Genomic DNA, 72,089 nt, shown 5'->3' on the forward strand with positions numbered 1-72,089 from the left:
ATATTCCCTCACAAAAACATACACAAAGCCACTTGGATTTCGCCGGATCACATTACACAGAATCACATCGACCACATCTGCATTAACAAAATGTTCAGGAGGATGTTGGAGGATGTGAGAACCAGAAGACGAGCTGATATTGCATCCGTACATCATTTCTGGTTGCCAAGATGAAACTAAAACTCAAGAAGCACTGGACAATAGCACGGACAACATCACAAACGTTTAATACGGCCCTTCTTCGAGATGTTGACAAACTTAACAAATTCAACATTTCCTCAGCAACAGGTACGAGGACTTTCATGATCTACTCAATGGAGAGGGAACAACCATGGAGAGCAACTGGAAAGGTATCAAGGAGGCAATCGTTTCAACACGTTAAGAGATTCTATGCCAAAAGAGGCACCATCACAAGGAATGGATCACTGTTGGTACACTGGATAAAATTGAAGGAAGGAGGAACAAGAAATCAGCAATCAATATCAGGCGAACCAGAGTGGAAAAAGCCAAGGCACAAGCCGAATACACAGAGGCAAACAAGCAAATGAAGAGGAGCATCAGAAACGACAAACGTAAATATGCGGAAGATTTAGCGATGATAGCAGAAAAGGCTGCAAGAGTGGGAAACATGAGACAACTGTATGATACAACAATCAAACTTGCCGGAAATTACCGTAAGCCAGAAAGAGCAGTGAAAAGTAAGGAAGGCAAAGTAATCACCGACATTGAAGAACAACGAAACAGGTGAGCAGCATACTTCAAAGTACTCTTAAATCGACCAGCTCCACTGAAAGAACCCAACATCGAAGAAGCACCCACGGACCTCTCAATCGATGTTGGCCCACCAACAATTGAGAAGATCAGCATAGCCATTAGACAAATCAAGAATGGCAAAGCAATGAGACCAGAAAACATCCCAACAGAGGCATTGAAAGCAAATTTAGCAGCAACTGCAAAGATACTCCACATTCTCTACAGTAGATTTCGGGAAGAAGAACAAGTACCAAAAGTTCGGAAAGAGATCGTCTGATCAAAATACCAAAGTAAGGCGATATCAGCGAGTGTGATAACCACAGCTGCATCACACTTCACTCAATACCAGGAAAAGTCTTCAACAGAGTACTGTTAAACAGGATGAAGGATTCCGTGGACGCCCAACTTCGAGATCAGCAAGCTGGATTTCGTAAGGATAGATCGTGCACAGATCAAATCGCAACTCTACGTATAATTGTGGAACAATCAATCGAATGGAACTCATCACTCTACATCAACTTCATCGACTACGAGAAGGCATTTGATAGCGTGGACAGGACGACACTGTGGAGGCTTCTTCGACACTACGGCGTCCCTGAGAAGATAGTAAATATCATACGGAACTCCTATGATGGACTAAACTGCTAAATCGTTCACGGAGGACAACTCACCGACTCGTTTCAAGTAAAGATCGGTGTAAGGCAAGGCTGCTTACTCTCACCCTTTCTCTTTCTCCTGGTCATCGACTGGATCATGAAGACGTCAACGACTGTAGGAAATTATGGGATACAGTGGACAGGCAGGATGCAGCTTGACGATTTAGACTTCGCGGATGATATGGCTCTTCTATCACAAACGCAACAACAAATGCAAGAGAAAACGATCAGTGTGGCAGAAGCCTCAGCGGCAGTGGCTTCAATATAAACAAAGAGGAAAGCAAGACTCTCCGATACAATGCAATATGCACCAATCAAATTACACTTGACGGAGAAGCTTTGGAGGATGTGGAAACCTTTACATATCTGGGCAGCATCGTTGATGAAAACGGTGAATCAGATGCAGATGTGAGGTCGCGGATCGGCAAAGCAAGAGCAGCACACCTACAACTGAAAAACATCTGGAACTCAAAACAATTGTCAACCAACACTAAGGTTAGAATTTTCAATACAAATGTGAAGACAGTTCTACTGTATGGGGCGGAGACGTGGAGAACTACGAAAGCCATTACTCAGAAGATACAAGTGTTTATTAACAGCTGTCTACGCAAAATACTTCAGATCAGATGGTCAGACACTATCAGCAACAAGTCACTGTGGAAACAACAAACCAGATTCCAGCAGAGGAAGAAATCAGGAAGAAGCGCTGGAAGTGGATTGGGCACACCTTGAGGAAATCACCTGGTTGCGTCACAATACAAGCCCTCACATGGAATCCAGAAGGTCAAAGGAGAGTGGAAAGACCAAAGAACACATTACGCCGAGAAATAGACAGACATGTGAAGAATGAACAAGAACTTGATAGAATTAGAAAAAAAGGCTCAGGACAGAGTGGATTGGAGAAATCTTGTCAGCTGCCTGGGCTCCATTGGGAGTAACAGGCGTAAGTAATAATGCGATTTTGAATATTATTTAGTTCATGATCACAAAATGAATACACACAAAGACATTCGCCAATATCATTGATAAAATCTAAAAATAGCAAAAGAATTTAGACATTGCTTTATTTTGCGCCAATTCTAACAGGGACGGCACTCGCCAAAGAAGAATAATTGTTACCTATTTGATGCCAGTGGCTCAGAATGTAATAAATGCAATTAGGCAGAGTATTTTAGAACCCGTGATATGATAGTTTATCTATAACAAGTCGGTGGCTAATCATGTCGAAGGCTTTAGAAATATCATATATAACACTTAGACTGCACATCCTTGTTGACATTGAGGAAAGACTGATTCAAAGTAGTCAAAGTGGTATGTCATATATGATGGATTTTTAAAACAATTCATGTTGAGAAGCACTGATGAATTTTTCAGTTGATAAATAGTTGGAGAGTTCATCACTAACAATTTTTTACAGAATCCTGCAGATAACTGGAGTAGTATTTATGGGTCAGTCATTGACCATGTCAGCATATCTCTCAATTTGTCACGTGCTATGATATACGCTATATTTTCAGCAGTACTGTCAAGTACCCAAATCCGCCTATAACTTCTCGTGAGGTTGCTGACCGTTCGAAGGCCAGGTGAAGGTGGAGGGTCGGGTACGTGATTAGCCACCCCATCCCGTAGAAAACTAAATCGCTAAAAAACGCTAACCAGAAAAAATATTCAAAGCATTTCAACTATGCCCTGGGAGTTGAAGAAAAGATTATAAAGTCTCATGAAGAAATCCGAATTCCTTAGGATGTCATGAAGCCGATGAACCTTCTTATACCCAGAGCAACAGTTTTTACGGGTACATCGAACGTTTGGACAATGTGGGAGATCGGAATAATCTTTCAAATTGCTGCAGAAATGAGTAAGTACAGACTGAAGGTGCTTGAAATCACTGAAACACATTGAACGCAGGTTGGACTACACTGACTATCTTCAGGCGAGCTTCTGTTATACTCTAATCATACAGAAAATGCCCCACATACACAGAGAGTGGCATCGATGCTGTCCAAACAAGCACAAAATGCACTGATGGGATGGGAATCTCATGGACCAAGGATCATCTAAATCTCCTTCAAAACAAGGAGAGAGAGCATTAGAATAAACGTCATTCAATGCTATGAACCCATCAACGACTACGTTGAAGACGTTAAAGACCAATTCTACGATAGGCTGCAGTGAATCGTCGAGAAGTACCCAACAATGGACCTGATCATTCTGATGGGAGATTTAAAAGCCAAAGTTGGAATTGACAACACGGGATGCGCAGACATCATAAAATGACATGGGCTGAGGGAAAGGAACAAAAGTGGTGAGAGATTTGCAAACCTATGAGCCTTCAATAAACTGGTCATAGGCTGCACTATATTCCCACACAAACGCATCCACAAAACCACATTGACTTCACAGGACCATACTGCACAGAACCAAATCGACCATATCTTCGTGAACAAAACGTTCAGGAGGATGTTGGAGGATGTGAGAACGAGAAAGAGAAGCTGATAGAGCATCGGATCATCATTCCCTGGTCGCCAAGATGAAACTAAATTATAAGAAGCACTTAAAAACGGAGAGGACAACATCATTGAACATAATGGCGCCCTCAACAAATTCAAGATAGCACTCAGAAACAGGTTCCATGCCTTTCATGATCTACCCAATGGAGAAGGAACTACTATGATGAGCAAATGAAAAAGGACCAAAGAGGCAATTATTTTTCTAAGCCTCAAAAAACAACATTATAAGGAATGGATAACTATCGGTACTCCAAATAAGAAAGCCAGACGAAGAAGTGCAAAAACTGTCAAGGCACAAACCAAATACACAGTAGTAAACAAACAAGTGAAGAGGAGCATCAGAACTGACAAACTTAAATATGTGGAAGATTTAGCGATGACAGAGGAAAAGGCTGCAAGTGTGGGAAACATGAGACAATTGTATGATACAACAATGAAACTCTCTGGAAATTGCACTAAACCAGAACGATCGGCGAAAATCAAGAAAGGCAAGGTGTTCATCAACATTGGAGAACCACTCAACAGATGGGCAGAACACTTCGAAACACTCTTGAATCGACAATCTCCACTGGACCCACACAACACTGAAGCAGCACCCACGGACCTCTCAATCGATGTTGGCCCATCAACAATTGAAATGAATAGCATGACCATCAGACAAAGCAAGAGCCCCAATGCAGTAGAACCAGACAACATTATGGGAGAGGCACTGAAAGCAGATGTAGCAGCAACTGCAAAGATACTCCACATTCTCTTCAGTAAGATTTGTGATGATGAACAATTACCGATATACTGGAAAAAAAGACTTCTGATCAAGATGCCAAAGAAAAGCGATCGCAGCAAGTACGACAACTACAGCTGCATCACACTTCTCTCAATACCAGGACAAGTTCTCAACACGGTGTTGACAGAGAGAATGAGGGACTCCGTGGACGCCCAACGGGCTAGATTTCGAAGGGATCGATGGTGAATTTCAAATTGCAACTCTACAGATCGTTGCGTAACAATCAATTGAATGTAATTCATCACTCCACATCAACTTCATTGACAACGAGAATGCATTTGATAGCGTGAGCTGGACATCTCCGTAGAGGCTTCTTCGACACTATGATGGATAAAACTGTCAAATTGTTCAAGGAGGACAACTCACCGACTCATTTGAAGTAAAGACCGGTGTAGGGCAAGGCTCTGAAAGTGGTAAGGACACGCTTTGAGGAAATCACACAACTGCGTCACAAGTGGAGCTCTCACATGAAGTCCCGAAGGCCAAGAGAATAGAGGAAAACAAAACAACAAATAACGCCTAGAAACGCGGACACATACGAGAAGAATGAACAAAAGTTGGACAGAACTAGAAAGGTGGGCCCAGGACATGGTGGGTTGAAGAATGCTGTTCGGCGGTCTATGCTCTATTTGGAGGAACAGGCGTAAGTTAGTAAGTAAGTCGGTAAGTCAGTAAGTGTCATGAACCCGTTTACAAACAAAGAGCGGGCAGTTTCACAAGTGTAATATCTGGGCCTTCAAAAATATAGAGAAAAAGAATGAAATCCTATCAACTCTATAAACTCTCTGTACCCTGAGAGTATTTTTAGCCTTACTAATTTTTAATCATATGAAGTAGATAAATGTTAATGAGTAAATTGCCACACGTTTGGCTCTTAAAATAATTTCTATTAAGAATTCATTACAATTTTTAAAAATATCACCGAAAAGTTATGCTGAAGTTTTAGAGCAGTATATAAAAGTCATATTATGCAGGATCACATGTTTGTCAACATTTTCAGTTGGTTTAGCGCGTTCGTTGTTATCTGTGAAAATGCCGTGAAATAGTTTGACTTGAAATAACCTTTCTGTAATCGTCTTAGTTTATTACGATATTTCGCTGGTACATATAATTCGTAAGGTTCACTAAAGATGAACATTTTAAAGGTTCACTGAAATGTAGACATGAGTTAACAATCAAATGGAATTTGTCAATGACTCCCATGAGATCATTGAATGAGAAAAATTCATCACAGTCTGAGAGTTTGATCAGTGAGCACATAAAGTAGAATAATTGGCAGAAATTAATTTGCTGTACAGGCTTGTTGACGTTGGGTTTATGGTACTTGACCTAGTAGTTCATATTTTCTGTGGAGAAAGTGGTGTGAAAGAGTATATGTTGCAGGTTTTGACATTTAAAACTATAGAGGGTTACCGTGGGAATGGTGGAACTCTGTGGTCTGTCCAATATACTTTCTTATAATAAGGTAAAACATCGTAATCCTAATTATATTGTTAAGAGCCTTCACTCTGGAACTTGATAATTAGGTATGGGTTTCTAATGTTATACTGAAAGATATCGGATGAATATCTCAATTACATATACATTAGTTGACTGAGGTCACTCTGCAAGCATGAAGGGCAGGTTAACGTTATTCGTTAGTGAGACAAAGTGTTGGTTAACATGAGATAGTTGAGCCACACAGGTGAGTTCAGTTGCTGAGGTAATAGCATTTATTGTAATAACAACAATGTTATTTTCGATTAATGTGCGCTTTTGCGTAAGCCTTTGATTACTGGTTTTATTCGAGACTATACGAACAATGTTACACTTCGTATGCGCCAGATTAACCGTTCCGATTACTTCAGCTGCTCGGCTAATAAACGTCTGGCAAATCTGGATAACATAAGGTGTGGGTCTTTTGATGCGCTTCATTGAATAAAATACAATAAAATAGACCATCTTGAAAGTTGTCAATTTTGAATATGGAATTGATTACACACTTAAGAGAGGTTTGTCGGAAGAAAATACAAAGCATGGGGTATCAAAAATACAAAAATTGATATCAACTAGAAGATTGATGCATTTCTGGTATCAATTCTAAAAATGTTCTCTCATTTTGCAGTAGATGTTAATTTTTTTGCTATTTGTGAGTTATACACTAAGAAACAAAGATATCTAAATAGTATATGCGAAATACCGTTATAATGTAACGCAAGGTTTGCACCCTTCGTCAGTCTTTTTATTTCACAAAACTGTGTGTAAGAAAATTACTCAACTTCATGTCACACAACAAAGACGCGGATACGAAAACCAATAAATCAATCGGAAAAAATATTTGATTTTGAATGGAACATTCACGAACATACCTGGAATTGTAATACGAATACTGGTCGATAAATAAAATTGTTGGTTATAGTACCAATAATAAATCAAATGATTGTATGAATAATAGCAGAATTTTCAGGCATTATCTGTAGGATGAATATTCATATGCTGATTTGTAAGAAAGTTTCCATCACTGATAATTTACATAAACCAATTGCAATATCAATTGAGGGACACATCAAGAACATCTAGTTACTTGGAAAATTCGGTCCAATGCACCCAAATGTTCTTCTCAAACTTCATGAGTGAAAACATTCACTTGATCAACAGCGAAATGTATCGATTCAAAGTATCAGTTAACATAGAGTTGTATGAAGCATTTGAATATTGTCCAATGAACTTGTCTGCTTCAAAAATTCAAAACATGTGATTTTGATTGAGAAAGAAAAGAACTCGTGGAAACACATAGAGAATAAAAGTGAAAAACATGATTGAGAGTTTTCCACAAACTCAGTTACTGGACATATAGTTACATCCATAGCTTCGCTTTGAACAATAAATGTGCACATATCTGTCCTATAAAAGGTCAGATGCGGTTCGTTTAGCGAAGAAGATAAACCTCATATCGCAAAGATCAGTGATATGATTTCGAAACACACGAGGAGTATTGGTTACCTAAGAAGTGAGGCATCAGTTTCATAACTTGTACCAATCAACATGAATTCTAGCTTCAGTGATTTCTGTTGACAGACTACAGGCACTAAACATTCTCAAACCCAATAAAAATCTTTTCTCAATAATATCAAATTAATAAATATATTCTAAGTAGTTGTAGACAATCATAGCTGGCAGAATAAATGAATAATCATCTACGAATGCTTCGCGACGACCAAAATTCACTTCGAATCTGTTGCGAAAAGAAGACGAATTTGAAAACCAAATGAAGATTTATGATGTGTTTGATCCACCGTGAAATCTGATGAGGTTGCCTTAAACACGATATCCAACATCTGTCAAAATGCATCAATTCATATTCCTGATTTGACATCTTTAAAACTTGAAAAAATTATAATTCTATTCGACGAGTATCATTAAACTCATTTGAAATAAGATTAATATAGAACGTGACAGAGAATGGGATGTGGACATTGTCATCAAGATGAATGATCACAGTCTCATAGTCAATAATTATGGAACGTATTATTTAGTCGAGTCAGAAAGTATCGTGGTTGGTAATGATAGTTTCATAGATTGATAAACTGAAGACTTGAAATCAGGATAATTCTATTCGACCGGTAATATTGGACTCATTTGATACAAGACGGTAGATGATTTCAGTGATTATTCATAGGTGAATGAAGACCTTTCTATGAATTGATGAACAAAAATTTAGTTTTAACTTAATTTTGTATTGAGAAAAGTAGTCGACATATGTGAAATGAAAATTTCATTCATTTTTGTTTTGTATGTTTCAAAGATTATCAGTCATATGAATGTATTAGTGGAGAGCGGCATTCCTCATTATAATGACAGCTCATATCACGCTCGTTATACAAAAGAAAATATCATATAATTTGATTAATTAGTTAAAATCTGATGATAAACAACAATGATGTAAAATGATTGATGTAAGAACAACAAAAACAACGACCGAGGTCAACGGACAGATCACACTATCACATAATAGATAGTATTCTTATCATTATTGTTACTTTTTCTCAAATATTTCTTATGCGAATACGTATAATAGATTGAAAGAAGCCAAATAGTAGTTGTGATGATTATGCGTGATATTCAAATACATATTGGTGACCTAATCGTCAAGTAACTGTACTCAATGTGGGTAGTTTTGAAAGGACGAATGAACCAGACGTTCATTTTTGGTTCAACATATACTGTTCATCGTCAGTCTGTCAGTCAGCTTCAGCGTAGAATCAGGCACATTTATGCATCGGTCCAAGTTGCCACACCTCGTTAGAACAACAAGGTGAACAACGTATTCATAGAAATAGTTAATTTAGTGATGGTAGTATATAAAAGATAGATTGTATATAAGGATACAGTATAGGAAGGAAGAACGTTATGAAGCAATTTTATTTTTAAGGTTTAAGGGAAGTTAGAGAGTGTATACACTGCACCATTGTGATTGATTCTGAGCCATGTCACCTAGAGTCTTCAACCAACGCATTCCAAACATCTTGGCATTATTACTGAGTGTTAACAGAAGACTCTGCATTTTGTCAGCGTCTTTGCCAAACAGGACTATGTCATCTGCTCATTCTAAGTCGATAGGCGTACAATCTGATAAGAAAATAATGCTCGAATTGCCTTGAAGTCGGGCGTCTACTGCATCTTATTTCGTGTCCAGAAACACTATTGCAAACGTTTCCTGTTAGTGAAAACAGCGTCATGCCTCTGTTATTCTCACATTTACTCACACCTCGTTGAACATTATCTTGATGAGGTATATTTCTCTCCAGTCCATTGGCACTTGTTTGCCCCCTCCGAAATGTTTAATAGAAGGTGTAGCATGTGTGCAGTTGCTTCAATGTCTGACTTCAGTGTTTATTATTATTATTATTATTAATAATATTGGCTTTATTCAATATTATAATATGGTACAATATTGAATAAAGCCATTATTAACAATAATAAAAAAGAAAATGTCATATCATAGATAAAATCTGATGATAAACAACAAGGAATTAAAATGTATGATATTTGAACAACAACAAAAACAACGGTCAAGGTTAACAGACAGATCACACTGTCACATAATAGATAGTATTCTTATCACTATTGTTACTTTTTGTAAAATATTTCTTATGTGAATACGTATAATAGATTGAAAGAAACGAAATAGTAGTTGTGATGATTATGCGTGATATTCAATTACATATTGGTCATCTAATTGTCAATTAACTGTACTCAATGTGGATAGTTTTGAGAGGATGAATGAAGTAGGCGTTGTTTTCTTGTTAGACATATGCTGTTCATCGAAGACAGTGTGTTCCTTTACAACTGAGTTATCTTAATCACTTCAAATATACTTTCAATATACTGTCAATGTCTTTGTGTTGTCTAATGATTATAAGTTGTTAAAGATGATTGTCCATTTAATCGAAATAGAGAAGATAAAATAAAAACAAGCAACAGAACGAACAATCATGGATGACCATTATCGAACTGATATCACACATCGCTGTTTTCTGCAAGTCTTCATCACTTCATTCTGTGTGATTGTTTGTGCTGGTTTTTCAGTTAAATGTTGCATTTGTGATAAGGAAGAGTAGAGTGCGAATTGGAATGTGTATGTTTGCGTGTGTGTTATTTATATGGTGAATAAACAATTGACGTGTTATTGTCCAGAATTCTCAGCATTATTCCGATTAATTCATTCCAACAGTTGGAGCAATCTATAAAGCTGAATGATATCAGCTAATGAAGGAAGGTATAACGAACATCTTTGTATAAAATACAGTACTTCACATGCACTTGACACTGTATAAGTCCATTATCGTTGAGCTTTTCAATTAATTCACTATACAGAGAGTATCATTCCGTCAATGATAATTAATTATGGAAATAGTCATTGAGGTAATAGGTTTTTAACAATCTGATCATACATATAGTTGATAAGAACATTTTAAACTCGAAATATATAATCAACCAGTCCTGAAATGGTGGATAGCAGCGGACAAGTTTGACGAAGTTGATAATGCGAAAAGAATCCGACACCTCATCGCTGTAGATGGTAAGCTTATATTACCGTGGGGACATTAACACATTAACCGAGTAAAGATCAATCTCAATACCGGTTTCGATTTTGTGTTTCGCAACAGAGAATGATGGATGTCTATCCACTGCTGTTATTGTATGGTTTGATTTTATTTATTTTTGCAACACATTCATTAATTGACTTGTCGTCGCTATCATCATCATCATATTTGTCCTAATGAATATCCTAAATATTGTCATCATCAACAACACCATCCTCGAAATCATGACTACCATCTTCCAAATCATAACCGCCATCAGCTAACTCACATTCATTGTGAAGGTCATGTTCATATTTTCCACACTTATGTAACCACTTCCTATAGTGAATTGCTATACATTTATTCTCATTTATTCTATCGATCAATATCCCGTATGACGTAACCTACTTCGCTGTTTATTCTTCAACTCTACTTGACTGGGATGAATTCTTCTCATGTAATAGTCTGACAGATGCCATCAACATATTCAATTTGATTATTAACTGTAGTCTAGATTCGTGTGCACCAATTAAGACTTACAGGATTAGTAAAACTTACGAATTATATATACCAGCTAAATATCGTAATAAACTAAGACGCCTTAAGAAACGTTATTTTAAATCTAACGACTTCACGGCAGTCGCACACATAACGATAGTTTTCAACCAAATTAAAGAGAAACATAGGACAAAAGCCATCAATGAAGAGTACTAAGTACTAGCTCAAAAGTGCAAAACCTTATCCACCTTTACAATAAACGTGCTAAATCAACTCAAAAGGTTGATATACCATGCATCCTGCATAATAATAATTTAATATATGACCCTTAAACTTTAGCAGAACTTTCAGTGGTAATTTTGCAAATGGCAAAGAATACATAAATGGCTCCGCTTCTAGAGTTATATGCATGACTGATAACTCAAATAAATCTATCTCCTTCACATGTCTGAAAATTAGTAAGGTTATAAATGTTACCAAGGTTACGAAAGGTCACGGAGCAGATAAGATTTCATCGACTTTCTACAACTATGGTGGTCCAGATATTAGACTTCTTCTCCTTAAGGTGTTTACTCTCTCTATGGAATCAGGCTCTTATCCTGACCGTTTGAAAACCGCGTACATCGTACCACGTTACAAATGTGGTGATAAGACTGACATGAACAACTATCGGCCAATAAATATTACTCCAGTTATCTCTAGGATTATGGAAAGAATTATTAGTGACGAACTATTCAACTAGTTATTGAACAAACAATTTATTGATGATTCGCAACATGGATTTCTTAAAAACAGATACTGTATGACATATCATTTTGACTTCTCTAATTTAGTCTATTCTCTTCGTAGCCAAGGATATCTAGTATTAGTGCTATACCTGGACATTTTTAAAGCCTTTTAAATGGTCAACCACCAACTTCTCATAAGTAAATTCGCATCTTATGGGTCCGAAATCCGTTATCAGCCTGGCTTGATTCCTTCCTCAGCAATCGACATCAAGTAGTTAAAAACAACTCTTCATTGTCGAATGCAGTCATTGTTAGAAGTGGAGTAATTCAGGGTAGTGTCTTAGCTCCTTTGCTCTTTTGAGTTTTCATTAATGATATTTGTGAGTGTTTTAGTGTGGGTAAGTCCATTTTGTTTGCAGACGATCTTAAGGTGGTGTACGCATTTTCTCCACATGAGCTGAGCAATATTAAAATAGTAGCACGCGCATAAATGATAAATTAAGATTGGAATCAGTACACAGAAGATTTACACTTCGTACTCTTGAACCTGATAGTGTCTTGACATTTAATTTGAGGTGAAGTAAACTAGGGCTTGACAATTTATGGAAGAGGAGACTCAAACTTAACCTTATCTTGTTTTTCAAAATACATAACAAACTCTTAAGAAAAACACTTAAGAAAAAATGACAAGTTCCCTCGTGTTGCATTGGCCTGCCATATATAAATTATTTATCAATTACTAAGCCAGCAAACATAAAACTTTCTTATATTTCATGTTTGCTCTCTACATCAAATGTGGCATTTTATAACAATCTGATCATGCCTGTAAACTGGTGTGAATTCTGTAAATATTATTTTTAAAATATATATTATTATTTATATGTTTGACGTTAGTTTTTAGCATGTGAAATAATTTCTTCCTAATATTTATCAGTAATTATTGCGCAATTTGATGCCATTCTAATGCGAATTTATTTCAAAGATGGATTTTATTTAAATTTGTGGTTGCCATGTCTGTAGGATTCTTGAGCAATGGATTGATTATCTGAGTACACTACTAGATTATTAGGCATCAATCAACTCTATGTCGATCTAGACCTCAGTGTTGATTGGATTCTATCATTGTAGTCCGAAATTTCGAATTGAATAAGTTTTTGTGAGAAAAGTCGCGATTCGACCGAATCAGAATAACATAGAATGGATTTTTGTTTGAGGATCAGTAAGCAATTGATTGTTCGAATGTGTGAATGTTAACGTGTTTATCTGTGATAAAGATTGTAGTAGGTTCTGAACACTAATATCAGCATCAAATATGCAAACCATTCATTTCCAACTTATCTGATTTATATGCAAGACAAACACACCACGTCACAACATATAACAGCAAATGACATTTGTACACGATCTAGCTGTGAAGTGGTCATTATTGTAGTTGACTGCAATTAGGAAAGTGTGAATAACTTAGGAATCGTAAAACTTATGATAATTGTAAGTCAAAATCAAGCTTCCAACAAGAAGAATACGAACGTCGACAATGTAGTTGTTGAAACATTATGCAATAAGTTTATATGTTATATTCGCCCATCAATATTTCACAGAATTCGCCTATAATGTAATGCTCATTAGGATATCACGGTAAGGGACAATGATGAGTTTTGAAGGCTCCATCTAGTTTGGTTGAGTTATCTGTAGATGAATAAATGCAAAATATTGAGTAACGTTGAGTTCATATGTCACATTGATTGATTTAGAACGTGACACAGAATGGAATGTGGACATTGTTATCAAGATGATTGATCACGATCTCATCGTCAATAATTATGGGACGTATTAATTTGTCGAGTCTGAAAGTATCCTGATTGTTGATAATAGTTTCATAGATTGATAAACTGAAGAATTGAAATGGAGATAGGTCTATTCAACAAGTATTACTAGACTCCTTTGAAATAAAATCGTAAATGATTTCAGTGTTTATTCATAACTGAATGAAGACCTTCTATGGCTTGATGAACAAACTATCTGCTTTCATTATTACCTCTTATTATTATTAATGAGAAAAACTATCACAATAAAATCTCTCGTACGGTTTGTTTTCCTCATTGATGTATACTGCTTATCCGAAAATGCAATAAATGCTTCATCGCCTGTAAGTTTATCTTACTCCACAAATGAGATTGTAGAAACTTTAAATGTTTAAACACTTACATGCTGTCAATTTACACTAACAATGACCCTTGCAACCCTAACTTATTTGAAAAATATCTAACATGAACAATGGTAAATCTGACAGACATGTTTCGGCAATCATTGTTTTGTTGTTCCGTGCTCTCTGTTTTAATTTCACTTTCTCTAATTATAGATAGATATCAAGAACTCGTACTGGCAGTGGAAATAACTTTAGAGAACAACGTTCATAAATCAGCAGGCTATCCACTTAAGTAAAAAATAACAAGTTACTTCCTGATGTATTGGATTGCCGTGACACATGTCTTAAATAAACTACTCAACAGTTACCGTACTAGCAAACTGAAAACAGTAACCTGCGTCACATGTTTGTTCTCTACATCTAATGTTGCTCTTTATATGAAATTGATGATGCCTGGAAACTGGAACGAATTCTGTATATATTATTATTTTCATAAAATATTATTATGTATTTGATGAACAGCCAAATATTTCTATCTAGAATATTGGTTAACGTTGGGATAATCTATCTTATTGATTGATATAGAAGGTGACACAATATAAGTTATGGACATTGTGAACAAGATGAATGATCACGAACTCATAGTCAATAATTATGGGACGTATAATTTAAACGGATCTAAAAGCACCATGATTGTTATTCACAGTTCCGTAGATTGATAAACTGAAGACTTGAAATCGAGATAATTCTATTCTATCAGTATTACTAGACTCACGTGAAATGAGATGGTAGATGATTTCAATGTTTATTCGTAACTGAATCAAGAACTTCTACGAAATGATGAATAAACTATCTGTTTTAACATCATTTCGTTTTGACAAAAGTATTGGTCATATGCAAAATGATAATTTGATTCATTTTTTCGTTTCTATGTGTCAAAGATGATCAGTCATATGAATGTATTAGTAGATAGTGGCATTCCTCATTATAATGACAACTCATAACATGCTCATTATACAAAAAATCTGTCGTATCAGAGATCAAATCTGGTGATAAAGAACGCGGAAATGAAATGAATGATATTTGAACAACAAAATCAACGTTCATGATTAACAGACATATAATACTATTGGTATATAATTCCCATTTAAACATTAAAAATAAAACACAGATTTCAGCGAAGGGATGTCTGTTCAACGAATTTATTATCAAGCTGTACAATCATATATATATATATATATATATATATGAAAATGTTTTGTTAAAGTACTAATTCCGTGAGGAAATGTGAACACGAATAACCAAGATTATAATACTGGATTACGTAATATGAATAACAACAGTAGATTTAGTGAATATAGTAAGACGGATAAAACGTTTTGGTTACAATAATTAAAGGTCATTAAAGGTCATAGAGGTGTAAAATAAATAAATAAATAAATAAATAAATAAATAAGGTGATGAGTATTCATGAATAAAATAATGAGAATATAAAACATAAGTAAAGGGGGAATGGAGTAATAATAATAATAAAAGAATCATAATAATAATAATAATAATATTAAGGCCATGGTAACGATAATGTTAAAACGTACTTCTTTTGTACGCATAGTTCTGGTTTGAGCTCATGGATGGTAAGAGCTTCGGCTATTTTTTTAAAAGTTTGATCCGAAGAAATCTTGGTAAATTTGAACGAATCATATAAACAACCTTAAAATCAGACTGTGGATTAGTCGAATGATTACAGTCGATTAGGTGTTCGAGTATAGAACTTCGAACTGCTTTCTTTCCACCATTGTAGAACCAAGCTGGTATATGTTCTCGTATCCGGAATGAAAGCGAGCGCTGGCTACGGCCGATGTACCTTGCTCCACAAGAGCAGGTGAACTGGTAGATGCACATGGAGGCGACCAAACGCGGAAGCTCATCTTTTATGGATACAGAAATTAAGTTCTTACTGGTGAAGGTTATTCGTAGTTTTGCAGCGTTAAATGTCCTTTTAATCGTTGTTGTTAAACGATTTTTAATTATGTCTGATGTTCAATCACCTTTAAATTCCAGACTTATATGAAGGCTTTTCTTTGGCACTGCATAACTAGGATTCTTATCGACGCTACTTCTGTTCATATTCTTCTCTATGAACCGGTCTGGGTAGCCATTTTTCAACAAAGTTTTCTTGAGGAACGCTAGTTCTTCGTTGATGCATTCTGTACTACATATCCGATGTATACGATAGCATAAAAAATGAATCAAGTTTCTTTTTCTAATTAATGGAACCCAGCTGTAGAAGTTGGTTAGTTGACCATTCCATGTTTGCTTTCTAAAGATAGATCTTTTCAAAAAACCATTGCCTCTTCTCAATAGATGTACATCAAGAAAAGGGATTGATTGGTCTCTCTCTCTTTCTAATGTAAAGTCTATGGAAGGGTGGCATGAGTTGAAGAAGTGTAAGATATTGTCCAAATCAATAATATCGTCACAAACGACAAATGTGTCGTCCATGTATCTTACGTATAGTTGGAATCGACTTGTCATTGAACTGAGTTGATCGTTTTCTAGTTTTGCCATGAAGCAGTCTGCTAGAATTGCACCTAAAGGAGATCCCATTGCGATCCCATCTCTTTGTCTATATACTTCATTGTTGAAAGTGAACTGGACATTAAAGGTACAACGTAACAATAATTCTTTTAAATGTTCAGTTGGAATACCTAAAACTATGTTGTTGGAGTCTATATACTCACAAATGTAACATATAGTTTCCGTTAACGGTACACTAGTGAATAAAGAATTAACATCAAGTGAGAACATGTGTTTTCCGGAAGTATTAACATCCTTAATACGATCAATAAATTGAAAAGTATCATGAATAGAATATTTAGATACTTGCCTTCTAACTGGTTCCAATTTTTTAGCTAACCATTGGGCTATTCGGTGGTATGGTGAACTTGACATGTCTAAAATAGGTCGTAATGGTAAACCTGCTTTATGTACTTTCGGTAGTCCGTATAAGCGTGGGATGATTTAACCCATTGGGCGAATGTGATCATATAAATCCTGGGTAATTATCTCTTTATTTTTAAGGTTTTTAACAACATCCGTTAGCTGTTTTTCAATCTGCAGTGTTTTATCACCTTCTCCTTTAGGTTTAGAGAATTTAGTGACATCCTTCAAGATTAATCTCATTCTTTATCCAAATATTCTTGACGGTCAAGTAAGACTACACCAGCTCCTTTGTCAGGTTTACTTAGTAATAAATCCTTATTTCTTCTCAGGAGCATAAGTTGATCCAGATGGTTCTTAGTTAATAAGTTGTTCTTACCACATTGTATATTAACATATCCATGAGAAACAGTCACAAAAGGCTAAACGTAAACACTTAGAAACATTGGAACACGTAGACGTGATTAACAAGTTTCCAGAACATCCCGAAAATTATGTATTTAATCATTCGTCTATTAAACTTTCGGCTATTCAAATGCAGGCCTCATCATTGGGTCCTAAATTCTGTAATAGCACCTCCAAAACCAACAGACTTTATGCACAAATTCAATTCGAAAATCTATCAAACCAAACTCATGATCTTGTGCCGACATCCCCACAAAATCTTCAGCATTTCAAATCCACATTACTGGACTGTAGTCATGGATATGTTAATATACAATGTGGTAAGAACAACTTATTAACTAAGAACCATCTGGATCAACTTATGCTCCGGAGAAGAAATAAGGATTTATTACTAAGTAAACCTGACAAAGGAGCTGGTGTAGTCTTACTTGACCGTCAAGAATATTTGGATAAAGAATGAGATTAATCTTGAAGGATGTCACTAAATTCTCTAAACCTAAAGGAGAAGGTGATAAAACACTGCAGATTGAAAAACAGCTAACGGATGTTGTTAAAAACCTTAAAAATAAAGAGATAATTACCCAGGATTTATATGATCACATTCGCCCAATGGGTTAAATCATCCCACGCTTATACGGACTACCGAAAGTACATAAAGCAGGTTTACCATTACGACCTATTTTAGACATGTCAAGTTCACCATACCACCGAATAGCCCAATGGTTAGCTAAAAAATTGGAACCAGTTAGAAGGCAAGTATCTAAATATTCTATTCATGATACTTTTCAATTTATTGATCGTATTAAGGATGTTAATACTTCCGGAAAACACATGTTCTCACTTGATGTTAATTCTTTATTCACTAGTGTACCGTTAACGGAAACTATATGTTACATTTGTGAGTATATAGACTCCAACAACATAGTTTTAGGTATTCCAACTGAACATTTAAAAGAATTATTGTTACGTTGTACCTTTAATGTCCAGTTCACTTTCAACAATGAAGTATATAGACAAAGAGATGGGATCGCAATGGGATCTCCTTTAGGTGCAATTCTAGCAGACTGCTTCATGGCAAAACTAGAAAACGATCAACTCAGTTCAATGACAAGTCGATTCCAACTATACGTAAGATACATGGACGACACATTTGTCGTTTGTGACGATATTATTGATTTGGACAATATCTTACACTTCTTCAACTCATGCCACCCTTCCATAGACTTTACATTAGAAAGAGAGAGAGACCAATCAATCCCTTTTCTTGATGTACATCTATTGAGAAGAGGCAATGGTTTTTTGAAAAGATCTATCTTTAGAAAGCAAACATGGAATGGTCAACTAACCAACTTCTACAGCTGGGTTCCATTAATTAGAAAAAGAAACTTGATTCATTTTTTATGCTATCGTATACATCGGATATGTAGTACAGAATGCATCAACGAAGAACTAGCGTTCCTCAAGAAAACTTTGTTGAAAAATGGCTACCCAGACCGGTTCATAGAGAAGAATATGAACAGAAGTAGCGTCGATAAGAATCCTAGTTATGCAGTGCCAAAGAAAAGCCTTCATATAAGTCTGGAATTTAAAGGTGATTGAACATCAGACATAATTAAAAATCGTTTAACAACAACGATTAAAAGGACATTTAACGCTGCAAAACTACGAATAACCTTCACCAGTAAGAACTTAATTTCTGTATCCATAAAAGATGAGCTTCCGCGTTTGGTCGCCTCCATGTGCATCTACCAGTTCACCTGCTCTTGTGGAGCAAGGTACATCGGCCGTAGCCAGCGCTCGCTTTCATTCCGGATACGAGAACATATACCAGCTTGGTTCTACAATGGTGGAAAGAAAGCAGTTCGAAGTTCTATACTCGAACACCTAATCGACTGTAATCATTCGACTAATCCACAGTCTGATTTTAAGGTTGTTTATATGATTCGTTCAAATTTACCAAGATTTCTTCGGATCAAACTTTTAAAAAAATAGCCGAAGCTCTTACCATCCATGAGCTCAAACCAGAACTATGCGTACAAAAGAAGTACGTTTTAACATTATCGTTACCATGGCCTTAATATTATTATTATTATTATGATTCTTTTATTATTATTATTACTCCATTCCCCCTTTACTTATGTTTTATATTCTCATTATTTTATTCATGAATACTCATCACCTTATTTATTTATTTATTTATTTATTTATTTTACACCTCTATGACCTTTAATGACCTTTAATTATTGTAACCAAAACATTTTATCCGTCTTACTATATTCACTAAATCTACTGTTGTTATTCATATTACGTAATCCAGTATTATAATCTTGGTTATTCGTGTTCACATTTCCTCACGGAATTAGTACTTTAACAAAACATTTTCATATATATATATATATATATATTTGATTGTACAGCTTGATAATAAGTTCATTGAACAGAGATCCCTTCGCTGAAATCTGTGTTTTAATTTTAATGTTTAAATGGGAATTATATACCAATAGTGTTTTATATTCTCATTATTTTATTCATGAATACTCATCACCTTGTTTATTTAATTATTCATTTTACACCTCTCTGACCTTTATGGACCTTGTAGCTGTAAATAATTCCCCAAACTCAATAGTTCATTAAGTGTTCGACATTGGATGCTGACCACGTGTTTAAGTGGACTTGTTTAGCTGAAGGCTTTCGGTCATGCATCCGCACCATGTCACGTTTCAATACGGCGTCGGACACAGCTACTACGTTTCATTAGCCAGCTCATAGAAAAGGTCCTCGATATATTGATAACGGATCAAATATATCTTTCCTACCTCTTCTCGTCTGACTTCTGATTTCTATCTGATTGGGAACGATACAATTTAGAAGGTGCTACTGGTGGCTAGTTGTAAAATTAGAACATCCGTTGCATCATCATTGGTGATACCGACGTGATCTGGTACACCAAGTCAATATACTGTGAGTCTGATCCATTTTGGAATATTATTATTCATTGTTATTTTTTATTTGAATTTTATATATTGTGATATACTTTTTTTCGCGAATTTTTTTTCTCGGATATACTTTAGTTAGACATTTTTCGTTATCTATATTACTATGACGGAACACTCTCCTAAGGTTCTTAAGTTTAAGTCTATTCCCCCTATTTCGATTTAGTTAACGCCATTTTGGCCCGACAATATGGAGTTCTGGTTCTGCAACGCAGAAGCCGATTTTTGCATGCACGGAATCACGGAATCGCGCACATGTTTCCTCGCGGTAGTTAAGGCGTTACCGCGCGAGTTTAACAGGTACGTAACACCTAGTATGTTTACTAGTGATGTTCCCGAACCTTACGAAACGCTTAAACTGTCGATTTTAAAATGAGGAGATCTAACTGATCGACAACGGTTAGACCAACTCTTTAACAATATCGACTTGCAACATGGTTCTGCGACGGACATGTTGCTTAGAATGAGAAAAGTCATCGGCCAACGAACTTTCGATGATGGCCTATTCAGACAACTTTTCTTGTCTAAACTCCCTCAACAGGTGCAGGCAGTGCTTGTTTCATTTCAAAACAATGCCATAGATGAACTTGCTGTATCTGCCGATCGAATTTTGGAAATCACTAGATCTTCCAAGGCCGAGGTTTTTTCCGTCAAAGAAAAACCCCATTCGACCTCGACTGACATGGCCGAACTATGTCACACGCTTACACGATATCTTAGAGTTTGCAATAACCGTAGTCCGTCAAAAACCCCGCGTAGAAGCGCCTCACGTAAGCTGGTATCATAACCAGTACGGTAAGGTTTCCAAAAATTGCAGGAAACCTTCCAATTATCCGACTTCAAAATCGACTGACGAATAAGATTTCGGGAAACTTCCCAGCCGGCACGCGTTAACGGCAACCGTAGCCGGCGAACACAGCCGTCTGTTATACGTCACGGATGTGACTACGAAAGTTCGCTACCTCGTCGACACTGGCGCAGAAGTTAGCGTTCTTCCAGCAAATCCCGACGACAGATTTCGCGAGTCTGTTTTAAGTTTACAGGCGGCAAACGGAAAGTCGATCGCTACTTACGGTGAAAGGTACGTCTACCTTAACGTGGGTTTACGCAAACCCATACACTGGATTTTCGTGGTTGCAGATGTCTCTACGCCAATCATTGTTATAGACTTGTTACAACACCACAATCTACTCATCGACACACGCTCACGAAAGTTAATAGACGGAAGCACTAAGTTATCTGTTTGCATAACTCCTCGTTCTGGTTGCAGGTTATCCCCAGTCACGATTAAGCACACCATAGACCCCTTGTACCAATCAGTACTCGACAAATACCCCGGGATATACCAATCGCAATCGGAATTGCCTTGTGTAACGAGCAATGTTACACATCACATCTCGACTACAGGACCACCTGTATTTTCGAAAGCTCGAAGACTCTCTCCCGAGAAGCTTAGGTTAGCTAAAAACGAATTCGACCACATGATGGACCTAGGGATAATTCGACCATCGAATAGTCTATGGGCATCCCCATTGCACATGGTCCCTAAAAAGGACAGCGATGATTGGCGGCCAACTGATGATTATCGGCGTCCGAATGCTAAACCATTCTCGATCGTTACCCGCTGCCTCATATTCACGATTTGACAGTTACCTTGAAAGGTGCAACTGTCTTTTCGAAAATCGACTTGGTTAAAGCTTATAACAAATTACCGATGGCACCTGACGACATTCCTAAAACCGCCATCATCACTCCCTTCGGTCTCTACGAATTTCTTCGAATGCCTTTTGGTTTAAGAAACGCGGCTCAAACCTTCCAAAGGTTTATAGACGACGTCTTCCGAGGTCTCAACTTAGTACATGCGTATGTTGATGACTGTCTAATAGCAAGTCCGGGCAGAGAATCACATCTCAAACATCTGGACAATGTTTTCGATCGATTACACAGGCATAGCATTACTGTCAAAATACAAAAATGCCAAATCGGAACAAACTCCTTAGATTTCCTAGGACACACCATTGATGCCCAAGGCATCCGGCCAATTAAGAGCAAAGTGGCGGCCATTCTGGATTACCCAGAACCGACCACGATCAAACAGTTACGAACTTTCAACGGACTTGTAAGTTTCTACAGACGGTTCCTACCCAAATGCGCATCCCCTATGAAACCGTTAACCGATCAGGTTCGTGGAAATGCGAAATCAATTAGTTTAGACGACACAGCCTGTAAAGCATTCTCCGCAGTTATGGAACACATCGCTAAGACAACCCTGCTTGCTCATCAGGACACTCAAGCGCCCATTAGTATCGCCGTAGACGCATCCGACTCAGCAATCGGAGGAGTCTTACAACAATGGGTTAACAACTCGTGGCAACCTTTAGGATTTTTCTCCAGCCGGTTGTTAGACACGGAATCTAGGTACAGCAAGTTCGGTAGGGAACTCATAGCTATGTATTGTGCTGTACGGCATTTCGAACATTCCATCGAAGGAAGAGAATTCACGCTTTTTACCGATCACAAACCTCTTACCTTCTCTTTAAATTCATCTTCAGACAAGTACTCACCGCGAGAGTTTCGACAACTGGACTACATTTCGCAGTTTACTTCAGACATACAACATATTTCTGGAGCTAACAATGCAGTCGCAGACGCCTTGTCTCGAATAAATTCCTTGAACAGTTTCCAAGGAATCGACCTTCTTAAACTCGCTCAGCTTCAAAAAGAAGACATTGATCTTCAGCATGAGTTATCCTCGACAACTCTAAAACTAAGTATTAGGCAGATGGGAACAGGTAAGGAAACTTTACTCTCTGACACATCTACAGGTAAAGATCGTCCAATTGTACCAAAACATTATCGCCGCAACGTCTTCAATACGTTGCACAATCATTCTCATCCAGGTGCTCGTGCAACAGTCAAACTTATAGCCGAACGCTTTTGTTGGCCTGGCATGAATAAAGACGTGAGGGAGTGGGCATGCTCCTGTGTAAGTTATCAGAAATCTAAGGTAATCAGACACAACAAATGTCCCTTAGGCTCTTTCAAAACTCCTGACGCTCGTTTCGACCACGTCCACATAGATTTAGTAGGACCCTTACCCGACTCGAACGGATACTCATATCTCCTAACATGCGTAGACCGTTTCACTCGATGGCCAGAAGCAGTACCGATTACGGACATTAATGATGAAACAGTGGCCCGCGTTTTCGTCGAACGATGGGTAGCGAATTTTGGCTGCCCTTCAACCATCACTACAGACCGCGGACGCCAGTTCGAATCTGGACTTTTCCGTTGTCTGTCCACACTTTTATGAATCACGCGCTTTCGAACGACCGCCTACCACCCACAAGCAAACGGGTTAGTAGAACGTTTTCATCGACAATTAAAAGCTTCATTATCAGCTTCAAACGTTTCACAGTGGAAAGACGCTCTTCCACTCGTCTTGCTAGGTATCCGCAATGCAGTGAAAGCCGACATTGGATACACGGCATCTCAACTCTTTTACGGAACGACACTCCGACTCCCAGGAGAATTCGTGGATCCTTCATCTTCTTCATTGAACATGGATCTAAACTTTTACACGAGTAGGCTTACAAACGCTATGCGTTCAGTTAAACCTGCTCACACTCGACCTCAGTCAACTGATGTTTTCGTTCAACTCGAATTACGACATAGTACACACGTCTTCGTTCGTCGAGACTCACATCGACGACCCCTCGAATCAGCATACGAAGGACCCTTCAAAGTTCTTCAATGCGAACCTAAGTACTATGTAGTCGATAAGAACGGTACGAAAGATAGCATCAGTATCGATCGACTCAAAGCAGCGTACCTAGAAGTAAACCCTAGCTACGTCGATTTTCCTTCGGTACAAGCAAACGACACAGCTACTACACTCGTAGTACCCTACACGACAACCGACACACAACTTGATACCTCGCCAACGTCGATAGAAAAACCTAAAACAACGCGTTCTGGAAGAAGAGTCAGATTTCCAGAACATCTTAACGAATATTGCACGTAGGACATAAGCTTTATCTTGAATTACCCTTCCATAGTTCATTATAAAAAAATTTTTAATATGATAATTTTTTATTTATATAAAAAAAAAACAAAAAAACAACATTTTTATCTTTTTTTTGAGCGTATATATATATTTTTTTTATATATAAAAAACATAAAAAAACACTCTTTTCCGATCGCTTTTACGCTGTTTGTAAGTGTATCAGTTTATTTTTTCCGCTCATCTTGTGTCCTTACGCATGTACGAGTGTATTTCCGACATGCACTAACACGTTTTATTTTTCCTTTTTTCCAGGACGGCTGGAAAAGAACGACGAAGTTTCGCAAGAAACCGAATATTTCATTGTACCATATTTCTTTATTGCTATGTTGTACATTTTGGTCCCATAGTTTAAGGAAAGACGACCAGATGCTGCTAAACGAAGCAAGCTATCAGAAGAGTGTTTACCAGCGACAAACTCGTTGGGTTTAAACTTCTGGCTGGTCACGTCTTAGGGGCATCACTACCTCACTAGGGGGGGAGTGATCTGTAGCTGTAAATAGTTCCCCAAAATCAATAGTTCATTAAGTGTTCGACATTGGATGCTGACCACGTGTTTAAGTGGACTTGTTTAGCTGAAGGCTTTCGGTCATGCATCCGCACCATGTCACGTTTCAATACGGCGTCGGACACAGCTACTACGTTTCATTAGCCAGCTCATAGAAAAGGTCCTCGATATATTGATAACGGATCAAATATATCTTTCCTGCCTCTTCTCGTCTGACTTCTGATTTCTATCTGATTGGGAACGATACAATTTAGAAGGTGCTACTGGTGGCTAGTTGTAAAATTAGAACATCCGTTGCATCATCAACCTTTAATTATTGTAACCAAAACAATTTATCCGTCTTACTATATTCACTAAATCTATTGTTGTTATTCATATTACGTAATCCAGTATTATAATGTTGGTTATTATTGTTCACATTTCCTCACGGAATTAGTACTTTAACAAAACATTTTCATATATATATATACGATTGTACAGCTTAATAATAAATTCGTTGAAAAGAGATCCCTTCGCTGAAATCTGTGTTTTAAGATCATACTATAACATAATAGATACAATTCTTGTCATCATTGTTACGCTTAATAAAATATATCTTCTGTGAAGACGTATTATAGATTGAAAGAAGCCAAATAGTAGTTGTGGTGAATATATGAGTTATTGAAACACATATTGTTGACCTAATCGTCAAGTAGCTCTACTCAGAGTGGATAGTTTTGAGAAGATGAATGAGGCGAACGTTCTTTTTTTAAAATCATATATTGTTCAGCGAATATAATATGTTACTGTTGAAAAAAGATAGTTTATAAATCGATATACTGTTATTCCCTTTGCGTTGTCTAATGATTTTGAGATGTAAAAGGTGATTGTCCAGTTATTCAAAATAGAAAAGAGGAAAAATAAACAATCAACAGAACGAACAAACATTGAAAAGCAATATTGAACTTACAAGAAAACATCACTATTCTGTGCTAGTCTTCATCAATTCATTCTCTGTTATAATCTGTGCTAGTTTGTGAGTTAAATGTCGCATTTGTGATAAGAAGGGGCAGAGAGTTAAATTGTGTTAGTTGAATGATGAAACCAACCAGCTTCGAAGAGGTGAATAGGGGGTAAGAAGTTTGACGAAGATGATAATGAGAAAAGAATTTCAATACCTCATCGTTCTGGATGGCAAGCATATACTGCCAAGGTAGGTTTATTGTGAAAACAAACTGTTTTCGAATAGACAAAGTGGATTTCAAGTTTCGTAAGGCTATGCTTTTGATAAACATTGATATACGCTCTTAAACACATTCGGACAATAACACAATAACCGAGTCAGGATCAATCTTATGACCAGTTTTAATTTTGTGTTTGGCAATAGGGAATGATGGGTGTTTATCCTCTGCTGTTATTGGATGGTTTGATTTTATTTCTTTTCGCTACCATTTTGATATCAGTTCACATTCCAATTCAAGATAATAAACACGGTGAGATGTGACACAATCGTTCACAAGTCTTATTATTCAGAGTAATTTCAATACCTCGATGCATCAGTTTTAAAATGTTCTCTGAGACCGTACTTTCATGCAAAATGAACTGATCAAAATTTCCTGTTGATTACTAACTAGAAATAAATAGTATAGTAGTGGAAAATGTTTTCAATTTGTAAACTAAGAAGGATATTGATAACAGGTTGGAGTGTTTCGATGTTTGAAGTCGAAGGGAAATCAATATAATGGTCGATTGGAGGATACTAGTGTAATGCATACTAAAGCATTCAATTAAGTCTGAGGGATTTTAATTGAACACAAGAGAAACAGTTATAACAACAATAATTTGTATTGTTTTATTAATCTTATTCTAATGGTACTGATGTCAATAATAATGATTGTAATGTCAATAATATTGAAGTAACGGTCGTTTGGAATTCTTGTGAAATAAGAGAACTTCATCATTGTATCTGTGTTGACATTTGAATGTAAATTGACAGACTTGAATGTATAATTTTAACACGAAAACGATGGACATGAACATATAGAGAATTAAAAAATTAGACAGAAACGATATACAGTTATTTGTTAATCCTCAAAGTATCCCACAGAATGCGTTTTAGGAATATATATATTCGCTTGCTCCCGTAACCCGTTGTGGAGGAACATAGGCCGCACACTAGCATTCTCCATCCAACACTATTCTAGGCAATCCTTTCAGTTCTTTGAAGATGCACTTCATCTTTTTTATATCTGCTAACATTTCTCGATTTAATGTGTATTCCGTTGTATACATATTGCATAATGTTGACTATCTTCTCAGGAACTTCATGGCATTGAAGTATTTTGAATAATGTTCTTCTGTCCGAACTGTCATACGCTTTCTCACAGTCGATGAAGTTTTTGTATGGCGACGGGTTCCACTCAACAGATTGTTCCACGATGATCTGTAGTGGCGCAATTCGGTCTGTGCACGACCGATTCCTATGGAATCCGGCCAGTTGAGCTCGAAGTCGAGAGTCTATTGCATGTTTCATCCTGTACAGCAACATTCTAATGAAAACGTCTCCTCGAAATGAAAATGGTGTCAAGCCACTGTTATTGTCACATTTGCTCAGATCTCCATTTTAATGGTATCTTGATGAGGTATACTTCTTTCCATTCTGCTGACACTCTTTCTTTATCCCAAATCTTCTAGAATAGAAGGTGACGCATGTTTGCAGTTACTTCAATGTCCGGCCTCAATACTTCATCATCACCATCTTCAAAAACATTAACAGCATCAGCTTACTTACATTCATTGTGGAGATCATGTTTATATTTCTCAAACTTATGTAATCAATAATTAATTGCTTTACATTTACTCCTCGTTTATTCTACCGAACAAAATTCCGTATGACATACCTTACTTCGCAGTTTATTCTTCGGTTACACCTGATGTTTGACGTTAGTTTTCAGCATGTGAAATAATTTCTTCATAATATCCATCAGTATTTATTACGCAATTTGATGCCAGTCTGATAGAAGTTTATTAGAAAGATGGATTTCATTGAAACTTGGGATTACCGTGTTCAGTAGGATACTTTGATTGTTAATGTTGGCTATCTAATAGATTATCAGCCGAATCTTTGTTTATCTAGTACCCAGTTTTGAATGAATTTTATCATTGTAGTCAGAAAAATCGATGTGAATAATTTCGTCTGGGGAATATCGCGATTCCACCGAATCAGAGTAACATAGAATGGATTTCGGTCTGAGCATCAGTAAGCACTTCACTGTTTGAATATCCGAATTAAAATGTGTTCATTTGTGATAAAGATTGAAGTGGGTTGTAAACAACACAACCGTAAGGGACACCGACGAGTTTCAAAGGCTTCATTTAGTTTGGTTGAGTTTTCGGCAGGTGAATGAATGCATGGCGGTACTCGCCTATATTTGACGTTAATGAGGTTAACCAGAAAAAATTTTTCCAGTCCAATAAACCTATACTGCGGAATGATGACCATTAAACGAGTGAACAAGAAGAATAACAGCCTTCGCGGTCGAGGTTTGTTGTAAAATTGACACAATATTTTCGGTAAGCATGTATATAGCAGTATAAACAATACACACACATTGTGCAAATGTTAAAAAGAAAAGTGACAGATAAAAGCAATAAGAAGAACAAATTGTACAATTCATAATATAGAACGGACTTACTGAATTGCACCCTCTTCCAAAGTAAACCATAATCGAAATCGGTTGTATTTTGTTTTCTATACTTTCATAATTTATCTAGCTTGCACTATTTGATATTATCTCGAAAGCGCCATGTGCTGCTTATACGTATTATGTTGGAGGTAGAATGCAGCCTCAAGCAAGCCGTATGCTCAATTATCTTCACAGATAAATAAATTGAAGACCTGAAATCTAGATAATTATATTCGACATGTATTACTAGACTCATTTGAAATATAATGGTGGACGATTTCTGTTTTTATTCATAACCTAATCAAGACTGTCTGTAGATTGATGATTAATCTATCTGCTTTAAATTCATTTTGTCTTGACAAAAGTATTGGTGATATGTAAAATGATGGCTTCGTTCATTTTTGTTTTGTATTTTTCAAAGATGATCTGTCATATGAATGTATTAGTAGAGAGTGGCATTCCTCATTATAATGAAGGCTCATATCATGCTTATTATACAAAAAAATGTCATGTGGTCGATAAAATCTGGCGATAAACAACGCGATAAGAAAATGAATGATATTTGAACAACAACAAAAGCAACGGTCAAGGTTAACAGATCGATGACAACATCACATAATAGAAACTATTATTATCATTATTTTTACATTTAGAAAAATAGTTTTCTTACATGAAGACGCTTATTAGATTGAAAGAAGCCGAATAGTATTTGTTGATATTTATACGTGATATTGAAACACACTTTCGTGACTGAATCGTTAAGTAACTGTACTCAGTTTGAACAGTTTTGAGGGGATGAAAGAAGCACGCATTCCTTTCTGTTTTAACACATACTGTTTATCGAGGATAATATGTTCATTTTGATCAGAGTTATCTTCTCAATCACTTCAAATATGCTTATGATCCGTCCAAGTGTTTATTTTGTCCATTGATTTTTAGATGTTAAAGATGATTGCCTAGTTAATCGGAATAGAGAAGACCAGATACAAACTAGCAACAGAACGTACAATCGTTGGTAGGCATTACGAAACTGAAATCGCACTTCACTGTTTCTCTGTTTGGCACTGTCAATCAACATAGCTTCAGTGTCATTCTCGGAAAACGTTTTATGCGTTGTATATAGCTTATCATCTGTTTTTCATTCAGTGCATATTCTGGCGAATGATTTAATGCGTGTCATCAGGAGTCAGTTATCATTGAGACTGTAGTGATTTATTTCCTGCTATAGTAAACAGCTCGGAATACGGCATAAAAGAATGCTTTTTAAGGATATGAATATTTTGTTCTCTGAAATGTTCGATCCAGGTTTCCTTAGAACTCAATATTCTGTCGTCCAACATTCACCTTATGCATGAGATTTTATTCAACTTGATATCCTGATTTCAGAGTGCAGTCAATAATTGAGATGGTTTTGTAGCTTATTTCCGTACGGTTTGTTTAATTATATTAAGTTCATCATCACCAATTGTGTCATCACTGCATATTCGTCTGGCTCTTGGGGATGGGGAATAGATTGAATTACTTTCCCCACATGGAGCAACCGAATCCGCAAACTAAACATTAGTCCGTTTCTTACTTTTTCATTGAGACCCTCTTCGATGACTTTCATTATCTTCTGATAATTTTGTAAAACAACTCTGTTTCACCACAGACCACGATAGTATCATTTATAAATGCATTTCTTCAGCTTCTACCGGAAGCTATACGAGGAAAAATAGTGAACGGAATTGATGGTTATTATTAGGAAATAACCTTTCAGGTTTTGCCAAGACATTATAAGTCTGTTCATTGTCATTTTACTGATGACTTCAAAAGGTTCACCACACACCTTGTCATGTACCCTCTGTATTTCTCACAATACAGCAAACTCTTTCATTTCAAAGCTTGTCAAAGGATTATGAAGAAGATTGACGAATAAGAGGTTATATGAAAGACCTTGCAAAATGTAAGATCTGATGTCGCATAACGTTGAAAGCATGTAGCCTCTTTATGTTGTGAAACATACTTCATACTTACAGCACATTTACTAACAACAATATGCGAAATAGAGATGACAGTATAGGTAGACACTCCACTGAATACTTCATGATCTGAATCATACTCTTCTCAAACAGATTAACTGTTCTACACTATCACATTCACAGATAACTTTTCCTTTCGTAATCAGATATTGGTCAACGGCATTTAATTGACAATACACCACTGAAAACAATTTTGATGTTGAAGAATTCACGAGATTACCCAAACAGTATTATTGTTCGTCAACAAACAGTGATTGTCAAGGTAACAACATTTTTGATTAGTGTTCATATCTGTCTAAAGTAAAACAATACACCTCTATTGTGTCATGAGAAAATATATTACTAAATATCACGCAAAACCAAACATTCCTGACTTATTTCACCAAAATTATTATTCAGTTATGAGTGTGTAGAATTTCATTCATTCGTCAGTATTCAATGTTTAGTGTAAGTTAAGTATACACTTGACATTATCTTATCACAGTGATTTTCTTTTATATTTGAACACAGATGATATAAAATACAAGCTCAACCGATGTGAGAGAATAGATCATTGAAATACACAGATGAAAAACAGTCTTCTATTTGAGTATTGACAAACATTTTAGTTTTCTGAAACAATGATCAATGTTTTAGTTTGAATGTGTCTGGTATAAGAAATCGTTCTCCATTTTCAACAGTTCACTTTCAGCGGAATGCATTATTTTCCTCTGATTACAATGATTTGAGATCGTACCTGAATCCATGTGTAAAAGATTATTTGTTACCATCCAGTCAAAACAATTTGTGCTACTTTGATTTTAACCAATCAAATCAAAACAATTGATCGTTGACGAATAATCAATACATTATTACAGACAACAAACTGTTTGTTCGTAAACATATGAGCACACATTTTGAAGTACAATTTAACCAATCACCCATGTCAGAATATCGTCTATCACATCGGTTAGATGTTTCATCCACAGGGGTCAGAAATTTCAACCAACAGTGAATAAATTTCAGCTCATGATCTCAACAGCCAGAAGAATATTGGTTTACGATGACGCCATATACCTCCATGATTGGTTTATAATGAACATCTGATTTAATTAATTTGGATCTTTCTAATGGTTACTTTGAATCATCGAATCAGAAAGGAACAACCAAACACTTCAAAAGTCTATATAAACCTGACAAATTCTGTAAAAATTTCATTTATATCTTCACACGATAAGATGAGGTAAGTGTTGAATGAACATACGAAATTCGCCTCCATGAGATACCGTTGATCTGTTCATCTTGATCATTTTAGATATAACGTTTCGCCTTGTCTATGGATACTAATTTATATTTTCTTCGTTTGGCCCTACAAACGTTTCAACTGCAACGAAATCTGCAACCACCCTAATGTGAGAAACTATGAGAACGTCATTATTGAAAATGATACTTATCGATATGTAAGTAATCAAATACATTCTAATACACATATTCCAGTCTCATCATTATGAATATTCAATGAGGATTCAACGTCATCAATCTCAACCAGTTCCGAGTGACCGTTTTAATATTAAGATAAATGGCATACACGTTAGTTGAATACACTTTATAATAAAGATATTTTTTCATATGTTTGCAACATTATAGACTGTTTATCCTCAATTCACGTGTAATTATCACAGTAAATACATAAGAAAAATTATGTTTTATGCAGACGGTAAGTCATAAATTTTATTGGAAGTCAAATAATTAATGAGTTTTCTTGATGAAATTTCTGTTAATGAATCAAAGTTGATTCCATTTTCTTCAGTGAATCAGTTTTGTGTTCCTTGTAACATGTAAAACTTCTTTCAATATTTTTTTTCGTTGTTCAACATGGTTTGACTCCTTTTAGCAAACCAAATACAGTTCAGTTTTATTATTTAAAATTGTTTATTCATTCATTACAAAATTATCAATGATGTGGCATGTTTTTATCCATTAGATGCAGATGATGTTTATGATTTTCGAGGGTATTACATTGGAACTATGATTAATTACCTAGTTAACTATATGGATTTTGATACTGCAGTTTTGGATGAGAGTGAGTTCTTATATTATTCAGTTATTCTTTGTTTTGATCACTTTTCTCACACTTATTTTGTATAAAAGCTTCAGTATTTATCTTGATGATTACAGTAGTGGTAACCAATACAAAGTGATTGTTGTGTTTATGCTGTTTTTGCAACGGAACGTGTGTGTATCGCAGCAGGTGTTGAATGCTGTAAAGTGAAACCGTTAAATTAAACTGAGATCTACTTGAAAATATACACTTTCATAGAATAGAAGTGATAAACCATGTGATATAATTGCGAAAATGTAAATTGTCAACTTTCCAGTCCATGAAAACTACAAATCAGAAGATATCTCATGTACACGATACTTTATGGTAGACTGAGTGAATAAAGGTGATCATTTGTGCAATGGCAAGCCATATTGTGGCGGTTTGGATTATTGCAGCCTATGAATTATCAAGTTATATTTGAAGTCCTTTAGACTTTTTAAAGCACTTCGATGATTCTTGAATGTTTAATGTCTCGGAGTTGCTGTGTGTTATTATTCGATTATTCAAGACTATTTTTGTGATCGTATTTGTATGATTATGCATTTCGAATCCATGCACTTCGTGAAACAGTTGACCAATGCACGTGCTTGAACAGTATGATAGTACATGATGATTTACTCATACCAGAACACTTAAAACATCAATGTGACATTCATTTATTTCGTTCGAACGTATAAATTGATGAATAACGTGATAAAAAAAAACACTTTATTATTGTAATGTCGAATACCTTTTAAACGTCCATTATTCAGTCAGAAGGTTCTAGTAGAAACTTTAAATAAGTGAAATATTCTTCTCAGTTGACTGTAGTGAAACGTTCATCATATTGTTGAATTGATAATATTCCTTGGACTTTTCTCATGAGAGATGATTTAGCATTTAACTACTCTGGTTCATTTAAACCTGGAAATGGAGACGACAACTTGTATAAGTAGGCAGTCCATATTAAAAGGAATATTTATTGAAAGAGATAGATAATCATTACTCAGATATTTAAACATCCCTTTTGATTTTCATTATTTTAGAGAAATTATTAGGAGTCAAAAGGACTTTTTCGATTAACGTTGATGGTTCAGGTGAGTAAACATTGATGGGTCGTTCGATCACACTCATGATACGTTTGCACTTACATCTTCACTACCTGTGATTGCTCATAAATTGCTTGTTCATTTAAAACAAATACAACCTTCCAAAATACTAACAAAAGAATTAAGATGTTTCTATTCTGACAAACGATGGTAGAATTGAATGTGAAATTCACTCACTATTTGAGTACATCCATTGAAACATTGGAAACAGTTGAAATGAACTTGAATGACTGGATTTGACAGGCAATAAATAAGTCATCATGGATAATTGAAGTCACAATCTCATTCTGCTTGTTGGAAAATAAATGCAGAGATTTATCATCATTTCAGGTTTAAGTGGAAATTGACAAACAGTCTGTGTTCCAAAATAAATGAATTGTGTTCTACATTGGTGACAAAGCCATTGCTGTACACAGAATATGTCATGCGTACTGAGTGTCCATTGTTTCAAATTGAGTTATTTAGGATATTGCGCGAACGTTATTACATCCCAGACTATCAGATCCATGATGGTAAAGTAGACGATTTATTGTTTCGATAATAGTTATTCAACTTCAGAATCTAGGCATTTTACATTTGTTAGAAATGATTCATGTCCTTCTCATTCCAATGACGTTCACTTCAATGTATTTATTACCAATACATCTGAAGAAAGCATTTCAGATAACATAGTTAATATCCACTGAAATCTGTCCACAGTGTCACAGCAGACAATAACTTGCTCATCGTTTAAATCCTGAATCCTGAGTATCAATATTTCTATTATTGTAGAGGTTGAAGCCACAATGACGAGTTTAATACACCCAAATGGGAAAATATCGTTCTATTATGATAAAGTGAGTTGCATAATTTAGTGAAAATGTGATATTGTTTCAAGTAATTCACATAAAACTAGTAATTCATGTTGATCAATATTGTCAAATTAATTTAGTTACACTGAACACGATAGAAGGAGATCATCATTGTGTAAAGGGCAAACGGACTACTTGACTCTATTATCAATCTTCTAATGACACTATTCAAGCAATTGGAGAAATAGTGAGTAATCGGAAGTAAAGTTCTTTCAGAAGAAACAATAACCTGTTCGTGCCAAATAGTAACGGACTATAAACATTTGAGTATTATGTTGAGCTTTATTTCATGTAGTGAAGATCGGCTGTTCAGAATGTTCACTGTGGAACATCTTGAGTGCATATCATGATGGAGTGATAGTTCATAACACTTGACTGAAGTTGAGAAGAATATATTAACAGATTGGATGGAACATTCATGGAAAGTAAACTGAGAATATCAGTATGCCTAGTGTGAGTGCGATTAGTTGGCTTTCAATGAGATGATCTAAATGATGATACATTTCCTCAGTAATTATTCCATTTCATATAAATGATTGTATTAGACATGTATTATTATTATTATGAGCTTTATTCAGTATTATATTTTGAGTACAATATAGAATTCTCAGCATTAAGTACTTCAACAGGTTTCCGTTTCTTACTTCTTCGTCCTTCCTGACAATGAATATTAAGTAATCGCCAGTTAGAATTCGGCAGCCCAGTTAATCGGCATCTGGATAATGTACATTCTTCTCGCTGCATATTGCCAGCAACCACGATATCACTGATTAGGCTTTCTGTAACGTTTACAGCGAAAAGTCTTACACTTTTCAGAAACTCACCTGAATAGGTTGTGCGATTAATAGGCATAATGATATATTAAAACAAACGAAATTAAATAAATTGTTGAAATATCTAGATCACAGGAACAGGTAGCCCAGAGATTTAAGCAGGTTGCCAATTAGGTGAATGTGTGGTAGCAGATCTTGTCTCAGACATTCAACAATCTTTTTTCAGATTCCTCAGGAAATTGAGGAAAGTAAGTTCCAATCGAAAATCGTTGGATCAATACGTTGTGAAGGAGGTAAGAAATATTTCAACGAATTATTACTATTATTATTAGCTTTATTCAATATTATACTTTTGGTAATATATAGAATTCTCAGCACAATGTACTTCAGCAAGTTTCCGTTTCTTATTTCTTCGTCTTTCCTGAAGATAAATATTTAGTGATCGTCACTTAGAAGTTTGCAGCCATCTGGATAATGTACATTCTTCTCGCTGCATATTGCCTTCTGCAACTGTTACAGCTAAAACTCTTACTTCTATCAGAAATGCACCATAATACGTTGTGAGATTACTAGCCATAATAGTGTATTAAAACGAACAAATTTAGATAACTTTTTGAAACATCTTGATGATAGAAACAGGTAGCCCAGATGTTTCAGCAGGCCGAATCTCTTTAACTCTTTGATGTACGGTGACGTACATCATCAACCACCAGTTAGTTTTATATTAATCTCTACTTGTACCCGGTCATGAGCATGGTAATGAACAAAATCCAAGTATCTTATCAGAGAGAGCTTTCTCACAGTGAATATTATTCAGTTGCTTCTTGCGTAATGTCAGTTCGCGTAAATGTCATCTAAGTGTTGTGGCTCATTGTGTAGAATGAAATTGGAATGATTTTCGTGAACACACTGTGAACACACTTGTGAAATAGTATGTGAAGGGATGAACGCATCTATTCCAGACGTCCAGGTGATTTCATCGGTAAATAACTGAGAAACGTAACTATTTCATTTACAATTTAACGGGCCGGTTTCAAAAATCAGAGCGATGCAAACCATAGTTTTTTTAGGACAGTCATTACTCTGTGCGTAATGAAAAATACTACAGATCCTTGATTTGCACTCTACTTAAGTGAAGCAAATAAACTTGTTTCGCTTCAAAAAGAAGTCGAAATTCCAAATCTCTTTTTATTTCAATTTGTTACACCAGGTCTCCAAAAGTTTTTCGAGATACCTGTTCCAGCAAAATGGATTAAAAGTGGTACGTTGGTGGAGTTTCAAGCAATGGGAGGTACGTGAAATTCGATTTATTCATTACTAACTATTTTCGTATTTAAATACATCATTTTTGTTCGCTCAAAATTGAAAATCCCATGTATCATTTATTAAATGATATCCAGGTATGTGCCTCAAAATATTGAAGTTGTCATTGACGATTGGAAAAACGATGTCACTTTTCCTTTGTTGTTTAATTGAATCAACATAGATCTATGTAAATTTTATGTCTGTGGACAACCAAATTTATGGCACATATCTCATTCACAAAAACGATTTCATGGAAAGAAAGTGTACAACCATCAAAGTCAATTGCAATACGCTTTGCTGAACTCAGTGACAACGTAGCGTGCACATGTCTGGATGCGAACAGTTATCAAAATTCATCAATTTCCCCTTGTCAAAAAATCGTCTCTTGTTCTTTGTACTCAAAGTAATTTCATTCAATCCAAAAATGCAATCTTGAAATACAAGAGAAATTGAAGGTGTACTGAGTTTTGCATGATGCCCCATGTTGACCATTTTCCACCGAATGGATAGGTCACTTAATTCAGAAATCACCATCACGTCATTGAGTAATATTTACAGGATTCTTATTTTTCTGTTCTTCTATTCAATAACTTCAAATGAATTCATCTTATTCTTTTCATAGAATCTTGTTCGCAAAACTATAAAAGTGAAATATGTCAAAATGCGAAGACATCGACTACGAAATGTTTTTGTTGTGAAAAAAAGAAGAAATGTATAGAACTAAACAATCAGGACACTCATGGCTTGAAAGTCGATGACTGCCGTGTTGAGGTTGGTAATTGGTAAACTTCATATGTCGTTTGCAATAACCTCAAATTTCACATTCTGAGCAAATGCTTTTACTAAAAAAAAACTTTTATTGCCATCAATAAGAAACGGCATGTTAGCCATACTCAATGACTAAATAAAAGTTTGCTTTACGTTGACGACATACAAGTACATGCTTTTTTTTCGTGAAAACAGTAAACAATGAATCAAAGCATCGCTCACCATCATCGTTTCAAAGCGAAATATGTTTCCAGCTCGGTGAACAAACCGTTATTTTGAAAGTCCCAAATGTAATCGTAGATGTATGTCAATGATAACAATTTACCGATGAAACCAGTTAAAGTGTAGAAGCTTAAACAGTTAGAAATTGTGTATCACATTAGGAGAATTAGTGAAAGTATGTAGACTACCACTGTTGAATCCCGGAACAATGATTTATGATACTCTTTTGTAAATTATGTAACCTCGATAGATTGCTTCAATGAAGCTGTACCTTATAAGTCCTCTGCTTTATATTCGGATTGTGATTAGATGTGACATCCAGAACACATATTTCATCACACAAAGAGGTCATCAACTAGGTGTAGGATCGTGTTTACTGAGCACACTGATGGTCGAATAGCTAACAGATATCCTGAATAATTTGACTGAATTCGAATTCTGCAACTATATACGAGAATCTCTTGTGTCAGCATTACTGATAATGGTAAATAATGAATAATGAATTAAAAGAATGTTATTTGATGTTTAGTGATGAATGCTTCTGATTGACTTATTTAGAAGAACTCGAATGTCAACGATTTGAGTTCTTCAACACCCATCAAAAACATTGAAACAACATTGAGGAACACTGAAGTTCAGGTTAGTGAAAACCTCATGAAAACTACTGAAGAAACAGATAAACGTTTGGTAAATATTTGATATTTGATGACACCTGCTAATTCCTTGTTTTTCTTCAACAAATGACTACATAAATAATCAATGTGAGGAAGCGTAAACAGTTAAATGTTGTGTATCTTATTAGGAGAATTAGTGAAAGTATGTAGACTACCACTGTTGAATCCCGGAACAATGATTTATGATACTCTGTTGAAAATGGTGTAACCTCAATAAGTCGCTTCAATTAGGCCGTCAATTATAAGGCTATTGATTTATTTTTGGTTTGTGTTTAGATTTGACAGTTGGAACACGTATTTCATCATATCATTGAGTCGTCAACTAGCTGTAGGATAGTGAATGCTCAGCATACAGATTGCCAAATCGCTAACAGATATCCTGAAGGATTTTACAAATGCAAATTCTGCAACGTTTCGTGGAATTCTCTTGTGTCATCATAACTGAGAATAGTGTATGATGAATAATGAAGTGAAAAATGATGTTTGATGTGTAGTAAAAAATGCTTCTGATTGAATCATTTAGAAGAACCCGGATGTCAACGATCTGAACAGTTTAACGACTATGAAACACTGTGAAACAACATTGGGGATCACTGAGGTTCAAGTTAATGAAAACCTCATGAAATTTATGAAAAAAAGATATAAACACTTTTTAAGTATTTGATATTTCTTAAAAACTGATAATTTTTTGTTTTTTTCAGAATATAAATACCGGGACAGCGGCAGAAAATAAGAAAGAGAAGTGATGAATGATACACGAAAAAATCATATAAATTGTTTTGAAAACTCTGAAAAAGTTGTCTCAATCCTGCTTTTCATTAGAATACTTCGGAATTTTATTTGTCTTTTCACCAAGTTGGACAGTTTTGTTCATGTCACTATGTACATGCTTTTGATTGTTTACATGACAGTTGATGTAATTCTTTTTAATCAATAAAAAACATCGTTTTCAACATTTGCGTTATCGCTTTCATATAATCCAAAGTGAATAGTATCACAAAAGTTCTACAAATTTAATTCGTAACTAAGTTGCATTACGCATAAGCGATTTTCTGATCATTGCAGTCAACAATGAGTCCTGTGTGAGTGTTCATGTTGATGAAGTGATCTGTTGAAACACGTTATCAGTACCTAGACAAACACTTCCATATTTCGTTACTTAATTAATGTTGGACCCAAACCTATATTTCAATTGGTTTGGATATGGCCGAATAACCGAGGAATAGTTTATACACTCGTGCCCCAATCAAAAGCAAAACGAGGTATTTTGAGCAGCACGGTTCTACATTTCATCATATATACAAATGAGCAAATTTACCTAGACGAATATTATCACCCGTTTATTCAACCAACAATTGATACCAAAATATTCAATCTTAATTACAGTAAATAGCAAGGTGATAAGAATTATATGAAAAATTAATAAAAACACCAAAAGGTAATTGTTATTCTATCCTTTCTGGATAGATCAAGTAAAAATCATTCTAAGCAGCTGTTTTATAACACAAAGTGTTTCAAAATCTGAGAAAGTGCTCCAAATTACAAACAGAAATGCACGATCCCAGTCAAAGCAAAACGCACAATCAAATAGCGAGCAGTCAATATGGCAGACGCCAGAATAATAGCAATTAAAACAAACTAGATACAGTTCAGTAAGGAATATAGAGACTCAATAAAAAACGATAATAAAATCGAAAATTGTTCTCACCTAGTAAAATCAAAAGTCAGATTCGGGGATGTTCAGAGATATATTTGTCAGGTTATCGATATGACGGAAATCGACTAATCTAAACTGGCTAGTGATTGTAGTAGATTTTGAATACGGCATTTCCTCTCGTGATCTAGTGCGGATGCATTACCGAGCGCCTTCACTTAGGTGAGTCCATTGAAACTAGAAAGGTTGACATACAATCAGAAACTATTTAACCGGATGTTACTAAGTAGATGAGAAATTTAAAAATTTCCATCAATATATATTCAATAATTATGAAGCGGATTATTAGGATTAGTCAATTTTGTAGTGTATACCTTTAGTTATTCTTATTCATTATTCTAATGACAATTAGGTAATCATATCAACTGATTGACTGACTATCTGAAATCAAGATTAGTCCATAATTTAACGCACAAATCACAAAACATCACTGCTGAAATGTTATTCGCTCTCCCACCACAATTGCCTTACGGATGACGCATTAAATAACTCGCATTTGCTCACACCATGACCTGTGTGTCTACAAAATTTTAGGCTGCTTTACGTCATTATTCTTTCCAAACAAAAGCGTATGCGAATATATAAAGAAGATAGAATGTTCGATTCATTTCAACTGTCATATCAATTTCATTGTAGAAGCGTATTGCTGAGCATCTGTTTCATAGAACAAAACAACCACTCTGTGTTTTGTTGTTTCATGATGTTAAATAGTCAGCGTCAACAGTTTGCACATTAGACCATGATCACTGAGTATAGTTACTTGACGATCCAGTAACCAATATGTGTTTCAATGTCATGTATAATCATCACGAATACTATTTGGCTTCTTTCAATCTAATATGCGTATTCACGTAAAAAAAGTATTTTTCTAAAAGTAAAAATAATGATAAGAATAGTTTCTATTATGTGATGTTGGCATCTGTCTGTTAACCTTGACCGTTGTTTTTGTTGTTCGAATATCATTCATTTTAATTGCTCGTTGATTATCACAGGATTTTATCTATGATATCACATTTTCTTCTGTGTAATAAGCCTGATATGAGCTGTCATTATAATGAGGAATGCCGCTCTCTACTAGTACATTCATATGACTGATCATCTTTGAAACATACAAAACAAAAATGAATGACATTTTCATTTTACATATGACTAATACTTTTGCCAAGACAAAATGTAGTGATAGCAGACAGTTTGTTCATCAATTCTTAGATGGTCTTGATTCAGTTATGAGTAAAAACAGAAATCGTCTACCATCTTATTTCAAATGAGTCTAGTAATACATGTCGAATAGAATTATCTAGATTTCAGATCTTCAATTTATCAATCTGTGAAGATAATTGAATGTACGTCTTACTTAAGGCTGCATTACACCTCTAACATAATACATATAAGCAGCACATGGTGCTTTCGAGATAATGTCAAATAGTCCAAGCTAGATAAACTATGAAAGTAAAGAAACCAACATACAACCGTTTTCGATTATGGTTAACTTTGTTGAAGCACACACTATGGAAGAGAGTGCAATTCAGTAAATCCGTTCCATAATATGAATTGTACAATTTGTTCTTCTTATTGCTTTTATCTGTCACTTTTCTTTTTGACATTTGCACTATGTGTGTGTATTGTTTCTTCTGCCATTAACATGCCTTCCGAAATTACTGTCCTAATTTTACAACAAATCCCGTCTGTGAGGGCTTTTATTCGTCTTTTGCACTCGTTTTATAGTCACCATCTCGCAGCTTCGGTTTATTGCACTCGAAAATCATTTTCTGGTTAACCTCATTACCGTAAAATATAGGTGAGTCCGGTTATGCATTTATTCATTCGTCGATTAGTCAACCAAACTAAATGAAGACTATAAAACTGATCATTGTCCCTTACCGTTATATCCTGATGAGGATTAAATTATAATCAAATTATGTGAAATATTGATGGGCGAATATTATTTACATTTTCATTTCATAACGTCTCAACAACTAGACTGTAGACGTTCGTATCCTTCTTGTCAGAAGCTTCATTTTTACTTACAATTATCATAAGATTTACGATTCCGAAGTTATTTACACTTTCTTAATTGCAGTGGTCCACAATCATGACAACTTTACGGCTTGATCATGAACAAATGTGATTTACTGCTATACGTTGTGATGTGGTCTGTTTGGCTTGCCTATAAATCAGAAATGTTGGATATGAATGATTTGCATATCGGAAGCTGTTCTGTCGTTCACAACCTAATCCAGTTGTTCTCATTTATAAACACGTTAAAATTCACACATTCGAACAGTCAATTGCTTATTGATCCTCGAACGGAAATCCATTCTATGTTCTTATGATTCGGTTGAATAGCAATATTCCTCACAAGAACTTATTCAATTCGATTTTTCCGAATACAATGATAGAATCCATTCACAACTAGGTACTGGATAGAAATATGGTTGTCTGATGCTCAGTAATCTATTGGTGTACTCACATAAAAAATCCATTGCAAAAGAATCCTAGAGACACGGCAATCACTTTTTTCACTACAGGGAGACGTTTTCAGAAGAGTGTTGCTGGACTGAATGATATATGCAATTGACTCTCAATTTCGAGTTGAACTGGCTGACTTCCATTAGAATCGGTCGTGCACAGACCGAATTGTGCAACTACAGATCATCGTGGAACAATCATTTGAGTGGAAGGCATCAGGGAATTCTGATCAGTTCATTTTGCATGAAAATATGGTGTTAGAGAACAGTTGAAAACTGATGAATGGATGCCGACGCAACTGAAAATGACACCGACACATGTTGATATTACATTGACTGCCTGTTTTAACAAATGGGCTACCTGTTCCTGTCATCTAGATATTTCAAACAGTTATCTGATTTCGTTTGTTTTAATACATCATTATGCCTATTAATCGCACAACTTATTCAGGTGCGTTTCTGAAAAGTGTAAGACCTTTCGCTGTAAAGGTTACAGAAGGCTTAATCCGAGATATTGTGGTTGCTGGCAACATGCAGCGACAAGAACGTACATTATCCAGATGTCGATTGACTGGGCTGCTAAGTTCTAACTGGCGATCACTCAATATTCATCGTCAGGAAGGACGAAGAAGTAAGAAACGGAAACTTGTTGAAGCACTTTGTGCTGAGAATTCTATATTGCACAAAAAATATAATATTGAATAAAGCTAATAATAATAATAATAGTGATAAGAAGAAGAAGAAGAATACAATTCGATACCTCTTCACTCTTGATAATCAGACATGAAAACGATGACGTAACATATCATCGTGTCTATTATCTTGAATGCGTGTGTGAAAATATATCAAAATGTTAGCGAAAACAAATAAAATCAAACAATCCAGTAACAGCAGAGGATAAACATTCATCATTCTCTGTTGCCAAACACAAAATTGAAACAGGTCATAAGATTGTTTCTAACTGGGTTATTGTGTTATAGTCAACATGTGTTTAAGGGCGTATACCAATGTTTATCAAAACCATAGCTATACGAATATTCAAATCCATTTTGTCTGTTCAAAAACAGTTTGTTTTTACCGTAAACCCACCATAATAATATGAGCTTACAATTCAAAGCGACGAGGTGTCGAATTCTTTTAGCATTATCATCTTCGTCAAACTTGTCCCCTCCTATCCACCATTTCTGGTCTGGTTGATTTTATATTTCGATTTCAAAATCTTCTTACAAATTATATGTGTGATCAGGTTGTTCGAAATCTATTGCCTCAATGTTCAAAAGGGTAGATATCATAATCTATGAACAGTAAATGTTTATCAGAAAAGAACTGCTTCTTTCGTCCTCTGAAAACTGTTTACACTGAGTATAATTACTTGACGATCCTGTGAAGTATATGTGATTGAATATCACTTATAGTCATCACAAATACTATTTGGCTTCTTTCAATCTAATATGAGTATTTTGGAAAGAAAACTATTTTTCTAGTGTTTTAAACTTGTGTTTCACTCTCTATGGAATAGGGTTCAAGTTAGTAAGTCCGTTAGATATTATCAGTTGTACAATTTCTTACTGTTATTGCCTTTATCTGTCCGTTTTCTGTTTTACATTTGCATTATGTGTGTGCACTGTTTCATTTGTTATGAACATGCCTTACGAAAATACTGTGTGAAATTTAAAACTAACACCGTCCGTGATGTCTATTATTCTTCTTGTTTACTCGTTTTATGATCACCATCCCGCAGCTTTGGTTCATTGGATTCGAAACTGTTTTTCTTGTTCAATGCATCAACGTACAAAAGAGGTGAGTTCGGTAATTTATCCATCACTGTTGACCAGTGAAGTTCAAACCACATCCGTCGTGATATAGGAACTCACTGAAGAAAATTGGTAAATGGTGGCTCAACTTCGTGGATCATTTGATGTTAGACAATAACACCGTTGGATGCCGGCTCAGTGCTTTTTTATTTAAGGGTTCTGGCTCGGCACTGGCAGGTTCGTTTTATTTTAAAATGTTCTTACAAACTATATGTGTTGTCATATTGTTCGAAATGTATTACCTCAATGATTATTTCCATACGTTATTATCATTGATCGCATGACAATGTTTGTAAAATGAATTATTGAAGAGCTAAACAAAAAATGTCTTATTCATTGCCAAGTGCATGTTCCGTTTTGTACTATTTACTAAGATGTTCGTTGTACGTTCCTTCGTTAGTTGATTTCGTTCATCTATATAAGAAGTTTCAGCTGTTTGAATGAATTAATCGAAACAATGCTGAGATATCTGGACAATGACACGTCATGTGTTTATTTATCATATGAATAACACACGCACAAACATACAAACTCGAATTCACACTCTACCCCTTATTATCACAAATGTAACATTTAACTGACAAACTAGCACAAGCAATTACACAGAATGAATTAATGAAGACCCGCACAGAACAGTGATGTGTGATATCAGTTCAGTAATGGTTATCAACGAATATACGTTCTGTTGCTTTATTTATATTTGGCGGATCTTTTTTTTTACTTCTGTGCATCATTAGACAACACAAAGACTTCGACTGCATATTGAAAGCATATTTCAAGTGATTAAGAAGAAAACTCTGTCCAAAAAGAACATATTTTCCTCCATGAACAGTATTTGTTTCGTCCTCACAAAACAATTCATATTGAGTACAGTTGCTTCACGATTCAGTCATAAATATGTCTTTCAATAAGGGGTATAATCACCAAAACTGATATCTGAATTATTTCAATCTAATATACATTGTCATAGAAGAAATATTTTTCTTAGATGAGAATAATGATACGAACACTGTTTGTTATGTAATAGTGAGATCTGTCTGTTAACCTTGAATGGTTTTTAGTTGTCCAAATATCAATCATTGTGTTTACTTGACGATTCAGTCATAAATATGTGTTTCAATAACGGGTATGATCACCGAAACGGATATCTGAATTCTTTCAATCTAATGTACGTTGTCATACAAAAAATATTTTTCTTAGATTAGAATAATGATACGAACACTGTTTGTTATGTAATAGTGAGATCTGTCTGTTAACCTTGAATGGTTTTTAGTTGTCCAAATATCAATCATTGTGTTTATGTGACGATTCAGTCATAAATATGTGTTTCAATAACGGGTATGATCATCAAAACTAATATCTGAATTCTTTCAATCTAATGTACGTTGTCATACAAAAAATATTTTTCTTAGATTAGAATAATGATACGAACACTGTTTGTTATGTAATAGTGAGATCTGTCTGTTAACCTTGAATGGTTTTTAGTTGTCCAAATATCAATCATTGTGTTTATGTGACGATTCAGTCATAAATATGTGTTTCAATAACGGGTATGATCACCGAAACGGATATCTGAATTCTTTCAATCTAATGTACGTTGTCATACAAAAAATATTTTTCTTAGATTAGAATAATGATACGAACACTGTTTGTTATGTAATAGTGAGATCTGTCTGTTAACCTCGGTCGTTGTTTTTGCTGTTCAAATATCAATCATTGTGCTTCCGTGTTGTTTATCACCAGTATTTATGTATTCGCCAAATTATATGACATTTTCTTTTGTGTAATGAACGTGGTATGATTTGTCATTATAATGAGGGATGCCGTTCTCTACTTATACGTCCGTATGACTGTTAATCACTGACATGTGCAAAACTAAAATTAATGAAATTTTCAATTTCCATATGAATACTACTTTTCTCAAGACAAAATGTAGTGAAAATGAAACGTTTGTTATTCGATTCATAGAAAGTGTTGACTCAGCTATTAACGAACACTGAAATCATCTACAATCTTATTCCAAGTGAGTCTTGTTGAATGAGATTGTCTTAATTTCAAATCTTCCGTTAATCAAACTATGAAGTTATCATTAACAATCACGAAATTTCCAGACTCGACTAAGTAGTACGTCCCATAATTATTGACTAAGAGACCGTGATCATTCATCTTGTTCACAATGTCCATAAACATATATTGTGTTAAGTTCTACATCAATCACTATGATGAATTAACTGAACGTTAACCAATATTCTGGATAGATATATTAAACTGTTCATCAAATACATTATAATGTATTCAGAAAATAATAATAATTACAGCATTCTTAACGGTTTACAGGCATGATCAATTTGATCTATATAGCAACATTAGATGTGGAGAACAAACATGAGACACGGTTGATTGTTTCCAGATTGCTAGTTCAGTAATCGTTAGTTAGTTTATTTATGACATGTATCACGGCAATCCAATGCATCAGCTGGAAACTTGTTATTTATTTAAATGGATAGCCTGATAATTCACGAACGTTGCTCTTCAAGGTTATTCCCAGTGTCAAAACAAATTATTGGTAATTATCAACAACTACAGGAAGTAAAATTGAAACAGGGAGCACGGAACAACAAAACAATGATTGCACAAATATGTCTGTCAGGTTTATTACTGTTTATGTTAGATATTATACAAGTAAGTAAGGGTGTAAGCTAGATAATACTTCACCAATTATGGTAAGATAAACATTGAGTGATGTATCACCGAAACACATCCACCCGCATATAGCTGTATTAAGCTGCACTTGCCATTTTGAGCACCACTGTGCTAACTTGTGAAGCTCCGTGCTGCTGCAATTTTAAATATTGTTCAGCTCATGATCACAAAATGAATACACACAAATACATTCGCCAATATCACCAATAAAATCTAAAACGAGCAAGGGGCTATAGACAATACTTTATATTACGTCGATTCGAACATGGACAGCGCTCGCCAAGGAAGAGTAAATAATACTTATTTGATCCCGCTGGTTGATAATGTAATCAAAGCAATTATTATTATCTGGTTTTACGGGATCATTGCAGTAATGAAAGACAGACTTGCGCTCTACATTGGTAAATCGGTGAACTTATTAACAGAAGATAGGTTAGAGGCAACAGTCAGTTTAGCTGCTGAGGCGATGTGGTTTATTGTGACCCCAACAACGTGAGTTTCGTGAACGGCACGCTTTTGTGTTGGTGTTTGGTTGGTGGTTTTAAATGGGACCATACGAGCGTTTTCAAACTTTGAAAGCGCACTGACCAGCTGTTCGGTTTCTTTCAAATGTTCAGCTAATAATTGGGAATCGAATCTAAACAAGATAGAGAGCGAGTATTTCTGATGCTTTTCATTAAATCGAATACATTGGAATGGTGTGTCTTTTGGGTAAGCCGTCCTAAGAATCGAATTCTTTACATATAAAATGGCGACGTTTTCAGGTATATTACAGACGATCACATTATTTCGAGAGATTATTCGTCTAGTAACTTCACTAGCGATATAATCGATAACAGATTCTACTTTGATCTTGTTTTCAACTACCACAGAAATCACATCCTTTGACAACGGCAGTTCAAGGGGTGACAGTTTCTTTAGTTCTTGCTTGAGGTCATCATTCTTTAATAAAGAGCTTACAAGTTACCCCACTTTTGCACGAATGTTGAATAATTGCTTATATATAGTGTCGAATTCACTCTTAATACTGTCGACACTTTTTGCTCTTGAGTTAGAACTCATTATTAAGTTAGGGACTGAGTCAGCCAGCAGCAGATGTAGTATACGTCCACCCCTACTGTTATCTGATTTAAAAGTTGTCGCAGAGCATGGAGTATAGGTTATAACAGAAATGTGATTATCTGAAGAATTAGGGCTTTTCCGTGATCTTTTTTTGTCAGTCGACCGATTTTACATGAAGGGTCAGTTTAAATGTTGTTATTGAGTTATAAACAAGGGTTAGACGATATATACTTTGAAAATACCGTGTGGTTGTGACGCAAACTTCAAACGTACCGACTGTTATGTTGAATATTAATGGCAGTTCGATATCGTGGTTAGGTAGGCGGGAGATCAAACACATTTAAAATCATTCACATTCGTCCCAATTTTGCAAAGGAATTGAAATTCATGTCTTAATCAAGAACAAATCGTAGATGAATATTCATTCGGTCTGCTGTCTCAACAACTTCAAATTCATATATTAGGTTGAAATTATTGGGAAAATATTTTGACTGAGTTAGAGAATGTTCGATGCCTGAAGTGTTTCGACAGAAATCGGTGAAACTAGGTTTCATGATCGTCGGTAGAAGTCAGTTTATTGCAGACTCACTGCTGAAGAAACTGAGGATAAGACTGATATTCTAGTTTTACAACTAGCGACCAGTAGCACCTTCTATAATCGAAACCCTTTTGGTCAAACAGAAATCAGAAGTCAGACGAGAAGAGATAGGAAAGATATATTTGATAGGTTACCGTTATATCGAGAGGCGTTCGTCAATAACTGACTATTGAAACGTAGGAGCTGTGTTTCACGCCATGTTGCAACGTGATCTGGTACGGATGCATGACCTAAAGCCTCCAGTTAAACAAGTCCACTTAAACAACGTGGTCAGCATCCAATGTCGAACACTTAATGAGCTATTGATTTTGGGGAATTATTTACAGCTAATGATCACTCCCCCCTAGTGAGGTAGTGATGCCCCTAAGACGTGATCAGCCTGAAGTTTAAACCCAACGACTTTGTCGTTCGTAAACACTCTATTGTTCGCCTGCTTCGTTTAGCAGCGTCTCATCTTTTTTCTTCATACTATGGTACCAAAATTTACAACATGGCAATAAAGAAATAAAGTACAATGAAATTTTCAGTTCATTGGGAAACTTCGTCGTTCTTTTCCAGACGTCCTGAAAAAGAGAATAAAAGAACGTGTGAAAGCATGTCGAAAATGCACACGTACTTGCGTAAGGACACAAGATGAGTGGGAAAAAAAATTAAACTGATACACTTACAAACAGCGTAAAAGCGATCGGAAAAAATTTGTTTTTTTTGGTTTTTTATATATAAAAAATATAAATAAGCTCAAAAATAAAAATATTTTGTTGTTTTGTTTGTTTGGTTTTTTAAATAATTAAAAAAAATGAGCATAACAAAAAAGATTTTTTATATTAAACAATGAAAGGGAATTCAAGATAAAGCTTGTGTCCTACGTGCAATATTCGTTAGGCAGTTCTGGAAATCTTACTCATCTTCCAGAACGCGTTGTTTTAGGTTTATCTATTGACGTTGACGAAGTATCAAGTTGTGTGTCGGCTGTCGTACAGGATACTAATAGTGTAGGAGCCATGTCGTACGATTGTACCGAAGGAAATTCGACGTAGCTAAGGTTTCATTCTAAGTACGCTGCTTTGAGTTGATCGATGCTGATGCTATCGTTCGTGCCGTTCTTATCGACTACATAGTACTTGGGTTTGCGTCGAAAAACTTTGAAGGGTTCTTCCTATGCTGATTCGAGAGGTCGTCAATGAGAGTCTCGACGAACGAAGACGTGTGTACTATGTCGTAATTCGGGTTGAACGAAAACATCAGTTGATTGAGGTCGAGTGTGAGCAGGTTTAACTGAACGCATAGCGTTTGTAATCCTACTCGTGTATGAGTTTAGGTCCATGTTCAATGAAGAAGATGAAGGATCCAGGAATTCTCCTAGAGGTCGAAGTGTCGTTCCGTAAACCAGTTGAAATGCCGTGTATCCAATGTCAGCTTTCACGGCATTGCGGATACCCAGCAAGACGAGCGGAAGAGCGTCTGTCCACTGTGAAACGTTCGCAGCTGATAATGAAGCTTCAAGTTGTCTATGAAAACGTTCTACCAACCCCTTTGCTTGTGTGTGGTAGGCGGTCGTTCGAGAGCGCGTGATTCCTAATTGTGAGGTCAGACAACGGGAAAGTACGGATTTCAACTGGCGTCCTCGGTGTGTAGTGATTGTTGAAGGGCAGCCGAAATTTGCTACCCATCGTTCGACGAAAGCGCGAGCCACTGTTTCAGCAGTAATGTCCTTAATAGGTACTGCTTCTGGTCATCGAGTAAAACGGTCTACGAATGTTAAGAGATATGAGTATCCGTTTGAGTTTGTTGAGGGTCCTAACAAATCGGGCCAGCAAAACCGTTTGGCTATAAGTTTGACTGTTGCACGAGCACCTGGATGAGAAAGATTGTGCAATGTATTGAAGACGTTGCGTCGATAATGTTTTGATACTATTAAACGATCCCTACATGTAGATGTGTCACAGAGTAAGGTTTCCTTACCGGTTCTCATCTGTTTAATACTTAGTTTTAGAGTTGTCGAGGATAACTCATGCTGAAGATCAATGTCTACTTTTTGAAGCTGAGCGAGTTTAAGAAGGTCGATTCCTTGGAAACTGTTTAAGGAACTTATTCGAGACAAAGCGTCTGCAACTACATTGTTTGCCTCAGAAATGTGTTGTATGTCTGAAGTAAACTGCGAAATGTAGTCCAGTTGTCGAGACTCTCGCGGTGAGTACTTGTCTGAATATGAACTTAAAGAGAAGGTAAGAGGTTTGTGATCGGTAAAAAGCGTGAATTCTCTTCCTTCGATGGAATGTTCGAAATGCCGTACAGCACAATACATAGCTAGGAGTTCCCTACCGAACGTGCTGTACCTAGTTTCCGCGTCAAGCAACCGTCATGAGAGAAATCTTAAAGGTTGCCACGAGTTGTCAACCCATTGTTGTATGACTCCTCCGATTGCTGAGTCGGATGCGTCTACGGCGATACTAATGGGCCATTGAGTGTCCTGATGAGCAAGCAGGGTTGTTTTAACGATGTGTTTCTTTAACTGTAGAGAATGCTTTACAGGCTGTGTCGTCTAATCTAATTCATTTTGCATTTCCTCGAAGCTAGTCGGTTAACGGTTTCATAAGGGATGCACTCTTCGGTGTTAGCCGTAAGTAAAAACTAACATGTCCGTTAAAATTCGTAACCGCTTGATCGTGGTCAGTTCTGGGTAATCCAGAATCGCCACCACCTTGCTTCTAAGGGGTCGGATGCCTCTGGCATCAATAGTGTGTCCTAAGAATTCTAAGGAGTTGGTTACGAATTGGCATTTCTGAATGTTAACAGTAATGCCATGTCTTTTGAGTCGATCGAAAACAATGTCCAGATGCTTGAGATGTGATTCGCTGTCCGGACTTGCTATTAGACAGTCATCAACATATGCATTTACGAAGTTGAGACCTCGGAAGACGTCGTCTATAAAACTCTTGAAGGTTTGAGCCGCATTTCTTATACCAAAAGGCATTCGTAGAAATTCGTAAAGACCGAAAGGAGTGATGATGGCGGTTTTAGGAACATCGTCAGGTGCCATCGGTATTTGGTAATAGGCCTCAAATAAGTCGATTTTCGAAAAGACAGTTGTGCCTTTCAAGGTAGCTGCCAAATCGTGAATATGAGGCAACGGGTAACGATCTGGAATGGTTTTCGCATTCAGACACCGATAATCACTAGTTAGCCGCCAATCGTTGCTGTCCCTATATGGCACCATGTGTAATAAGGATGACCATGAACTATTCGATGGTCGAATTATCCCTAAGTCTATCATATGGTCGAATTCGTTTATGGCTAACCGAAGCTTTTCGGGAGCGAGTCGACGGGCTTTCGAGAATACAGGTGGTTCTGTAGTGGAGATGTGATGTGTAACATTGCTGGTTACACAAGGGAATTTCGATTGAGATTGGTATATCCCGGAGTATATGTCGAGTACTGATCAATACAGGGGGTCTATGATGTGCTTAATCGTGACTGGGGATAACCTACAACCAGAACGAGGAGTTATGCAAACAGATAACTTAGTGTTTCCGTCTATTAACTTTCGTGAGCATGTGTCGATGAGTAGATTGAAGTATTGTAACAGGTCTATACCAATGATTGGCATAGAGACGTCTGCAACAACGAAAATCCAGTGCATGCGTTTGCGTAAACCCACGTTAAGGTAGACGTACCTTTCACCGTAAGTAGCGATCGGCTCTCCGTTTGCCGCTTGTAAACTTAAAACAGACTCGCGAAATCTGTCGTCGGGATTTACTGGAAGAACGCTATCATCTGCGCCGGTGTCGACGAGGTAGCGAACTTTCGTGGTCAGATCAGTGACATATAAGAGGTGGCTGTGTTCGCCGGCTACGGTTGACGTTAACGCGTGCCGGCTGGGAAGTTTTTCGAACTGGTTTTCGTGTCAGTCGATTTTGAGGTCGGATAATTGCAGGGTTTCCTGCAATTTCTGGAAGACTTACCGTGCTGATTATGATACCAGCACCAGTCGGGGTTGTCTGTCTCTCAACCACGAGAGACAGTTCGCTTACGTCAAACGCTCCTACGTGGGGATTTTGACCGACTACTAACATTGCGAAGTCGGAGATAGCGTGTCAGTGTATGACATAGTTCGGTGACGTCATTCGAGGTCGTTTGAGGTTTTTCTTTGACTGAAAAGTCGTCGATTTTAGATGATTCTGTGATTTCTAACATGCGGTAGGCAGATGGCGTTGTTTTGAAACGAGACGAGCACTGCGCGGTAACGCCTTAACTACCTCGAGGAATCATGTGCGCGATTCCGTGATTCCGTGGTGGCAAAAATCAGCTTCTGCGTAGCAGAACCAGGACTCGATATTGTCTGGCGAAAATGGCGTTAACTGAATCGAAATAGGGGGAATAGACTTAAACTTCAAAACCTTAGGTAAGTGTTCCGTCATAGAAATATAGGGAACCAAAAATACCTAGTTAAATATATTCGGCAAAAATTCACGAAAAAAAGTACATCACAATATATAAAATTCAAATAAAGAAAACAATCAATAATAATATTCCAAAATGGAACAGATTCACAGTATATTGGCTTGGTGCACCAGATCACGTTAGGCTCACCACAGAGAATACGACTGATATTCTAGTTTTACAACTAGCGACCAGTAGCACCTTCTATAATCGAAACCCTTTTGGTTAAACAGAAATCAGAAGTCAGACGAGAAGTGGTAGGAAAGATATATTTGATAGGTTACCGATATATCGAGAGGCGTTCGTCATTAACTGACTATTGAAACGTAGAAGCTGTGTTTCACACCATGTTGCAACGTGATCTGGTACGGATGCATGACCTAAAGCCTTCAGTTAAACAAGTCCACTTAAACAACGTGGCCAGCATCCAATATCGAACCCTTATTAAGCTATTGATTTCAGGGATTTATTTACAGCTACAAGACCAATACTCCACATATGATTCAGACACATTTCACTCAACTTCTCTGTGTGAAAGATACCTACTTCGTCACGCAAGCTTGCTGAAATTCCAAAGGAAATCCTGAGCAAAGTTGAAATTCGTTCGTTTGAAGCATTGAACAGATAACACCGATCGATCAGAACAGAAACGACGTTCGTCACTGTAGAAAATATGATTCTATGACGATAATGGTGTATAAACCTTGCTCAGAGCTGTGTTCCACCTCCAACATATTACCTATTAGCAGCAAATCTTGCTTTCGAGATAATGATAAACATTGCAGTTAGATAAATAATGAAGGAATGGAAACTAATATGCAGCCGATTTCGATTATGGGTAACTATGTTAATGCTTTTTACTTATCACACAATATTAGTTCAACAGTAACAATCTTCATATTTCTTTGTACTATCCTGATCACTAGATCACATGACTAAATATCACTCGATGATTCATCCTCCTCTTTAGATATTTGTGCAATGAAACCATTTTATTATCATTTGCTTTGCCTTACCGTGCTCGTATACAATTAGGCCATAAATTTGACCACATGTGCCGATTACTTAAGCAAACTAAACGAAGCTTTCAATACTGGTCAGTGTCCCTAACCGTTATATCCCAGTGATGAATAAATTACAGGCGAATTCTGTGAAATATTGATTGGCGAAAATTATTCACATTCTTATTGCATAATGCGAGAACTATAAGATTGTGAACATACGTATCCCTCATATAACAAGCTATTTTTTGACTCACAATTATAAGTCCAATCACTATTCCTAAGATACTTCTAGTTTCCTTAATGCAGTCCCCCACAAAATCTGCCAGTTTACAGCTTGATTGAGTACAAATGTTATCTCCTGTTATATGTCGTCATGTGGTATGTTTGTCCTCACTTATAAAGAAATCAATAATCCTCATGTGATTCAAAATCATATCACTCAAATTTGCGAAATAAGCATTAACTAACTCTTGTTTTGTCGATATATCATTGTTTTTTATTTTATAACTCACAAACAGCATGAGGATTAACATCTACTGCTAGTTACGTAGACTGTTTAAAAAATTGATACCGGAAATGCTGCAATCTTTCAGTTGATATCAACTCTGGTTTTGTCGATACCCCATGGTTTGTAACTCCTTTCGACAAAACCTCTCTTAGATGTGTAAGCAATCCGATATTTGAAGCCGTGCAACCTTCAACATAGTCCATTTTAATGTATTCTATTCAACAAACAGCACCAAAATACTCGCATCATATGTTGTCCAGATTCGCATCACATTTATTTGCCGAGCAGCTGATGTAATCGGAATGGCCAATCTGGCGCATACGAAGTTTAAGATTACTCGTATATTCTTGAATAAAAAAAGTAATCAAAGACTTACGCAAAAGCGTACATCAATCGAAAAAAATGCTAATGATATTACAACAAATGCCATTACCTCAGCAATTGAACTCACCTGCTTGGCTCAACTAACTCATGTTAGTCAACACTTTGTCTCACTAATGAAGAATACAGACCTGCCTTTCATGCCTGTAGTGACCTCAGTTAACTAGTACATATGTAATTGTGATATTCATCTGATATCTTTCAGTGAAACACAAGAAACCCATACCCAAATATCTAGTTCCAACTTGAAGGCTCGTAATAATACAATTAAGATAAGAGTGTCGGTACCTTGTTTTAAGAAAGTATGTAGAGAACCGTCTGGTTCCAGATCTGATACCAAAAGTATTACTATGGCTCAATCTTAGAAAAATATAACCATCGAAAACATGTTTCACCCTAATGATAAAGAAAACGGATATTTGGACACACTTCGCTCAAACGTCGCACAAGGTGGATACCACAACCGTCGTATGAGCAGGCCTGACATTGGACAGAATACAGAGTACCATCATTTCCACGGTAACCACCTATAGGTTCAGATACCAAAATCTGCAAGATATACTTTTTAGCATCACTTTCTCAATAGAAAATATGGACTACTAGGTTACGTACCATCAACCCAACGCCAACAACTTGGTGCCTTTCCTGCCTGTACGGTAAGTCAAATTCAACTAACTAATCTATCCGATCAAAAAATGATTTTCTTGGCTTTCAGCCCTGAGATTTCTCGTTTCACGAAGCAAGACTTCTTTCATACTTATCACAGAAACATGGTAGTTGCCCATGCTATACTTATCTATCACTCTTATAACCTACACCTTCAAAAACCTGCCAATATAAGCGTTATAAGCACGCTGACTGGGACCTCATGTGCTTACTAAATACACTCGGACATTGTGATGAATTTTTCACAGTTAATAGTCTCAGTAAACCATACAAATTATATATATCAGCGAAATATCGTGATAAACTAAGACCCATACAGAAGAAATATTTTAAGCCAAACGATTACAGGACAGTTTCACAAATAACAACAAATGCCCTGAAGTTACTAACAATGTTGACAAACCATGTGATCCTGCGTAATATCATTTTTATATACGACACTGAAAAACTATCACAGAACTTTGTGGTGGTGTTTTTACGTATGGTAATGCATTTCTTAAAAGCTATTATTTCAAGAGTCATGTGTGTGACAGCTAACTCATTAAAATTTATCAACTTCGCATGCTTAAAAATTAGTAGGGCTATGAATACTCTCAATGTGTTCATGGAGTAGATAGGATTTCATCCTATATCTCTACAAATATGATGTCTCAAACATTCCACTTCTGAAGCTGCCCAATCTCTCTTTGGTAACGGGTCTTTGACATTATTGCTGAAAAAATGAGTATATCTTACAAGGTGACAAATTGAGAGATAATGCTGATATGGTCATTGATTGGCGCATCAATAATACTCCAGTTATCTGCAGGATTCTGTAAAAATTTGTTAACGATGAACTTTCCTACTGTTTTCCAACTGAAAAATTCATCAATGGTACTCTACATGAAGTGGTTTTAAAAATCCATCGTATATGACACAGCAATTAGACTTATTTGAATCACCCTTTCCTTGGTGTAACCAAGGATTTACAGTCTAAGAGTTATATATGACGTTTCAAAAGCATTCGACATGATTGGCTACCTATTTCTTATAAATAAAATGTCATTTCACGGGGTCCAAAATACTCTGCCCGATTGCGTTGATTCCATTCTCAACCACCGAAATCAAATAAGTAGAATTTACTCTTCCTTGACGAACGCTGTCCATGTTGTAATTGACGTAATATAAAGTATTGTTCAAAGCCCATTGTTCGATGATATTGGCGAATGCCTTCGCGCAGTGGTGCTCAAAATGGTTTTTTAAGCATCACTCAGCTAAATGTCAATGGACATGCTTCGGCAAAACATCAATCGAATTGAGTCTTACCATCATAAGTGAGATGTTATCCACGTTCACAGAACATGTATTGGATCACACGTTCTATTCTGAACGTTTTATAGGTTACATAACTCTTAACTTTTATATCCATGCGTCACAAACTTCAATATTTAAAGATTGTATCCAAAACTCCTTGAATAACACAACTCTATCCTTGGAAGTGTGCTCATTAAGGATAAATTTGGACTGGAATCAATGCATGGACGATTTACACTTTGGATTCTTCGGACTCATTGTAACGTGAACTATAATTATTGATGTTATAAATTTGGCTTCACCCTGAATGGAGGAGGGTGCAAGTTGGTAAATCCGTTCTATATTATGAATTGTACAATTTGTTACCATCATTGCCTTAATTTGTCTGTTTTCTTTTTGACATTTGACTTATGTGTGTGTACTGTTTCATAGCATGGTTTTCGAAAATACTCTGTCAAGTTCACAACAAACCCTGTCTTTGAAGGCTCTTATTCTACTTGTTCACTCGTTTTATAGTCACCATTAAGAAGTTCGGTTTATTAGACTCAAAAAGTATTTTCTGAATAACCTAATTAACATAAAATATAGGTGAGTTCGGTCATGCATTTATTCATCCACCGATAACGCAACCAAAATAAATGAAGCCTTCAAAACTAGTCAGTGTTCCTTACCGTTATATCCTACTGAGGATTGAATTGTAGGCGAATTCTGTGAAATATTGGTGGGCGACTATTATTTACATTCTTATTGCATAACGTCTCAACAATTGAATTGTGGACATTTGTATCCCTCTTGTTCAAAGCTAAATTGTGACTAACAATTATCATACGAATCATTATTCCGAAGTTATTTACAGTTCCTTAATTTCAGTCTTCCATAAAATCCGTTATACAACGGCTTCATCATGTACAAATGTTATTTGCTGTTATATGTTGTGTTGCAGTATGTTTGGTATGCATATAAATCAAATATGTTTGAAAAGAATTTGCATATTGAATGTTGGTTTGGTGTTCTGAACCTACTCCATTCTTTATCACTGATAAACACTTAAACATTCAAATATTGAAAAAGTCTTATGCTCACTGATCCTCAAAACAGAAATCCATTCTACGTTCTTATGATTCGGTCGAATCGCAATATTCCTCACAAGAACATATTTGATTCCATATTTCTGAATACAATGGTAGAATCCAATCACCACTGGGGATAAGATAAGCATATAGTTGACTGGTGCTGAGTAATCTATTGGTGTACTCACATATTCAATCTCTTGCCCAAGAATCCCACTAAATACTGTCACCCCAAACTTCAGTTAAATCCATTTTCCAAATAAATTCGCTTCGCCTGTAGCTCTTTTAGATTTACTGTCGGTCTCAATCCTGGCAAATGGAGGAGGATAGGGCATGCCGTTAGCGATTTTATTCTTAAGAAAACCAACCCGCTAGATAAACGCTAACCAAGAATAATAATTTAAACCATTCAAACTCTGTCCTGAGAGTTGAAGGAAGAATTATGACGCCTCAGGATGATAGTCGAGATACTTCGGAAGTTACGAGGCGGATGAGTCTTCCAACAGCCAGAGCAACAATTTTTATAGGAACATGGAGCGTACGGACAATGTGAAAGACCAGAACTCCAGTCAAATAGCAACGAAAATGAAGAGCTATAAATTGGCAGTACTTGGAATCAGCGAAACTCATCTAACCCAAGCTGAACAGCAAAAGCTAGATACGGGAGATACGTTGCTGTACTCCACACCGCGAAACGTCGCTCATGTGCAGTTCAAAGAAGCACGGAATGCATTTGTGCAATGGGAATCCCACGGATTCAAGATAAACAAGGCATCATTCAAAACAAAGGAGTGGATCACAATGAATGTTATCAGTACCAGTCGTGGCTGTAATCAATCATAGAGAAGTGCTCAAGAAAGGACTTGACTATCCCAATGTGAAATTGAAACGCTAAATTGGGAGTGGCAACACGGAATATGAAGATATAATGTGACGACATGGACCGGAAGAGAGAAATCAAAAGGGGAAGAAGTTTGCAAATCTATGAGCATTCAACAAATTGGTTAAATGTGGCACAATATTCACTCGTACACAAACTTATAGGGACCGCAACGGATTACATAACAAACAACCAGATAGATCATATTTGTATCAACCAAAAATTCTGAATAACAATTGAAGTTGTGAGAATCAGGAGAGAAGCTCCCGTAGCTTCGGATCACCACCTGGTTCAAGTCAAGATTAAATTGAAGCTTGAGAAACACTGGACAAATGAGGAGTCATAATTACAAATTTTCAATTCAGCTACTTCAAGAGATGCTAACAAATTCGCAAAATTCAATATCTCTCAACAACAGGTTCCAAGCTTTACATGATCTACTGGAAGAACAAGAAACTACGATGCAGGACAAATGGAAAAGAATCAAGAAGCATTAACTTCAGCATGTCAGGAGGTTCTAAGTCGTAAACAGCATCAGAATAAAGAATGAATCTCAAATCAAGTCCCAAGCAGAGTACACAGAAGCTAACGAGTAATTGAAGAGGCTCAATAAAACCGAAAATCAGAAATACATGGGTAAAACATTCTTTACCCGTGAAGCAACATCGATGAACAAGGAGTATCGGATGCAGACTTATAGGCGAAGATAAGCAATTCCATGACCGCACTTCTACAATACAAGAACAAGTTGAACTCAAAACAACTGTCAAGTAATTACAAAGGGAGAATCTTCAATAAGAACGTTAAGAAAGTCCAACTGTATGGAACTAAAACTTGGAGAACTATATCAACCATCGTCAAAAATGTACACGTATTTATAAACAGTTTTCTAAGCAAAATCTCAACATTCTCTGGCCGGATACTATCATCAATAGCCTTTTATGGGAGAGAACAAATCAGCTTCCAGCTTATGAGGAAATCAAGAAAACACGTTGGAAGCGGAAAATTTAACATAAGGCTCGTCACAACCTGAAAGTAAACGGAAAAGAGGAAGCAAGTGACGAGGAGGATTAAAGCCAGTAAGCAGAAATACATGGTAGAACTAGCAACGACGGCGAAATAGGCTGCAAGAAAAGAGAACATGAAACAACTATATGATACAGCGAAGCAACTAGCACAGAGATATAGTAAACCGAAGATACCCATCAAAGACAAAGAAAGAAAGACAGACACAGAGATTCAGAAACAGAGGAAAAGACGAGTAGAATATTTCAAGGGACTGCTGAATAGATCAGCCCCGTTGAATACACTGGACATCGAAGCAGCAGGCACAAAATTTCCTATGGACGTCACTCCATCAACCATCGAAGAAATCAAGAGGACTATCAGACTAATCAAGAGTGGCAAATCATCCAGAATTGGCAATACACCAGCTGAAGTACTGAAGTCAGACATTGAAGCAACTGCACACACGCTTCACCTTCTATTAAAGATTTCGGAGGGGGCAACAACTGCCAATGGACTGGAGAGAAATATACCTCATCAGGATAATGTTCAACGAGATGTGAGCAAATGTGACAATAACAGAGGCATGACGCTGTTTCTACTAACAGGATACGTTTTCAATACAGTGTTTCTGGACACGAAATGAGATACAGTACACGCTCAAAACCGAGTCAGTTCGGGCATTGATCTCCTACCAGGGGGTCCACTTATCGAATTTTAATACGCAGATGACATTATCCTGTTTGGCAAAGAAGCTGACAAAGTGCAGAGTCTTTTGTTAGAACTGAGTAATAATGCCAGGATGTTTGGGATGCGTTTCTCCCCATCTAAATGTAAATTGTTACTCCAGGACTGGTCTACATCAACACCTGAACTAAGGATAGAGTGTGAAGTAGTTGAACTCGTCGACAACCTCACTTATCTTGGAAGTCTGATCAGTCCTAATGGGTTGGTGTCTGACGAAATTTCAGCACGGATTCAGAAAGCTCGTTTGGCTTTTGCCAACTTACGTCACCTATGGCGAAGACGAGATATCCGTCTATCAAATAAGGGACGATTACACTGTGCAGCAGTTCACTCTGTTCTACTTTACGGCTGTGAAACATGGTCATAAAGAGTAAAAGATACTCACAAGTTAGTAGTATTTGACCGCAGATGCCTTAGAAATATTGCTCGCATCTGCTGAGATCACCGGGTAAGTAATAGTGAGGTTAGGCACAGGGTATTAGGAAATGATGGTAATCCAGTAGATGAGTTTGTGAATCTTCATCGACTGAGATGGCTGGGCCACGTGTTATGTATGCCTGATGGAGATGGTTGTAAGAGAGAGTTAGGGGCGGCCTAACCAAAACGTGGCATCAGAGCTTGAAGTCACTGACTTCTAGTTCGAGCCATGTTGGCAGATGCAGACTACCTGTTTGAAATCCGCGTGACTATCGTATCCAATGCATGGAGACTCTAGCTGACATGGCTCAGAATAAATTACAATGGCGAAAGTGTATACATTCTTTATCTTCCCTTAAACCTTGAGATAAAAATTGCTTCATAACTTTCATCCTTCCTATACTACATCCTCATATATAACCTATCTTTTATATACTACCATCACTAAATTAACTATTTATATGAATACGTCGTTCATCTAGTTGTTCTAACGAAGTATGGCAACTTGGATCGATGCATAAATGTGCCTGATTCTACGCTGAAATTTTCATTTCACATATGCTGACTACTTTTCTCAATACAAAATTAAGTTAAAACTAAATTTTTGTTCATCAATTCATAGAAAGGTCTTCATTCACCTATGAATAATCACTGAAATCATCTACCGTCTTATATCAAATGAGTCCAATATTGCCGGTCGAATAGCATTTTCCTGATTTCAAGTTTTCAGTTTATCAATCTATGAAACTATCATTACTAATCACGTTACTTTCAAACACGATTATATTATACGCCCCATAATGATTGACAATAAGACCGTGATCATTCATCTTGATGACAATGTCCACATCTCATTCTGTGTCACATTCTATATCAATCACTGTGATAGATGAACATAATGTTACTCAATATTCCGGACACAAACATTTGATTGTTATTCAAATAAATAATAATATATTCTGAAAATAATAATAATTACATAATTCACATCAGTTTACAGGCATTATCAATTTGATCTATATAGCAACATTAGATGTAGAGAACAAACATGAGACACAGGAGATTGTTTTCAGTTTACTAATTCAGTAATTGTTTATGTAGTTTATTTATGATATGTATCACGGTAATCCAATACAAGGGAACTTGTCATTTTTTTACTTAAGTGGATAGACTGATGATTTATGAACGGTGTTGTTTAAGGTTATTCCCAAGGCCGCGACGAATGATTGATAATTATCTACAACCAGAGAAAGTCAAATTAAAACAGAGAGTATGAAACAACAAAACAATGATTACCAAAATATGTCTGTCAGGTTTACCACTGTTCATGTTAGATATTATTCAAATAAGTTAAGGTTACTAGGGCCAGGGTTAGTGTAAATTGACAGCAAGTAAATGGTTAAACATTTAAAGTTCTTATAATCACACTTGTGAAGTAAGATACACTTACAGGCGCTTAAATATTTAATGCATTTTCAGAGGTGCAGTATGCATCACTGGAGCGAACAAATAATGAGAGAGACTTTATCTTGTGGATGGTATATGGGAAAATATCCTACAGTCTAGAAAATTTACAGGCAAAGTAATTCCTATAGAGAGTAGATCTAGAATATGTTTGTTTCGCTAAACACAAACAGTTACGAATGTCGTAATGTGACGTTTCTGCATATTGAATCGCCTGGTTGAATGTGAAGGATGGTTTGTTAAGTATTCTGGAGAAAAAGATAAGATTTATTTTAAGTCCCTTTTTCCATAAAGTGTCGTGCCTAAGTTTATTACACTTAAAGTTATAAATGAAAGTACAATCACTTTCAAGAATACGAAGAGTAAATCGTTTCAGCACTGATTTCAGCTTTAATTTATCGTTCGTGCGCGCACTACTAAGAATAAACGCGGAGAATTCAAGGAGTGGTCAAACGCAAGCTTTATCCATCAAAATACGTAATTCGTTGATAAAACGTCCACGAGTTATGTAACCTATAAGGCACTGGACCATGGAAGTCTGTTTCATTATCTGTTCTGTAAACGACAAGTCGTAAAAGTACCTAATTCTACTATCGTGTGTAAACTAGATAACACTTCACCATTTCTGGTAGGATCTAAGTCGAGGTAAGAACCTGATTCCATTGAGATAGTAAACAGCTGTATTAAAAGAAGCGGAAAATCTCTACAACCGTGGTTGTAGAGAAATGATGAAATCCTCTCTGCTCCGTGGCCTCCACAAAACTTAAGGCTAATTAAAGCCTTAAAAATTATCAAGCATGTGAAAAGGTCCGTTATAGTTTTGGAGTCGTATATAAAACTGTTATTATGCAGGATGCATGTTTTATCAACATTTTGAGTTGGGTAAACACATTTATTGAAAAGAAGAATTATGTTTTGCACTTTTGAACTAGTATTAAGTGTTAGTAGCTCTTCATTCATCGCTTTTAACCTATGTTTCTTGTTAATTCGGTTGAAGATTATTGTTATTTGTGCAACTTACGTGAAATCGTTCTAATTAGAATAAAGTTTCTGTTACACTGGAAAATATCACAATAATCTTTAAATTAAACATACTTTGGTCATCTGAGGTCATTGCAGGTATGAGAGACAGACTAGCACTCTGCTTTGATAAGTCGGTGCACTGGCTAACATGGGATAGGTTAGCTGCACCAGTGAGTTCAGCTGCTGGGGCAACAGGGTTTGTTGTGACCTCAACAATGTTATTTTCGTCTAAGGTACGCTTTTGCGTCAGTCGTTGGTTGCTGCTTTTATCCGCGAACATACTAGCGTTTTCAAAGTTCGTAAGCGCCAATATAAGCTGTTCGGTTTTTTTAACTGTTCAGCTAATAAATGGGAATTGAATCTAAACGATATAGAACACGAGTAATTCTGGTACTTTTTATTAACTTGAATACATTAGCATGAACCGTCTTGGAGGTAATCTGCAATTGGCATCGACTTCCTTACGTTTTTGATGGCGATTTTGTCTGGTATGTTACAAATAATCACATTACTTCTAGAGATTATTTGCTTAATGACTTCACTAGCTATTAAGTCCATAACGGAATCTACTTTGATGCTGTCTCCAAGTTCTGCAGGAACTACATCTTTTGACAACAGCAGTTTAAGGGATGACAGCGTCCTTAGTTCTAGCTTAAGATCATCATGGTTTAATAAAGAGCCCGCAAGTGACTCCACTTTACAACGCATGTCGCTTAATAGCTTATTGACAGTGTCTAATTCACTAATAATTAATATCGATACCCTCAGGTCTTGAGTTAAAACTCATTATTAATTTCGACACTGTATCATACAGTAACAGATGAGGTATACGTCAACTTCCACTGTTATCTGCTGCCACACGAAATGCAGAGCATGGGGTGATGGTTATAACAGAATTGTTATTATCTAGAGAATTAGGGCTTTTCTGAGATACTTCATTTCGCGGTCGACCCATCTTACTTGAAGGGTTAAGTTAAATGTTATTATTGAGTTGTAAACTAGGGTTCAAGTATATATAAACACTTTGAAAAAATGCCGTGCGAGCGTGACGCAATCTTCGAACATAACATCTACTGTGTTAAATATTGAAGGATGTTGGATATCAAAATTAGGTGGAGGCCATCAGATTTCACGGGAGATCGAACAAACTTTAACTCATTCTTTGGTATTCAAATTTGTGATAATTTTGCAACAGAATTAAAATGGATTTCCTCGTCAAGAAGCATTCGTGGATGAATATTTATTTAGTCTGCATGCTATATCTGTCTCAACGGCTTCAAATTCATATATTAAGATGATATTATTGAGAAGATATTTTGATTGAGTTAGATAATGTTAAATGCTGTAGTGTCAAGACAGAAATCGGTGAAGCTAGGTTTCATGATGGTTAGTACAAGTTAGCAAAGTGTAGCCTCACTTATGAAGAAACCAATACTCCTCATGTGTTTCAAACTCATATCACTCATCTTTGCGAAATGAGTATTAACTACTTTGTCCCATGAACCGAAGATGACCATTTGTAGGACCGATATATTCATATTTGTTGTTCAAAGCATAGATGTAGATGTCATGTTTCTCCAGTAACTGAGTATATAAAATACTCCCAATCATGTATTTCATTTTGACTACTTATCTATTACTACGTGTTGTTCGTTTCATGATCAGAGAACGTGGTTTGACAGTTTCATGCAGACATTTTCATTTGACAATATTCAAATGTTTCATACAACACATTGTTAACTGAAATTTTGAATCGATACATTTCGCTGTTAACCAGGTGAATGTTTTCATTCATGATGTTTGAGAAGAACATTTGAGTGCAGTAGACCAGATTGTCAAGTAATTATAAGTTCTTGATGTATCCGTCAATTTATATTGGAATTGGTTTATGTAAATTATCAGTGATGGAAACTTTCATACAATTCAGCATGTTCAACTTCCCTCTTTTGGATTATCCCTTATCGTCATATTCTAGTAAGGATTAAATTATAGGCAACTTATGCTAAAGATTAATGGGCGAATATTATTAGTTACATTCTTATTGCACATATTCTCAACAACCAGAATGTAGATGTTCGTATCCGTCTTGTGAGAAGCCTCATTTTGATTTACAATTAACATACAATTTACCATTTCCAAGTTACTTACAGTTTCCTTAATGCCGTCCCTCACAAAAACGGTAATTTCACGGCTTAATCGTGTACAATCAATATTTCCTGTTTCATATCATGATGTAGTCCGTTTGGCATTTGTATAAATCAGATATATTTGAAACGAATGATTTGCACATTGAAAGCTGGTATTAATGTTCTGAGCCTACTCCAGTCTTTATCACAGATAAACACGTTTGTATTCACATATTCGAAAAATCAGTTGCTTACTGATCCTGAAACAAAAATGCACTCCATGTTTTTCTAATTCAGTCAAATCGCGATTCTCCACACAAGAACTTATTCAATTGGATATTTTTTAATTACAATGGTAGAATTCAATTAACACAGAGGACAAGATAAACATTGAGTTGATTGATGCCTAATAATCTATTAGTGGACTCACATAATCAACCCATTATCCAAGAGTCCTACGGAACACCGTAAACACAAAATTTGATGAAATCCATCTTTCAAATAAATTCGCATTAGACTAATATGGAATTTCGTAATAATTATTGATGGATATTAGAAAGAAATTACTTCACATGCTAAAAACTAACGTCAAACATCAGGTAGAATAGAAGAATAAACTGCGAAGTAAGTTACGTCATACGGGATATTGATCGGTAGAATAAACGAAGAATAAATGTATAGCAATTCACTATTGGAAGTGAATACATAAGTGTGGAAAATATAAACATGACATCGACAATGAATGTGAGTTAGCTGATGATGATCTTGATTTGAAAGATGGTGGTTATGATTTCGAAGATGGTGTTGTTAATGATGACAATATTTAAGATATTCATTAGGACAAATATGATGATGATAGCGACAACAAGTAACTTGATGAATGTGTTGCGAATACAAATAAAATTAAACGACCTAATAACCGCAGTGGATAAACATCTATCATTCTCTGTTGCAAACACAAAATCGAAACTGGTCATAAGATTGGTCCCTACTCGGTTAAAGTGTTAACGTCCCCATTTTAATATAATCTTACCATATACAAAGATGAGGTGTCAGATTTTTTTCGCATTATGAACTTTGTCAAATTTGTCCCCTCCTTTCCACCATTTCAGGTCTGGTTGTTTTTATATTTCGAGTTTAAAATGTTCTTATCAACTATATGTATGATCAGACTGTTCAAAATGTATTACTTCAATGACTATTTCCATAATTAATTATCATTGACCGAATGACACTATCTGTATGGTCAAATAATTGAAGAGCGTAACGATAATAGGCTCATACAGTGTCAAGTGGATTTGAGGTACTGTACTTTATACAAAGATGTTCGTTATACGTTCCTTCGTTAGCTGATTTCGTTCAGCTTTATAGATTGTTCCAACTGTTGGATGCTGAAAGACCCAGAAAATGACACGTCAAGTGTTTATTTAACATATGAAGAACACAAACATATACATTCGAATTCGCACTCTACCCTTCCTTATCACAAATGCAACATTTAACTGACAAACCAGCAGCAACAATTACAATTAAATCCGGTCCCAAGCTCGTGTAAATGAGGAGGGTTGTGCATGGGGTTAGCGATCCCATCCCGTAGAAAACTAATTCGCTAAAAAACTCTTACTAGAAAAAATCATTCAAACCATTCAAACTCTGCTCTGGGAGTAGAAGAATAATTATGACGTTTCATGATGAAAGCCGAGTACCTTCGGAAGTCATGAGGACGATGCACCTTCTAACAACCAGAGCGAAACGTTTTATAGGTACATGGAATGTCCGGACAATGTGGGAGACCGGAAGAATCTTCCAAATTGCTGCAGAAATGAGAAAATACATCCTGGAGGTTCTTGGAATCAGCGAAACATATTGGACGCCGGTTGGACAACAACAACTGTCTTCAAGAGAACTTCTGTTGTACTCCGGTCATGAAGAAGAAACTGTCCCACGTAATCAAAAGGTTGCATTGATGCTGTCCAGAAAAACACAAAGTGAACTTATTGGATGGGAATCTCATGAACCAAGGATTATCAAGGCCATCCAACGCTGTGCGCTTACAAACGACTACGATGAAGACGCTAAAGACCAGTTCCACGATAGACTGCAGTCTATCTTCCAGACGTGCTCAACCAAGGTCCTGACCATTCTGATAAGAGATTTCAATGCTAAGATTGGAAAGGACAACACTGGATACGAAGACGTTATAGGACAACATGGAATGGGAGAAAGGAATATAAATGGTGAGAGATTTGCAAACTTATTTGTCTTCAATAAACTGGGCATAGGTGGCACTATATTCTCACAAATAAACATACACAAAGACACTTGGATTTCACCGGATCACATTACACAGAATCAAATTGACCACATCTGCATCAACAAAATGTTCAGGAGGACGATGGAGGACATGAGAATCAGAAGAGGAGCTGATATAACATCCGATCATCATTTGCTGGTTGCCAAGATGAAACTAAAACTCAAGAAGTACTGGACAACGGCCCGGACAACATCACGGCCTTTCTTTGAGATTCTGACAAACTCAGCAAATTCAAAATAGCCCTCAGCAACAGGTTCGAGGCCTTTCATGATCTACTCAATGGAGAGGGAACAACCATGGAGAGCAACTGGAAAGGTATCAAGGAGGCAATCGTTTCAACACGTCAAAATGTTCTGGGTCAAAAGAAGCACCATAACAAGGAATGGATCACTGTTGGTACACTGGATAAAATTGAAAATAGGAGGAACAATAAGGCAGCAATCAATATCAGCCAAACATAAGTGGAAAAGCCATGGCACAAGCCGAATACACTGAGGCAAACAAGCAAATGAAGAGGAGCATCAGAACCGACAAACGTAAATATGTGGAAGATTTAGCGATGACAACGGAAAAGGCTGCAAGAGAGTGAAACATAAGACAACTGTATGATACAACAAAGAAACTTGCTCGAAATTACCGTAAGCCAGAAAGACCAATGAAAAGCAGGGAAAGCAAAGTAATCACGAACACTGAAGAACAACGAAACAGGTGGGTATAATACTTCAAAGAACTCTTGAATCAACCAGCTCCACTGAAAGCACACAACATCGAAGCAGCATCCACAGACCTCCCAATCGATGTTGGCCCACCAACAATTGAAGAGATCAGCATGGTCATTAGATAAATCAAGAGCGGCAAAGCAGCAGGATCAGACGACCTCCCGACAGAAGCACTGAAAGCAAATGTAGTAGCAACTGCCAAGATACTTCACATCCTCTTCAGTAAGATTTGGGATGAAGAACAAGTACCGATAGACTGGAAAAAAGGACTTCTGATCAAGATGCCGAAAAAAGGCGATAGCAACAAGTGCGACAACTACATGGGCAACATTCTCCTCTCAAAACCAGGAAAAGTCCTCAAACAGAGTATTGTTAAACAGGATGAAGGATTCCGTGGACGCCCAACTTCGAGATAAAGAAGCTGGATTTCGTAAGGATAGATCGTGCACAGATCAAATCGAAACTCTACCTATCATTGTGGAATTATTAATAAAGTAGAATTCATCACTCAACATCAACTTCATTGACTCCGAGAGAGCATTTGAAAGCGTGGACAGGACAAAACTATGGAGGATACTTCAATACTACGGCGTGCCTGAGAAGATAGTCAATATCAAAAAAAGTCCTATGATGGACTAAACTGCCACATTGTCCACGGATGAAAACACACCGACTCGTTTGAAGTAAAAACCGGTGTAAGGCAAGGTTGCTTACTCTCAACCTTTCTCTTTCACCTAGTCATCAATAGGATCATGAAGACATCAACATCTTGAATAAATCACGGCATCCAAAGGACAGGAAGGATGCATCTTGACGATTTAGACTTCGCAATTGATCTTGCTCTTCTATCACAAACGCAACAACAAATGAAGGAGAAAACGACCAGTGTAGCAGCAGCCTCAGCAACAGTGGGTCTCAATATAAACAAAGAGAAAAGCAAGACTCTCCGATACAATACAATATGCACCAATCAAATTACACTTGACGGAGAAGCTTTGGAGGATGTGGAAACCTTTACATATCTGGGCAGCATCGTTGATGAACACGGTGAATCAGATGCAGATGTGAGGTCGCGGATCGGCAAAGCAAGAGCAGCATAATTGCAACTGAAAAACATCTGGAGCTCAAAACAATTGTCAACCAACACCAAGGTTAGAATTTTCAATACAAATGTGGAGACAGTTCTACTGTATAGAGCGGAGACGTGGAGAACTACGAAAGCCATTGTCCAGAAGATACAAGTGTTTACTAACAGCTGTCTACGCAAGATACTTCAGATCAGATGGTCAGACACTATCAGCAACAAGTTACTGTGGGAGACAACAAACCAGATTCCAGCAGAGGAAGAAATCAGGAAGAAACGCTGGAAGTGGATTGGGCACACCTTGAGGAAATCAGCTAACTGCGTCACAAGACAAGCCCTTATATGGAATCCTGAGGGTCAAAGGAGAAGAGTAAGACCTAAGAACACATTACGCCAAGAAATAGAGACAGACATGAGAAGAATGAACAAAAACTGGATAGAACTAGGAAAGAAGTCTCCGGACAGATACGGGAAATAGTACACAGGCAGGATGCAGCTTGACGATTTAGACTTCGCAATTGATCTTGCTCTTTTGTCACAAACGCAACAACAAATGAAGGAGAAAACGACCAGTGTAGCAGCAGCCTCAGCAACAGTGGGTCTCAATATAAACAAAGAGAAAAGCAAGACTCTCCGATACAATACAATATGCACCAATCAAATTACACTTGACGGAGAAGCTTTGGAGGATGTGGAAACCTTTACATATCTGGGCAGCATCGTTGATGAACACGGTGAATCAGATGCAGATGTGAGGTCGCGGATCTGCAAAGCAAGTGTATCATTATTACAATATTTCTTATGATAGTATTTGGATATCGTGTTTAAGGCGACACATCAGATTTTACGTTGGTTCGAAAAAATTATGGATAATCATTTGTAATTCAATTTCGTCTTCATTTCGTACAAGTTATCGAAGTGTAGCCTCACTTATGAAGAAACCAATACTCCTCGTGTGTTTCAATCTTATATCACTTATCTTTGCGAAATGAGTATTAACTTTTTGTCCAATGAACCGAAGCTGACCTCTTGTAGGACCGATATATTCATATTTGTTGTTCAAAGCATAGATGTAGATGTATTTTTTCTCCAGTAACTGAGTATATAAAATACTCCCAATCATGTATTTCATTTTGACTACTTATCTATTACTACGTGTTGTTCGTTTCACGATCAAAATGACGAGTTTTGACACTTTCAAGCACATTTTTTTATTTGACAATATTCAAATGTTTCTTACAACTTGTGTTTACCTGATGTTCCGGATAAATACATTTTACTGTTGACTAAGAGGATGTTTTCAAAAAATATGCTTGAACGTTGATCAGAACAGTTGAGTGCAGTACACCGAATTTCCAAAGTAATCAAATATTATTGATGTGTCCCACAATTGATATTGAGATTGGTTTCTGTAAATTATCAGTGATGGTAACTTTCTTACAATTCAGCATGTAGGAAATGCTTGAAAATGCTTGAAAATTCTTACATTATTCATATAATCATTTGGTCTATTACTGTTACTATTGCCAACAATTTTATTTATGTATCTGTATTTGTATAGCTATTTCAGGATTCCCATTTTGACATTTGTTAATTAAAAAAGGAACGAATCGAGCGAAGAAATTTCTTTTCAATTAGTTTTTTATCATGGCTCTACACTAATATATATATGATTTACAATAATTAAATAACACACATGGAGTAGATACGTCACGTAATGATTATATAATGACATTGATTATAAACTAACATTAATTGGAAGAGAAGGATTAATACTAATCAAAGTTATTATTCGAAAATCAAGCGTTTGCTACGTTGCATAATATATAAAAAAGAGAAGTAAGAACTAAAAAATTTTGATGAATGGTCAGTAATATAGTAATTATGTAAGAATGAAGAGAAGAATGAAGAGAATAAGTAAAATACAAAATACAAAAAATGGAAGGAATAAGATAATTGTTTACCGAAATTATGCTACAAACTCTGCTATACCGATGGCCAAGGTAGCGAGAGTGGTTGTACAAACTTCTTTTGGATACATAGGTTCGGTTTGTGGATATGAATTGCGATGGCTTCAGCTATGTGCAATA

At 36.2% G+C, this 72,089-nt stretch overlaps 1 protein-coding gene across 1 annotated transcript; it reads left to right on the forward strand.

The window, feature by feature from the left end:
• Window positions 1–32,232: 32,232 nt before the first annotated feature.
• Smp_201330 (unnamed protein product) lies at window positions 32,233–39,245 on the forward strand (the record flags this gene model as incomplete). The annotated part of the gene is made up of 9 exons (XM_018791691.1): window positions 32,233–32,304; window positions 32,362–32,431; window positions 32,699–32,797; window positions 33,844–33,894; window positions 34,678–34,742; window positions 35,757–35,823; window positions 36,741–36,821; window positions 37,458–37,606; window positions 39,201–39,245. The coding sequence occupies 9 exons, from the start codon at window positions 32,233–32,235 to the stop codon at window positions 39,243–39,245; spliced, it is 699 nt and encodes a 232-aa protein (XP_018645164.1).
• Window positions 39,246–72,089: the final 32,844 nt, after the last annotated feature.

Source organism: Schistosoma mansoni, assembly GCF_000237925.1.
Source record: "Schistosoma mansoni, WGS project CABG00000000 data, chromosome 1 unplaced supercontig 0122, strain Puerto Rico, whole genome shotgun sequence".
In the NCBI taxonomy this organism is placed as follows: Eukaryota; Metazoa; Platyhelminthes; class Trematoda; order Strigeidida; family Schistosomatidae; genus Schistosoma; species Schistosoma mansoni.